The following is a 51,181-nucleotide window of genomic DNA, read 5'->3' as shown; positions in this document are numbered from 1 at the left end:
ATGCAAATGAAGTACACAATACGTTCTTTGGCTTCTCGCCCCGGAGGCAGGTGGCGGGTGTGTATTAGCGCGAGGAGGTAAACTACTTACAATCAGATATACTCACTGGGATATATGGATACAATCCTCCCTTTATAATGAATTCTTTGGAGAGAACACATTTCCTTTAGTGAGTAAAGCATGCATATATAGCTCCTATCACTATTGTCAACTATTGATGAGTGTTTGCCAATCGTATTGAGATGTTGATTCAAATGTAGATAAAGGGTTATCTGGTACGAGGTATTTAGTTCAGCCTCTCTTCTTTTAGTTATTAACGTTCATCATGATGTCTTCTCACATGGAAAACATCAAATTCTATTTATTCAACCAGCATCGAAAACATAGATTTGAATAAGGTAAATATATGTCCCGTCACGAAATGTTTGTCGTAACACCCAACTTTAAATACAAGATTGTGTTTATTGTACCAACGTATACTCGTATTACCAAAGTGTAAATCAATAACTACATGAATCTCTGCTATACGTATGTCAATATGTATAAAGGCTTGCAGGTAGGTAGCTATTGTAGCTAGGGTTATAACAGTTTGCTAATTATTCATCACTAAATAAATAAATAATAATGCACTTATATATAGCACCTAATTTCCAACCGGTGGCTGCTCAGTGGTGCTTCACAAGGTTACAAATAAGAATAAAATAAACAGAGTTATTGGTTGAAGAGATGGGTTTTCAAGTCATGGCGGTCCGCAGATTCAATATATGTTGGTAGTCTGTTCCACAAAGTTGGAGCCACAACGTGCTAATGATCAAAACTTTATGCCCAACGGTGAACAATTTACGTGCATTTGCGTGTGTTTGTGTCAGGTGTCACCACTCACCTTTTTGCGAACGCTTGCTATTATCACTGTGTGATAGTGATTTATTAAAACATACGTATGATATGTGTGAAGACCTTTTCTGGTGTCCCCCGCCGTGATACTGCTGGAATATTGCTAAAAGCGGCGTAAAACCATACTCACTCTCTCACTCTCATGAATATGGGGACAGCGGGGCAGCCTAATAATACAACCGTCCGCTCCTCACGTTGAAGACCCACTTTCGATTCCCCACAGAAGCACAATGTGTGAAACCCATTTCTGGTGTACCCCGCCATTGCTGGAATATTGGTAAAAGCGATATACTCACTCATTCACTCACTTATGAATATGAAAACGGTTGCAAAGACCTTGAAAGATCATGTTAGCGCACGCTGCCTTTGGCATTAAAACATAGTCTTCTTGAAACACGGCTTGAGAGTATCACTGTTCGATAGGTCTTCAGGAAATGAAAACCCACGTGTGAAGATTGTAGTGTTTGTCTATAGACGCCCCTTGGAAACAAATCCGAATGAAAGCAAAATGTTTATCTCTGCGTTCTGAATAATTGATGTTCCTAAAAACCCTTTATAATGGCGGACAAGTTGTTATGGCCAAAGGCAGCAGCAGCAGCCGCAGCAAAGCAATCAATATATTTATTTTGAAATATGTCACTACAACATAAAAGAAAATAACTAAAAGTAACGCCGAAGGTCAGACTCATATACCCTGTCCAAGTGTAAACTGATGACATTTCAAAATGGATTAGACCGCCTCCGTAGTATAGTGGTTAGAGCGTCCGCCCGGAGAGCGGAAGGTGGCGGGTTTGATCCCCGACCGCGTCATACCAAAAGACGTTAAAATATGGTACTTGTTGGTCCCTGCCTGGCGCTCGGCATTAATGGGTACAACAAGAACTGGTCGGCTCGGAGTCAGTATAATGTGTCTGAGTGGGGTATTCATGCTTCACTGCGGCATGGTATCTCAGTGGGCTAGCACTATAAAACCAGCTTAAGTCTGGGCTAGTACAAGCAGCCGCACATACACATACACACGCATGCACGTCCTCATATGAGCGAAATATTCTCAAGCACGCCGTTAAACCCAATTTCATCTCATCTCACCTCTAAATGGAATCTGTCTTCCAAGTTGCCAAGTAGGTTATGACTGCGTGCGTGCGTGTGTGTATAGTATGTGTGCAGTAGTAGTAGTAGTAGTAGTAACAGTAACAGTAGTAGTAGTAGTAGTAGCAGTAGTAGTAGTAGTGGTAGTAGTAGTAGTAGTGGTGGTAGTAGTAGTGGTAGTAGTAGTAGTGGTGGTAGTAGTAGTAGTGGTAGTAGTAACAGTAGTAGTAGTAGTAGTGGTAGTAGTAGTAGTAGTGGTGGTAGTAGTAACAGTAGTAGTAGTAGTGGTGGTGGTAGTAGTAGTAGTGGTAGTAGTAACAGTAGTAGTAGTAGTAGTAGTAGTAGTAGCAGTAATAGTAGTAGTAGTAGTGGTAGTAGTAGTGGTAGTAGTAGCAGTGGTAGTGGTGGAGTAGTAAGAGGAGGAGTAGTAGTAGTAGTGGTGGTGGTGGTGGTAGTAGTAGTAGTGGTAGTAGTAACAGTAGTAGTAGTAGTGTATTAGTAGTAGTAGTAGTAGTGGTAGTAGTAGTGGTAGTAGTAGCAGTGGTAGTGGTAGTAGAAGAAGGAGGAGTAGTAGTAGTAGTGGTAGTGGTGGTAGTAGTAGTAGTGGTAATAGTAGTGGTAGTAGTAACAGTAGTAATGGTAGTAGTTGTAGTGGTAGTAGTAGTGGAAGTAGTAGCAGTAACAGTAACAGTAGTAGTAGTAGAGTGGTAGTAGCAGTAGTAGTGGTGGTAGTAGTAGTGGTAGTAGTAGTGTTAGTGGAAGTAGTAGTAGTAGTGGTAGTAGCAGTAGTAGTAGTAGTAGTAGTAGTGGTGGTGGTGGTGTGGTAGTAGTGGTAGTATTGGTGGTAGTAGTAGTGGTAGTAGTAGTGTTAGTGGAAGTAGTAGTAGTAGTGGTAGTAGTAGTAGTTTTAGTATTGGTGGTAGTAGTAGTAGTGGTAGTAGTAGTGGTAGTAGTAGTAGTAGTAGTGGTAATAGTAACTGTAACAGTAACAGTAGGAGTAGTAGTAGTAGTAGTAGTAGTAGTAGTGGTAGTAGTAGTAGTGGTGGTAGTAGTAGTAGTATTGGTGGTGGTAGTAGTAGTGGTAGTAGTAGTGGTAGTAGTAGTAGTGGTAGTGGTAGTAGTAGTGGTGGTGGTGGTAGTAGTAGTGGTAGTAGTAGTAGTAGTAGTAGTAGTAGTAGTAGTGGTAGTAGTAGTAGTAGTAGTAGTAGTAGTAGTGGTAGTAGTAGTAGTAGTAGTAGTAGTAGTAGTAGTAGTGGTAGTGGTGGTGGTGGTGGTAGTAGTAGTAGTAGTAGTAGTAGTAGTAGTAGTAGTAGTAGTGGTGGTAGTGGTGGTGGTGGTAGTAGTAGTAGTAGTAGACTACATTAGGCTCCTAGACTGACCTCTAAACAAATAGCCCTTCATCAGTTGTTGTGACAGCAAATGTTTACCATATGACGCAGTTACGTAAACGTCCTTCGAGCCATCATTCTAAATAATCGTCCCTGTGCATGATACTAAATGTCCTCTAGAAGCGGACACGCCTTGATGTGGTAGAATATTGTTCAAGGTGCCATATCCTACTCTTTCACTCAATCTCACATTATCCTTGAAGGAGCAACGTGCCTTCCTTCAAAGGTCTGTAGATCAAGGAAAGGGTACGTCCTTAGTGCCAGCAGCAGGACGGTATGGTGAGGTCAGGTCAGGTGAAGTTGGGTTTAACGTCGTGCTTGAGAATATTTCGCTCATATGAGGACGTGCATGCGTGTGTATGTGTATGTGCGGCTGCTTGTATTAGCCCAGACTTAAGCTGGTTTTATAGTGCCGACCAGTTCTTGTTGTACCCATTAATGCCGAGCGCCAGATAGGGACCAACAAGTACCATATTTTAACGTCTTTTGGTATGACGCGGCCGGGATCGAACCCGCGACCTTCCTCTCTCCGGGCGGACGCTCTAACCACTACACTACGGGGGCGGCAGGGCGGTATGGTACTCACAAACCAAGAAACACAATAGGATGTGCCAGGATTCGAACCCAGGTTCCTGGCCTGACGAGGTACGCAGCTGTACGCAGTAAATGTTCACTTATCATCATCCTACCTGTGAGAGTATTCCGTGCTAATAGAAAACATAAATATAGTTCACGTATTAACTCCTTGAATGGTGAGCACATGATCATTGTAATTGATATCGCATTGACATAATGACGAAGCAGGCCTCCTCTGAGAGTAATACAAGTGAAATAAAAAGTTGAAAAAACGAAGACATTTCGAGTTGCATCTGCATGCACCAGTGTCACCCGTTGTGTGCAAATTGCTGTAACAAAACATATTACTGAAACATGACATTGGTGCTGTCAACTGCGCTTTTAACTTAACGACAGATGCCATTCTAAAGCCACGAGCAGGGTCATCTGAACAACTCGACTGTATCTTGTATGTAAAACATTCATATCGAATTGGGTGGGTTCGCCAAAAGTCAGTTTCAGGAATTCCATTTATTACATTTGAAAGAGCTAAAATATGCAATATGAAATATACTGAGTCAAAAAAGAAACTTCACAAAATGTAATTTGAAAAATAATGAATAATTTTTCTCTGATGATACATCTATGTATCCGAAATGGGATCCCTATCTTTCGACTCTAGAAAAACGTATGCGAAACCCACTCAAACCCATCCATTTGTCGTGCAAATGACGTTAGTGCCAAATCAGGTTTTGCACGTGCAGTTGATCACGTGATCTTCGCATCGAAGTTTCTTCATATGCACGCGTTTGCATTGGCCTCAAGAATTGAAAAAAACACTTTTAAAGCACAGTTCTAACGGTACTTGACTGACTGACTGACTGACTGAGTTTAGTTTTACGCCGCTTTTAGCAATATTCCAGCAATATCACGGCGGGGGACACCAGAAATGGGCTTAACACATTGTGCCCATGTGGGGAATCGAACCCGGGTCTTCGGCGTGACGAGCGGACGCTTTAACCACTAGGCTACCCCACTGCCCCCTAACGGTACTGGAAATGCCACGATTGTCAAATGTGCAACGTGAACGTGCCGTTGGCATGTTGCAAGCGGGAAGATCAGTTATTGACGTCGCAAGAGCAATGGGATGCAGCCGTCGTACTGTGTATGACTTGCGAGGTCGTCTACAACAAACTGGCACCACTTCTGATCGCCCAAGGTAGGGTCGTCCACGTGTGACGTCACGAGCAGAAGACCGTCAAATCGTCCTACGTCACCTACGTGACAGATTCCTGCCGCTACACGAACCAGGGCTGAGATGTTTAGAGGTCGACTGTCCTCACAGACCATTCCAAATCGGTTGCGGGCTGCCAATCTCCATTCTCGACGTCCATATCGTGGGCCAATATTGACGCTGTTTCATCAACGTCAACGTCTGCTGTGGGCCCAACGTCACCTCCGATGGACCCAGAGAGACTGGAATCGAGTCGTCTTTAGCGATGAATCCAGGTTTACCCTCAGATTCGCGGACGGCAGGCATAGCGTCTGGAGACGACGTCGTGAACGGTATGCCCAATGTTGTGTACAGGAAGTCGACAGATTCGGGGGCGGAAGTTGCATGGTATGGGGTGCTTTCTGTGGGAACAACCGTTCCCGACTTCTGGTCATCCGTGGAAACCTCACAGCTGCTGCTTACCGCGACCAGGTGCTAACCCCTGAACTCTTCCTTTCATGGCGGCTCATGGCCCAGGTCTACAGTTCCAGCATGATAATGCTCGGCCGCATACCGCGATTTTGACACGAAATTTCCTTCAAAACGCTGGAATCAATGTCATGGACTGGCCATCGAGCTCCCTGACCTTAATCCAATAGAGCACGTTTGGGATGCACTTGGGAGAAGGCTTCGTGGTCTTAGGAACCAACCTCAGACTTTGCAGGAACTTGGCGCTGCCTTGCAAGAGCAATGGCGCAGAATTCCCAACCACGTGTTCACAAGCATCAGGCAGTCGATAAGGAGACGGTGTTTGGCAGTGGTGAATGCGCGGGGCAGCCATACACGATATTGAACTGAGAAATTTCGCATTTTTATTCTTGTGACTTGACATTCTGTATACCCATGTTTTGGAACGGCGGTGTAGCCTAATGGAACTGATTATGGCACTGTCAGTGTATCGAGTACATCACACAGATCTCAGTAATGAAATAATAACAATTTAACCATCTTACCATCTCTTGTTCTTTAATAGTGCCCTGAAGAAGGAATGTGAAGTTTCTTTTTTTGACTCAGTAATATGATGAAAGAACAAGTTGATCTCGATTCCCATATTGGGCTTCTTCTGTTGTTTTTGTTCTTCATTTGAGAGATCACTTATATGTGTCCCCATACGTTCCTATATTGTGACCTGGGTATATTTCGTTTTTACAATTCCGGGGAATGTTATGAGAATTCGTTATCCCGAGGGACGATAAGTGTGTTTTTGCAAGTGAAAAATCACTGCAAAGAGCTGCGTTCCTCGGGCAGGCCAGGAGCCTGGGTTCGAATCCTGGCACGTCCTATTATGTTTCTTGGTTTGTCACTAAGGTCGTAAACGACTGACGCCTGCTTCAGTACGGGATTAGTAAGTGAGTGAGTGTGTTTAGTTTTAAGCCGCTTTTTTGCAATATTCCAGCAATATCACGGCAGGTTGACACCAGGAATAGGGATTTATACATTGTAGCCATGTGTGGAATCGAACCCGGATGTGTCGTGACGAGCCAAAGCTTTAACCACGAGGCTACCCTACCGCTCGATAAGATACCGATAATATACTTTCTTGGCAATGAGATTAGTATGATCGTTTATGGCAAAAGATATTGCCAACACAAACATACAAGCAAGTATGAGTTTTAGGTACATTTGTAAATACTTCTGCAAAACCGTTCTAACGAAGCAAAGCAGCTATACAGTATATACGATACTAGAATAACTAGTATTTTGCAAGCTTGAATCCGAATTCCATGGAACAGGATTTTCAGGTAGATATCATGCGACAAACAATTGTTAGTCTGTATTAGAAGACTTCTATAACAGAGACATTAGCTTGGACGCTGAGGACACTGCTCATCAGCAATATCCTCAGAACAAAGGCGTACATGGAGGAACGAGGTCGATCTTTGCATACTGAAAGACATGTCATATTACACACAGCGATCGATATGTCTTTGTGGAAAAACTTCAAGCTCCGTGGCAACTCTGATGCAGTTTATCTTTTGACCTATATTAACTGCCTTTCCTGGTGGTTGGGATAGTTTGTGGCTTGTTACGCCGCTCAATGTGAACCATCTATCGAACACCTGTGTCTTTGATTCTATATGCTTATATGTGGATAGCAAACTGTCCTAAGTTCTAAATGGAATCAAGCTACATATATTATCAGTATATTTTGCTTGTTCTACATCTGCGATATTGCATTGGGTGTGATGATGTCACGTTCATGTACCCAGCGGAGGCCTTGAACGGTGGTCTTGTAACGGACTTCGCTCTATGGACAAGAGGTGATACCGGTTCTCTCGTCGGCTGTACCAGCGACTGCCAACGTCACCACAAATGTGTATCCGTGTTCTACAACAGTGGTACTGACACTTGTACTGCCCATGCAGTCCAGATTTATCCCAACGATCCACGAACAACCGATGCTGGATCTGTCTACTATACTTTACCCATAGGTAGGCTGCACGTTCCACATTGACTCAGTGTTGGTTTATAAGGAATTCTAACTTTTTTGAGTGGCATTTAGAAGTTGGTATGATGAACAGGAATGCTTTTTTATGGATAGACAACTTCTTCGTTTCTATCGATGCGACGTTTCGGGGTAGATGCTAACACTGTTATAAAGCAAGTCGCATCAATTGCAATAAAAATGTTGTCTATCCATAAAAATGTTCCCGCTTATAAGTATTATGCTTTCTTATTTTTGTTATTTTTATTTGTTGTTTATTTGTTTTCTTTGAGACACACGAATGTGGATATGAATTGTCACACAATCTAATTCGGAATGTCAAGAGATTTATAAGATTCGACTTTTCCAAAGCAGATTCCATACGACGTGAAATAGAATATTTGTAATAATAAGGTTTTTGACTAATGTAAATTCTGCGTTGATTCCAAGTGTTCACTTGAAGCCTCTACCTGTAGTACCCACCGCTGCGACGTAATTTTAACTTAAATAATACCGATATTGATTTGTGTGATATTGCCGTGCAACTGACAAAGTTGCAAATAAGTTTAAAATATCAGATTCATTTTCGAAATTACTGTGTAGGCTTTAGTTTGCAAACATATTTTCCCCACATCATATAATTTGTGAAATAATGCTATAGCAAAAGCGAAAATTTATGTGACCATGAATCCATAGTTTTCCTTTGTGTTTGACCCGTGAAGATCCGGGGTAGAATAGGTCTTCAGCAACCCATTCTTGTCATAACAGGCGACTATGCTTGTCGTAAAAGGCGACTAACGGGATCGGGTGGTCAGGCTCGCCGACTTTTGGTTGACACATGTCATCGGTTCCCAATTGCGTGGATCGATGCTCATGCTGTTGATCACTGGATTGTCTGGTCCAGACTCGATTATTTACAGACCGCCGCCATATAGCTGGAATATTGCTGAGTGCGGCGTAAAACTAAACTCACTCACTCACTCCTTTGTGTTTAGAGCACATGTAGTCGTCTTTACAGTGGACTATTGAATAAAGCTCACATTTAATATGATCTTATCAATAAAACTTGTTAAAGTACTTGTACACTGTAACATGACTTAATATGAGGCATTGCCAATCCCAAAGGAGGTGTACCATATACTTTCTTGTGGTTAAAGCGTTTGCTCGTCACGCCGAAAGGCTCGCGTTCGATTCCCTACAAGGGTACAATGTGTGAAGCCCATTTCTGGTGTGCCCCGCCGTGATATTGCTGGAATATTGCTACAGGATGGCGTAAAACCAGAGCACAAACAACCTACGCTAACAGGCGCGTAATGGGTGTTTGTTGTCGCACTCAGCCAATGTCCTAGGTATAAGACGGCGTAAATAGTAGACTGTAGTGATTGGCATCATGAACTTCTATCTACGCTCTTGGGATATGATGACATGTGTCAACCTAGTCAGTGAACCTGATCCCGGTAGCCGCCTGACTACAAACCAGTTTTAACCCGGGTCTTCACGAGTTAGGCGTTAAATACATCGGGTGGTGGGTGATACGTTTGACAGCCCGTCATCACATCCCGGAAGTTGGGATCGTTGCACATAATACACGCAACATATAGCTTGACTTTTGCTGCGATCCTTTCAAAACAAAATAGGTCAGAGCAAAGAATGCCCAGTTTTGAAACAGATTTTATACATTAATTTCCACATGGGTACAACGTGTAAAGCCCACTTTTGGTGTCCCCAGTGGGATATTGCTGGAATATTGCTAGAAGCGGCGTAAAACCATAGTCACTCACTCACTACAATAATTCACTATTAATTGTACGGAGATTTTGTTGACAACACGTGGAGGGCATTCCCATATTATTTCCGTATTTTCACTTGCAGCGTTTTGATGCACCTTTGCAAGTTTAACTATGAATCTGTAAGCATGGATTTAAACACTACACAGATGAGGTGGTCACGCTAGTTTCCTTTATTTGTAGTTAAGATGATAAATCAGTGGACAATCACACAATCTCCTCAAGGAACTACAAAATACTACAAAGTTTTTTTCAGTGATCCATTCTTCAACGTTTACGTCTTTATTTACCAAAATACTTTTTCAGGGGAATACCAATCAATCGCACAGTCTCTTTACGGAACTACCAAATCAAACATTTATTTTCAATGATCCATTGTTCAACGTTTGCGTCTATATTTCCTAAATAGTTTTTCAGGGGAATACTAATCACATAACTTAAGAGGCTACTATATTGTTTCCGAGAATTTTATGACAAACTGTACGACAGTTAAATAAATAAAGTGAGCTCTGTGAGTAAGTGTACAGTATGTTCGTAACTAGTGTGACTGTATAGTGTATATATTTATCTGTAGTTGTTCGCCCCAACAAAACCAAATTGTGTGAGTCAGTAGGGATTTACGCAGCCTTTGACAATGTCCAAGCACAATGGTTCAAGCTATCTTGTATTTTCCTCAGACTGCTTTCGTCAACAGGCTCAATGTCTATTTGAAGACCTCTCTGGCATAAGAATATAACACACAGTGGATAATAAAACGTTCAACATCAAATACGTACAAAATTGGCCAACATACTTTAAGGCAAAACGGTTTTTTAGATAAAAATATGCAGAAACAAATTCTATTATTCCTATATTTGCTTCGGGTGACAGAGCTGATAATAAAGATTATCATATGTTCATTTAGGTCATTCTGCAGTGTATTATTTGGGGAGTCTAGTACCATAACATTGAAATTATGGATGTTGCTAATATTTATTTGTCCATTGTCCTTCTTATTCTGTGTTGACAATCTAGTATATTTTAAATCAGTCACTGATGATGGCAAACATGATTTTCTCTATTGTTTCAGTAAAATGTACTTGGTAAAAAGATACTTGAAGTATGATGGATGATCTTGTTACACACACTGAAGTGACCCAAATGGTAAAAGGTTGAAAAGTACTCAGGGCGTTTTATTGTCGAGCATTCTGTGAAATACACCTGTTTTGTGAACTAAAGAAAGCTTTATGGTATAGTTTCTTCTAAGTTACTCCCCTAACAGATCCAAATGTATTTCTTAAGGCATCTAATAAAAAAAATTCTAATATCATTTCTTGGCCCTCATCAAAATTGTTCCAGGTGTTCTCACAGTAATAAGATATTGGTAATATGTAAGAGTTGCACAAATCTGTTCGCTGTTTCTATTCAAAAGATATTTGAAACATCATCAGCTATTTGACATTGGACCTACTTTGGGTATAATGTCATTATAATGCAATTGCCACTGACCATCTCGTTACAATGTGCGTCTTGTCAATATCACGGCAGGGTGCGCCTGCAATGGACTTCACTTTGTGTATTCATGAGTGGAATCGAACTCTTTGACATGATGAGTGAGCACTTTAACCACAACACCACCCTATTACAGTAATGGGCAAGTTGTTAGGCTGACAAACCTGACATGTCTAGACACGACATCTACCAAGAACTGCACTCATACAAATTTGTTTTAAAGAAATCCAAACTAATGACATGGACTATCATATTTTACACTTTGGAAAACTTCCTTGTTGCCGACTTCCTTGTTGCTTCTAACGTTGTTAAGAAAAGAACAACCTGTGTAGAGATAATAACAGCAACAAGACATATTTTCAATGGTTTATTGTATCTAGCTTCACAAAACGACAACTCTCAGAAGCAATAGAAGTCAGACATCACAAACCTTTGAAACTTTAGTCTACAGACGGTTGTTACATCCCCTGTACCTATGAAGTTGGAATCAAGAGAGTCATGTCCCTTTTTATTTCAGCGTATTATTTATGAATCCTTCGTACATCTGGTTTAATTGCCTGTGTGCCCTTTGTTTGTTCTCACTACGTATCTGGATTCATCCACTTATTTGCTTGTTGCTCATTATCCATTACCTGATGATAAGCTTAACTTGATGCTCATTATCCATTACCTGATGATAAGCTTAACTTGATGCTCATTATCCATTACCTGATGATAAGCTTAACTTGATGCTCATTATCCATTACCTGATGATAAGCTTAACTTGATGCTCATTATCTATTACCTGATGATAAGCTTAACTTGATGCTCATTATCCATTACCGGATGATAAGCTTAACTTGATGCTCATTATCCATTACCGGATGATAAGCTTAACTTGATGCTCATTATCCATTACCTGATGATAAGCTTAACTTGATGCTCATTATCCATTACCTGATGATAAGCTAACTTGATGCTCATTATCCATTACCTGATGATAAGCTAACTTGATGCTCATTATCCATTACCTGATGATAAGCTTAACTTGATGCTCATTATCCATTACCTGATGATAAGCTTAACTTGATGCTCATTATCCATTACCTGATGATAAGCTTAACTTGATGCTCATTATCCATTACCTGATGATAAGCTTAACTTGATGCTCATTATCCATTACCTGATGATAAGCTAACTTTGCCTATCACAACATAGCAGATGCCTGGCCAGCTTAATGGCTTGTTTGTTATTTAACGCCATGCCCAGTACAGATCGAAATGTGGGTTCACGAAGTCACTTCAGGAATTCCTTCATTGCACTTGCAAGAGTGAGTGAGTTTAGTTTTACGCCGCTTTTAACAATATTCCAGCAATATCACGGCGGGGGACACAAGATATAGGCTTCACACACTGACATTAGCAAGAACAATATACTTGACCTTTTGGCCGTTGTCATATAGCTTGACTATCGCTCATTAGAGATTTAAACTACAAACTAACTAGGCACGTGATGAAACTAAACACATGACATAAATGTATTTCAGCAGAAACAATATTATATATGTACCTGCCCATATGACGATTAACCTTTGAGGCAGCAGTAGGCTTCCTCTTGATCTCATCGTGTACGCCCATCATAAGGGATATTTATAAATATTTTAATGTGAAAACAGTTAAGGATCTTTTTACAAATGTTAATTTTCATATATTTTTTGTTTTTTTTAAAGAAATTGATTTATTTGATGAATTCTGATTCATGTGTTTTGTAAATAGATATATTTTAAAGATTGGTAGTTTAGATTAGTAACTTAGATTGTTAGTGGCTGAACCCTCAAAGGGGGTTAAAGTATTGTAAAATTATTGTCCCCACATTTTAAATGTAGTATTTTTGTTTCTTAAACTGTCGGCTAAACTATCCTACAATCGCCAGCGGCTTAAGGGAAGGTGTAAATCCAGCTAGGGTCCATACAGGTAGCGAAAGTAATGTAAGTCCCCATGGTTCCTAGTATGGTGATCTACCTTCAGTTGCTGGCGATCTATAGCCTGTGTTTTATACTGTTTTGTCTTCTTTAATTGGAATGTTTTAGCTTTACATGCTAGTTTTATATTCATATCTGTGATTCTCTAGTGTTTTTACTGTCCATCGTCGACAGGTTTTAATCTTCAAAATGTTTTCACTTGTTATTGTATAAATTGTTTTCGTCACGATATGGTTGAGATATTGCCGATGTGACGTTAAATATTAACTCACTTACTCACTCACTCATCTTGTACGCCCATCTGTCCGATGTGTTACTATATGTGTACATTGATTTCAGGTGTAACAATGATCTGAAAACTTTCACAATTGATCATAAGGCAAAGTCCTGATCGATTAACCCACCAGAACTAGAAAATACAGAGGTCAGAATCAGCTCTGTTTATGGCACAGATGTCTCATGGATGTGTTCTTTTAATAACACAGCTGTCAGTTCAGCCGTAGGTTTGTAAATATCCGAGTCGAGATCAGACAAACTAGTGACTGATAACGGGAGCAACAATGTTATCGACACATTCATTTGGTAAGAGGCGACTGACGGGATCGGGTAGTCAGGCTCGCTGACACATGTCATCGTATCCCATTTGCGTAGATGCTCATGCTGTTGAGCACTGGGTTGTCTGCTCCAGACTTTATTTACAGACTGCCGCCATATAGCTGGAATATTGCTGAGTGCAGCGTAAAACTAAACTCACTCACTCTAGTCCATGTAACATTAATATCTGGTACATCTTGAAATATCCCGGTGTAACAGGCCATAGTATACCCCTATCCCAGACTATAACCGGGTCTAAACTGGGCTAGCCCAGACTATACCCCAGGTATAATCTTGGCTAGCTTAGTTTATACCCCGGGGTATATTCTGGACTAGGCCATAACACACACACACACACACACACACACACACACACACACACACACACACACACACACACACACACACACACACACACACACACACACACACACACACCAGCCAAGATTATACCCTACAGAAAAGAAGTGATTAAGGATACTATTATAATTTTATTGTTCTTCTCACACAATTAAACACTGGTTACAACATTGAAATGGTCGGATACATATTCCAGGTACAAAGCATGATCAGTCTGGGTTTTCAAGCTGAATTTGGCAGGGTATGTCAGCCATTGCATTGACTGACCAACTGTACTGTAAATGTAAATGTCACATCTTAACAGACTTGCGGTTGACACAACTTCTGCATCTCTTGCCCACACTCCATCTCGTGAAATTCCTGAATTAGTGATGTACTCATTGACATTTTGGTTCAGGAAATGTTTGAGTTCATCATTAATGTCATTGTTCATATGCTGAACCACTCGATGTCGGATAGTGCTGTGACTGTCCTCGGATCCCGTCAGGCTGTAATTCGAAGTAGCCTTTGGTTCGGTATGTCCGACGGCGTGCTGTCAAGTCCGTTGATCTTCCCGCAATAAATGTCCTTTGAAGAGTTCAGGCCTAATGCAGCAGCCATATTCCTTAGAGCAATTTGGCGGATAGGGTTGACTTGATTTGTTAGGTAGTAAGGTCTGTATGGTATGGTATTGTTAGAAGGTGAAAATGAATCCCTAAAGCATTAAGAGAATTACAGCAGATTCCGTATTTCGATTAGCAGTATGACTTCAGAACTGATAACATTTCATGACTAAGAACGGTTAGACACATGGAGACAGAAAGTCGGGAATAAGAGAAAGATAAACATTCAGATATGAACTTGGCTAAAACTTTTCGTGAGGCGAAAACACGACAAGGTCGTAAGAGGAAGGTTACGAAATACATGAGTTAAAGGGCGGAGACGGAAGTAGTAAATCACTGAATAGGGGAGTCACTGAACGGTGCTGTCCGAGACCCTCATATTATAATACACATGCGTGAAAGGACAGATACAGTTATTAACGAATCAAAACAATATGTTGAAATATGTGATCAAGATCAGGTCAGGCTCGTCTCATTTAAAAAGGCATGTTTGGTTCGTTGCTTCGGTTCGTCAACAGAATCACTAGGGCTTTCGGGTCTTCTGTGTAAAGGAAATTTTGCCTACTTCCTTTCATGAAAGGATGCAAAAACATGTCAGTTTTGTTTTGTGAAGTTGACGGATTCAAATATATGAAACAGAGAAATTGCACGTTTTGCATTCCTGTTCCTTGTTACACGGTTTGCAATTGCCTGTAGTATCTCTTTCATTGTTTGTTGGCCGCACTCTTTTTCTTGCAATCTTCTAACGATAAAACGTCGGCTCATTTTCACTGATACAATTACGCTTTATGGTTGTATGTGCTTTTGACTTTCAGACATCCAAGTTATATTTCTGTTTAATGTCAGTTCAAAGCATATCTTTGTAATATCTTCCAAACAAATCAATATACTTCAAACAAATACTGATCCATACGTCTACAGATATTTCTCACAAAAATTGTAACTCACGAAATGTTCATTTTATAGTAAAGAAGTTCATCTTCGAATAATTAGTTATATAGTTCGTTTCATCCCTCCGTAAATTCAAAAGTTTCAGGCGGAGACTGATCTGGTATGCATTCATACAATGTTTGCTGATTTGTTTTGGTTTCCATGACCACCCGAACCTGTGAGTAGGGTTCTCATCAATATCTATGCGGTCTGTCATTTAGACATCCATGAAGCATTAGATGTTAGTATATGATACATTTGGTTTTACTTCAAATTAAATGAAATAATATGAAAGATAAAACCTCAGAGCAATATGAAGTTTTAGTTTCAAACGGCACCCGTGTTTAGAATTGGTTGTTTTGTACTTTTTATACCCAAGACGCTTTTTCAGTCATCTTTGAAAGAGATAACCAAAATACTGTGGGAGACGTGGAGAACGGTACATAAAGATCTGGAGCTATTATTCTGTCCTCTCTTTCCTCTAATCTCACATTACATCACAAGTCACAGGAAGACCAGGGCCCCGTTCCTCAAAGCGATCGTAGCGCTACGACGGTCGTAGGTCTGTGCTAAAGTATGGGAGTTACAATCATCTAAAGCGCTGCAATCGCTTTGAGGAACGGGGCCCTGCATGGTTTGTGACGATCATTACACCCTTGTTTACTCTGCCTAGTTACAAGTTACACACACACACACACACACACACCTCCCAGTGATTTTTTTGGTACTGACATGAATTGATTTTCAGAACTTAGTCAATTTTAGAATGCAATTGTTAACTACATCATTTCTTTGTTGTGTGTTGCTTTCCCACCTGGTACTTTTACAGACTGATTCCTGGTCAACTATTTCGTGTCAGCTTGATAATCAACACGTAACAGAAATTGGGGGCTCACCCGGGATCAATGGTCGAATTGGCCAAAACTATCAAATCTCTTATGTTAAAAGACGATGTCAAGAACATTGTGATCACATTCCTGTTTGAGGAAGTTTTTTTAGCGCAGAATACCCTGGGAACCATATTGTTCCATAAGCCATGATTACGGTTTTTTATCAATATTTCTAGGAAAAGCAATTAACTCGGAGATGTCTGTTATTGAAAATTTTAATTATTCACTACATACTTAATTGTTGTTGCATTGTTCTACTTTGTAAAATATAGTCGTCAATAACATGCATGTCTACACATGAAACGGTGTACAACAAAGGACACACATGGTGTTTTTGGGGTTATTATAACGTTTTTATATTGTGAATCACCAGTTACAAACTTGTGCACAACTAAGATTGTTAGTGATAAGCCTGTTATAGGCACGTATGGAAATGCCTAGGCTATCAGCAGCGTAGTGGGAATGAGTGTTTCGAATGTTGCAAATGGGGGCTTCAAACAGCCATTAAACCGAGAGTGCCCAGTCCGCAGGATGACCATCATCTGCGCATTGTCCATCTGCGCAACCGGATGCTCACAGTGCCGCCATCAGCATCAACAGCTTTTGGTCACTGCGGCAGGAACACGATGTGGGCATTTTGGGGCAACGTTGTTATTGGCAACGTTTTATTTGGGTATGTTATATGTGGTGTTCTGGCAATATGTTGAGCAAGTTCTACAGGGAAAGGAACATAACCATAAATATTGCTATGAAATCTTCACTGACATTTCTATACTGCGTTTCAGAAAAAGAGAACTGCGCTGACATTTTGGCCCAGGATCCGTCATCTACCAACGGAATCTACATTGTAAACCCTAATGACGGCCAGGGACCCATCACCGTGTACTGTGACATGACTACTGATGGAGGCGGGTGGACGGTGAGTGAACAAATATCCTTCAACGAAGAAAGATGTCACCAAAGACACCAATGCAATACACATGCATACCTAGAGGAGAGTGCAATGTTGACCATTTCCTGAAGAACATTCTTGCCCTTCACAACTTGTCTGCTGTTTAGCGCCACATCCAGTAATATTAGAACTAAATAAACGGGTCTGAATAAGTCGATAAAGTGATTGACATCTGAATGTTGTTCTCTTCAATGCAAAGTTCATCACTGATTTTAAGACATCCATTTATACAATTACCGCCCTTGTTTTGTCGTTTTCGCCCAGTGGAATTTGTTTGGGTTTGTAATTACTGGCTAATGTCATGATATAGTTAAATATCGTTGTGTGCGGCGTTAAACAACAAACAAACAAAACGGGATCAAACACTCTTCACATTTCCACGTGCCTCCTCTAGTTAGGACAGTGTAAGAGTGAGTGAGTGAGTTTAGTTTTACGCCGCACTCTGCAAAATTCCAGCTATATGGCGGCGGTCTGTAAATAATCGGATTTGGACCAGAAAATCCAGGGATCAACAGCATGAACATCAATCTACGCAATTGGGATACAACGACATGCCTCAACTAAGTCAGCAAGATTGACCAGCCGATCCCGTTTGTCGCCTCTTACGTCAAGAATGGGTTACTAAGATCAATATTCTAACCCGGACCTTCATGGTTTACAGGGTAAGAGGCAATGTGTTTTCATTAACTAATTCGGGTATATTGCTGATAAACCTAGGATTAACCATGATTCGAACCAACAATCACGCGGTTTCGGCGCGACCAAGGGAATGTATAGGCATGACATAGTCACAATTGTACAATCGACTCTGGTTTTAGCAGGGATTTCTTACAGATGTGGAAAGGGTTTTGTCATTTCTATTTACAAAGCGAATTGCATCGCCTTGAGACAAATAGTCCACCAGTAGCCTATTGTAGGGACATGTGAAATTTATCAAGTATATGATATGCTTTCACCTGCTTGTGAATATTTCCATTGTTTTATGTCTCAGGTGTTCCAGAGGAGGGAAGACGGTACTGTTGACTTTTACCAGAACTGGGCGGAATACAAGTCTGGCTTTGGATCTCTTGGAAGCGAGTTTTGGCTTGGTATGATTACACTGGTGTATGGACACGTGAGATGAGTCTAGATACAGTGCACCATAGTCTAGAGATGAGTCTAGATACATTTCGCTGAGACAGAGCAATACATACTCAAGTTATATGTTTAGTCAAGAGAGGATTTGTTGGGATGCATGGGCTGGTCAGGCCAAGTGCCAAATGCTTGGAGGATCCACAAGACTGCTTTGATAAGATATCAGACCAGAATCTATCACCCTTTCAGCAACTATGATACATTTAACTCTATTGAGTCATGTCTCATCATTTACAATAGAGGAATTGTCGTGACATTACACAATTCCATTCGAATGTTCACACATTCACATTTCAATAGACGGGTTTCGTCTTTCTAACATCAATATTGGAATTAAAAAAACACCATCGGCGACACAATGTATCTATTATAAATACTCATAGCGTAAGGCATATTTAATGAATACGCGTTTGACAACATTTCGATATATACTGTCATGGGCTGTTTACATGATTACATTATCAACTGGGGAGCGGTTGGGCAGCCTAGTGGTTAAAGCGTTCGCTCGTCACGCCGAAGACCCGGGTTCAGTTCTCCACATTGGTACAATGAAGCCCATTTCTGGTGTTCTCCACCATGGCATTACTGGCATAGTGTTAAAAGTGGCGTAAAACTAAACTCACCACTCATTATCAACGAACCGCAACTATATTTCTTTCATAAGCATAAAAAGGGCAAAAAGCCTTTCTAAATCCACAAGAAATGTAATATTAAAGCAGAGCCTAATGTACAATTTTGACAGTATCATGAATCGCTATCAAAATATCGATGATACCAGATGTCACAAACGGTGAGCGGATCCTTTCCACTCGTCAAAACCATATGTAAAGGCTAGTCAACAAATCGTAACGTATGGGTAGAAGACAAAATAGCGAACTGCATCAGACATCATCTTTGTCACTGATGCGAAACTTGTCACGCTCGACCTGCCTTTTTACTCACCTACGTTTTAAGTGCGTATCGGGTACCTATATTTATGGCAACTTTCAATACTATTGTGAATTTAGGAATTGCAACAGGACTGTTCAAGACAATTGACATTGACAGCATTTTGAGCATTCGTGAATGCATATTGTGGAGTCTGTTACTTGTTACTGTTGTTTGATTCATTACATATTTCCCGATCTACATTGTAAATCCGTAAATTGCGGTTCACTATTTGTTTTAACTATTGTTTGTGGTCGATTTCGGCGTTCACAATTTAGTTCTGTTTTCATGTAGAAATCGGTTCGTGACAGAAAGTGGGAGGGTTCGTCAGTAATCTGAACTACACTTGATGGACTGCATGTATCTATGATATACACTCCTAATCTGCCAACGTTTATTCTACTCCAATTACTTTAAATGGGGTTTTCGTGAAAAATTGCATCCGTAAAGCTGTGTTAATAGTGAATTGGACTTAGAAAGGTTTGAACTGAAAAGAGTGGTCCAGACACTTCCAAGAAAAATGAGATTTTGCAGAGGCCACAATCCATTATTTATCTTGAGCTGGGCTCCGTCTATACTAGCTACAGTAGCGCAGAACCAGTCTCGCTCGCCTCGTGCACGTTTGGTGGCTTTTCACCTCGAATCAAGGCGTAATAAAATACAATCCCGATGCTCTTTTATACACAATATGTCACTATTTACACCTCGTAAGGAAAACAAGTCGTAGGAAGAATAGGTTTTCACAGTTAATAACATTTCAGCATAAAATAAGAATTGCACTGAGCGTCGAGGCAGTGATGCCTATCTTGAAGGGCAAAAACGAACAATAAAGTATGGCGCATTTACTAACTTTGTTGACACTAAAAACATGTATAGCAATTTTGAAGTACCCCTGCTGCTTAAACGAAAAGAAAAAAGTTAATGATATACAACTATAAATAAATAAACAAATAAATAAATAACAGTTGTGCAACGCATTAGACAAAACATTTCGTACGTAGGAGTATATGTCCTCCATGTGCTGTGACTCGTTCTCACATTCACAAGTTCTTTCCTACGAGAGTTTGAAGGCGAACGGTGCCTCCTCTGGTCATGTTGGTACTTTCATGGACCATCCGCTCCTGTAGACCTTTTCTTCAAATTAAAGTACTTTCATTTTGAGAAGTATGGTTTGTTTTCTTCCGATAATCCTTAACTCTCTTGAACACAGCTCTTTGTTTCGCCAGGAGCCGCTCCTGATAATACAAGTACTCGCAAGATAAAGATGCCTAGCTATTTGAGTTTTGATGATAACGATGCTTAAGATTAGTTGAAAGGTTTCACAGGAACAAATTTGCTCATCTGGTCTGTCCTGTACATGTATGCATCAGGGTTCTTCACAGTTTTTGTAGGAATTGTCATGCTTGTCAGGTGGGAGGAAAACTTTATCAGAAAAGTACCCAAATTGCCCTACCCTTGGGACAGCAAGGGAACATAGACAATGTGAACATAGACCTAGTGATAGAAGCCTCTCTGGTTGGGTTTTCAATATAATTCCATCAACGTGAGGCATCTCTAGATCAAGTTATGAATGAGTGAACGTGACTGCCACTAATAAAGCATACATTAACTGTAGAGGTGTTTTCACTTGTGATTCATATGACCATCTTGTATCAAGTTATGCTTTTGTCCTTCAGTTGAAGCTCTGAATTTAAACATGTAATCTGTGTTCGCCTTTCGGGAAGGTAATCTACATCTTTCATGGCAGTTCATGGTATATGATGCTGAAGATGCTGCATTACGTTTCAAATCCTGTTCAAAGAAAAGGATTCCTCCTCTGGGCCTGCTTGTTTGGGGAAAGTTCAGAAAGACAAAACCAATATTTATCTCCTACAGTATATTTATAAAATCTGACGTCTTTCGCTCCAAGCCAAGTTTCATAGATTAATGTTTTACATTATTACTTTGTCGCTCCGTTTCCTTTCTAAGCTTACATCGATGCACATCATTTGCAATAATTTCTCATTCTGATTCTTCATTTAGGATTTGCGTAGGCCGACGGCCCATGGTACAATTGATGACCGACAGTATGACAAAACGGCGATTCATTGTTTGTTGCACAAGGAAAGCATTTCTTAGATTTTCTCGGTTCGACTTCAATGATATGAGATGGACATAAAACATATACTGGAATATACTGTTGTTAAAGGTTACCATATGCATTTCAAATTAATAAGTAATGGAAATGATCTTTGTCCTCCAAATAGACCACGTTACACATCCTACAATTCAATGTTATTGTGTCCATCTGTTCCCATATGTAAATATATTGAGCTACACATGGCTCGAGCCATTACCGATCAAAAGTTTACAAATGATAAATATAATGCCAAGGTGAAAGTTTGTTTTTAAAAAGCGCAGTCACTGAATTCTAACCATTACTGAGAGCCAGACTGTGAGTCCTATCCATACACCGATTTCAGAACTAATAGGAGTAATATCATAATAACATTACTATCATAATAAATGTAACGAGTCACAATGTTCTAACCGATTCTCGCCAAATAGAACTTTGAAATGATCAATGAATAGATAAATCGAGATATTCAGTTCGTGGGTGAATTTGGTATTACCTCGTGTTTAGCAATATCTCAGCAATATCATGGCGGGGGTCACCAGAAATAGGCTTCACATATTGTACCCATGTGGCGAATTGTACACGGGTCTGTAAGGAGAAAGGTACCTCACCACCCCTGTTCAGTTCGTAAATAAGTAAAGTGCATGTGTACAGAAGTATTCATGAACATGCTAATATGAAAGTTGATTCAGAGGCTTTCCGCAAAGTAAATATTATGCTTGGGTGTTTACTTAAAAATACTAAAGATAAATATCTATAGGCATGCTTGAATAAAGCCCGTGTAGCAAGTCGTTCAATCAGTTATTGATTGTCCTTTACTGAAACAAGAAGCTCTTACTACACATTGTAATGGCTTGGTGGAGAGGGAATACTGTTCCAATTTGCATGATGGATACAGATATAGTATGACCAGAAATTATTGAGAACTTTAGGAATATGTTTAATTGGATTTCTAGTATAAACAACCTTGACCAGCTATCAAGTGCTTGGTTTCATTCAAGAGAGACAACTCCGTTAATGATTTTTCATTAGCTTGTGAAGAGTTATCCCCCTTTGTTTACTTGCTAGCAGACGACATTTTCAGTGATCCCTAGTATGGATGATTTAGAGAAGAGGAAGTTGATTTTAGAGTATTATAACAAGGACATCAGATCAGCTCAAGTGATTTCAAGTAGAACCGGCATCCCTTTGTCCACTGTTCATCGTGTTTTGAAAAATATTGCAAATGGATATGGTAGGAGGCGCAGGTAGGCCCAGAAAATTGACTGTCGATGACAGGAGGCGGCTTGGTATTCTTGTTTCTAAAAACAAACGAAGGAGTTTAGAAAACTTAAGGCTGGATATGATTGATAGAGGAACTGTGGCTGTCTGTAAGGAGACAATTTGAACTGAGCTGCATGCAATGGGTTGGCAGAAAAGTCGAGGAATTCCATCACCGATCATGAAAACTGAACAAAAGGAGCGAAGGTTGAACTGTTGCTTACAGCATAGAAATTTTAACTGGGACAATGTGATTTTCTCAGATGAAAGTTCTGTGTGGCTGTTTCCTAATACACTGAAATTCTGGACCAAACAAACTGAAAAACCTTTGTATCAGCGCCCAAAGTACAGTCCGAAATTTAACGTGCGGGGTGGCATATCGTGTGGGGTGTTAGGGGCAACGCCCTTCTGTGTATTTGAAGGGAATATGAACAGTGAGCGGTACACAGATATTCTCGAGGAACATTTACTTCCATCTGCTGACGTGTTCTATGGAAATTTTGGAGTTTCCAGCAGGACAACGACCCAAAACATCGTTCAAAGCATTCACAGGCCTGGTTTCGGACCCAAAATATGACATTATTAGATTGGCCAAGCTATAGCCCTGACCTAAATCCAATAGAAAATGTTTAGGGACTTATGAACGAAAGTGTCAATAAGAAAAATCTGACAAATATTGCTGAAATGAAAGAAGAGGTGGTCCGATATTGGGACAGCATGGACCACGACTTTCTAACTTCTTTGATCAGTAGTATGCCCCGCCACATTGAAGCCTGCATTGCTGCCCATGGTGACTTGACAAAATACTAACTGTTCACCTGTCTTTGAATCTGGAGTTATGTTCTGCTAATATTCACATTTAATACGTTAGTAATGAGTGAAAAAAATGAAAAAGATTACAATCTTTAAATTCTCAATAATTTCTGGTTGTACTGTATTAAGTTGCTTGATATATAGTGTGCATCTTTCACATTTGCATATTACAACATTCAAGTCCTCAATAAACCTTTCAAGATGTTTTATGGTAGACATGTGGTGGACATTTTCAAATTTCATGCATCAGTGACAAAAATGATGTCCAATGCAATTCCCTATTTTGGCTTATACCATACGTTCCCGAATTATTTCAGGTGAACAAATGACTAGACTTAGCATATGTTTATGACGGGAGCCACCGGTGGGGCAGGATACGCTTACCTTATCGCGAACACCTGGTATCATCACTATTTCATAGCTATTCATAAACACATGCTCTGTCATTGTATCGGATGGTGAAAATCACTGGATTGTCTGTTTCAGATCCGATCTGTCTACAAACAACATCATACAGCTGTAACACTGCTGAAACAAATATCTGCTCATGATATGGTCACAATTGTACAAATGACTGCTTTTGGCAGAGATATCTTATGAATGTGGACAGGGTTCTGCAGCTTCTATTCACATCTGGTCAATTTTTCGATTCAAACTGAGCATGCGCGAACTACTACTGCAAGGTAGCAATCGGTACAGATAAGATATATATACTTGAAGCAGTGTTATGTGAAGCAAAGTAGATACTTGTCAGTGTATCAACAGGGATTAATACAATGATTATATGTTGGTGAAATAAACGAAGTGTTATGTATAATTCTAATCATTCATGGCCAATACCTATTTGACTGAAACAGTACTCAACTTACTGGAACGGTAATGATTAAACCTGAAAACAAGTCTTCTCCGACCGGGCCACCAGACGTTGTAGCATATTGATCGGCTGTAAAGTAGTTAGCTGCTGCAAAGACACTTAACTATCCTTGGTCCTGCTACCGTTGATTTCCGTACATATGAAAACACATATGTCTAAATGTACAAAAACGAAAATGCAAAATTTAAGTTAAAATTTAACATGCTGATATAAATGTAATGTTTTACATGGCTTAATGTTTTCATATGACAGATGCCCCTGAAAACAGTTTGACTTTCAAGCTTCAAAGAATGTTTATAATTTTCGTGTTGTTTCCGTATCTAATAAAAATGACTTGTACAGTATTTACAACATTTTAAAGGTTCTTTTTATGAGCATAGATACTTTCAGGATCTGTGCAATACATTGACGATATGAATTCGGAGCAATGACGATCAGGGAATGTGTATAATTACACGTGCTCTCCCATGTTGGTGTATTCATTTAAAATCTGACTGTATATATTTGCTTATATGCCAAATTGTACGATAAAAATAAGTGCTGCTTCAAACATATACCCATACATTTACCCAACGCTGTCTAAATGATCTTTAGTCCGACATTTGCAAAAGGGGACATTGGTTTTAGATATGCAAACGCAACAATCCAGGCGAAATTCATATGTGTACCCGTCAAAAAGCAAACTTGGAAAGGCAATTGGTTTGGTTGTTGATAAGCAAAAATGGCGCCGTCTCAACTTAAAACTGCTCAAAGATGGCAGGTTATTGGTATTCGGATTGCTTGCATGTCATAAAGGACTGTTGCAATTGATGTTGGTTGCCATCCATCGACTTTCAGCTGATAGGACAGAATTCATTAGCAAACTTATGACTTTAAGGAACGTAAGCGTTCGGGTAGACCAGGATTTGCCGCTCCTTGTGATGAGACAGCCCTTCTCAGAACCTGCAGTTACAGCATATATATTGACATTGTTCGCAGTTATGTGATTTCTGGAGGATCGAATGACTTGTTAACGTCGTACAGCCACAAATATCATCACTACAACATGAGTTAGAAAATTTGCATGTTTGTTTTCTCTAAATCAACTACAGGTTCTCGTTCGTTTCGCTTCTAGAGTTGCGATTTAATTATTCCTTGAGTTTCGATAAGTTATTTTGCTCTGATTAATGGTAACATAATGATATTATGAATACTATGGGGTGTTGTGATACATTTTACCGTGTGTATATTATTAACAGACAAGGACTACGTGTTGTTGTTTCTTTTCTTGACAACATTAACATTAACGCACGATCCACACGCGTTTCTGAGGTTTATATTCTGAGTGTTTTTTCAGATCCGGGCGCATACACATTCCGTGTTTTACACTACAGCATGTGTTGGAACCTCAGGGTGCACATGTTGCTTTTCATGTACTCTGTAGAATAAATTGACCATGCTGAGACGCTTGGGTGAGCAGTCACTCCTTGCAATCTTTGCTCACTACGCGTGAAGATCACGGATAGATTTCATACTCAGCAGCCATGTTTGTCTAACGGGATCGGGTGGTCAGGTTCGGTATCCAAACTGCGCAGATCGATGCCCATGACGCCAATCGTTTATGATGACCGGGGTGTTGCGCATGACAGTCAACATGGTGCCTGCATTCAAGCACCCTAGTCTCATCCAATGTTTACATTACTAGGTCACATTGATCAAAGGCCCAGAGCAGACAGACTGTGTGGAAAGTTTGAAACGACACCCTACTGACCAAAGGCAGGCAGTGACGGTCCATTAAGATATGATAGTTTATCCCACTATTAGAAACAATCCACGGTGCCGTGTTTAACGCAAAACGCGTAGTAGACAATTGTTTCACTGCAGCTGGGGATGACGTTTGAATGTCATCACCACAGACCCCATGTCCGGGCAGCTCGCTGATATATCCAAGGCAATGGCGAATATCAGTAAAAGGGTCAAAGCAGCACCCTATTGACTGCCACTCTGGATTTGTTTTGGGGATTCACTCCCTTTGCCGTTCCGCCCAGGCTGACGGGTCCTCCTCCTCAAAACGTCTGGGTTTGAGGCACCAGATAACCAACTTACGCCCCTTCTGGCAGTGGGACCACCATTCGGTCAGAACCTAAACATGACAGTTATAGGCTATTACAGGCGCATATGGAGGTTTACACATATTTGTAATTTATCCCCAAAAGCCATGGCTTCAACTTTGTCATGTCCAAATTCAGTGCTGAATTTAAATTCAAAAGTTAAATACTTCAATACACATTGCAACAAAAGGGGAAAATGTTGTGTTCCCCTTTATACGAGATTAGAACGATTTCAGTGAAACAACTTTGGCTTGATCATCCTCAAGCAAAAACAAACAAATCTTTCTTAGAGTTGTCCCATTTAACAATTGATTCTTTATGTAGTAATTGAAAATAAAGCCATTATCAAATCACTGTTTGCTTATTACATAAGGATCGGAGACCGTCTTAGCAAAAACATTCTAAGCATAAACAAATCATACGTTATATATATTCTCTTGTCTTCTGTACACATCAATCAGAAGTGTATAATGCCCATGCTTCGGGCCACCACGACGGTCTGTTGTTGGTTACTAAGCAAGGTTCAAGTAACACAATGGCTGACGCTGTTGCTACAGCAGCACTCAACAAATATGTGAAAGCACTTCTAGTACCATATTGTTTCACTTTGTAATCAAAATATAACATTTGTGTGCTAATGCAGTAGTGTTTACTATTCTTTACATCTACATGCGATGTCAGTCTTGACTTGATGAGGTCATTAGATGTGTTGACCATGCTTGATGTACGCACGGATGTAATAGTACTCTCAGTATTTCGGGCTGGCTAAACTTTATCTCTAAACATTATATAAACTTTAAACTAAATATTGCCAGTGACAATATGCTGGCAAATTTTGCTGGCTTATGTAGAGGCAGCAGAGATGTATTACGTTCCAATCGTACCTGGTATAGTGGCATGATTTGTTTTCCTGGTGATCTAAATCCCCATTCTGATCTTGTATTATTGTCTAAAAGTATGATATTTTTAATATCTTACAACTTCTTTAAATCCAATGCATATCGGTATTGTCCTGACGATTAAATATCACATGTATTAAATGTAGTATTTAGAGTCATAAAATCGACGGGGCTCTTTGTACACATTCACTTACTCAACTACATGTTCTACCATGTTTCTTTGAAGGTAATGATATACTTAATCGCTTGACATCGGCGAAACCATCACAACTGAGAATCGACATGAGAGACAAGAATCAGGCATCCGGGTATGCAAAGTACTCCTCCTTCTCTGTGGGGCCTGAAAGTAACAACTACAAACTAACGGTTTCAGGCTACAGTGGGGACAGAGGTAAGTTCGTGGACAGCTCAGGTGACTTCACTACCTCCGGCGATCTGATTGGCTAACACATTACACTGAATGAATGTGTTTCTTTAAAAAATATTTGTACTCGTTTTTAAAATTATTCCTACCAAGATAAAACATCAGATAGTGACATCTTGGATGATAGACGTTTGAGTTTCCCTCTCATTTTCGCACGTGCATTTGTTGTCATTTTATTAACCAATTTGATTGGGCTGACGAGCTAGTTTTTCATACTTCCGGCACAGCAACTCGGTCTTTGGCGATTTAATAAAACCCATCAAATGCATCCCCACGGAAAGCGCATGTATATGCCTCCTACATACATCGGAGATATGGACAAACGCTTTTGATACTTGTGAGACCTTTAAAATACGATATATTCATTGACATGTGCGTAATTGTCCGGTTTTCGATCATGTCACCGTATTTCTGTGATGAACCTTTATGTATTATATAGTAGGGGGTGTTGATACTAAACCGGGGCCTAGTTTATCGATTTTCTGACCCGCAGTGGGGGCCTGTGCATAACGGCATGTACTTTCTCCAGGTGACTCGTTAACCAGTACTCATAACGGCATGGACTTCTCCACCAAAGACAGGGACCAGGACACGTGGGGCAACAACTGTGCTCTCGCGCGGTACGGTGGCTGGTGGTACAGAGATTGTCACAGCAGCAACCTGAACGGCCTACACGGCAACGACGGCTACAGTAACGGCATGAACTGGGAAAGCTGGCACGGTTTCTACTACTCTCTTATGTGGACTGAAATGAAACTGAGACCTGTTTAGAAGTTGTTATTATTTTGTTGAATACCTACTTCATAATAACATAGCTACGTAGCTGCAGTGTTAATTCTCAAACATCGGTTTGGTCCATTCACACACAATGGTTCAATAACTCTCGCTGCTGCACAGACAACACACACACACACACACACACACACACATCTACCTATCTATCTATCACTCTTTTTACAATGACGTGTGTGATTAGAGACGGTTCTTATATCGATTTTTTAAAATGAATTGCCGTTAGTTGAAAATTCATCAACCGACGTGCGCCCAGATAACATACTGACCTTGGGCCAACGTCATCACTTTCGGTCATGAATTTCGTTAGCCGAGAGCCGCGATGCGGTCTTTTTCAGTCTTGACTGAAGTTAGTGAAATCTGTGTTTTCAATTTCAAGAAAATCATCAATCATGTTGGCATTTCTGAATGTACCATGACTGTTTTTCGGTGGGCACAAATCGGAAATAAAGTTGAACATAATAAAAACACATAATGAAACACTTACCGCTATATATTCAAGGAAACCTCTACTCCGATGGCCCAGGTTGTGATCATGTCGCGTCGTCTGCTCGAAGAATCAGAGCACCTTCTAGGAAAAGCTAACAGTTCGGAGTAGCGTCCCTGGAATACAATTTCCGCGATGCTATCCGACGTTGGGCCAAGGTCGGGCCAACGTATGCCAACCATTGCCAACGTTGGGCCAACGTCGGAATGCTATCTGGGTAACAGTGTTTCGCCATAATGTCTCCACCCTTGTGCTAGGAGATAATATATGTTGATTTATATTCGTTTATACAATTAGACACAATTTTGAAAAGCGATTAATAAGTCAGTTATGGTCGTAGTCGCATTATATTATCTGTTCAGTTTGTGGATACAGTACCGTGAGGCAACTAACAGGATTTATAATTCAGTTTTTTATTGGCTTCAGTTTAATTACGTGTCTCAAGAGCATTGTTGCGTAGCACACAGATATAACCTGTCGTAAATGCTCAAACGTTGTCTCCATCACTAATGTCAGGAGACTGCAGAGATTACAAGCCGTGGAATGGTGCGCTCACAGAGCTGATTGCACAACATGACTCACTTACCAACGTAAATCAACGGCTTGACGAAATGGCGTTACAGTATGATGAGTGACTTTAGTTTTACGCCGATTTTAGCAATATTTCACCAATATCACGGCGGGGGACACAAGACATGGGTTTCACACATTGTACCCATGTGGGTTACCATACCGCTTGAACTATTAGGCTACCCCACCACCCCTACCTTAAGACGAACGTCGCTGGGGAAGAGCTGTTAACGTTTGACCGAAGTGGTTTCCTTTATCTTTCCCTTTCATTTCAAATGTATCCTGATTCTATGAATAGAAGCATTTATTGGACCGTACTTCAGTGCTTGACCACCTATTAAGCCGTTTTTAAAAAATTATTTTTTACCTATGTTTTACATAATAGCCAGTTTTCTAAATCAATAGAAAGAGAGCTCACTTTCCTGCAGGGATGAAATAAATATTCAGTAGCTATTTAAAATCTGAATTGCATCCTGTGTTGCATAATGTATTGTTGGGTTAATTTTGTAAAATAATATGCAGAAATTGATACTAAAACCATGGAGCTGTGTGGTTACAAATCTAAAGTTATCTGTGCTCTGAACAGACCACCACGTTATCATGTTTAACACAACTGACTTGTATCAACGTTGAGCAGCAGTGATGAACTTACCGTGAGATTTTAAGTGAATGAAAAAATGTGGATGTGTTTCTCATGGAAGTTGTTTATCCCACATGCGGGTTACGTATACTATTTATATAGATTAATACATCCTTATATTGTTTGTCATGTGTGTTTATCACAAATATTTAGTCCGAATGCACTGATATTCGTAATAGTTGGAGTGTTCATATTTCACAAGTGCAATTATTTTAGAAAGTTGACATATACCCCGTTTATGTTCGGTGCCTTTTGTGTATTTTGCAATATTTCTTTAACTTGGTTTTCGAATCTTGCTGAAAACAATTGATTGAGCTTTTCTAGAATCAAAGATGTAAATAGTGTATCTCTTCCCAATGTTATTAGACTACGTATTGATGATATCTGTAATTTTCAGGCCACATAAACTTAGTAACTATGTTCCTTGACTACCATGAAGTTTCCTTTGTTGACATAATTTCATTTTCCTTTTGTTTGATCCAATTCATAAAATTATTGTTTTTCAATGTTAACTTGTATCCCGGAGTCATCAGGAACATATGTTGTGTCATCAGCAAAATGTGATTGTCAATAACCATTATCTTGCCTCACACATAAATGTCGTTTGCTGATTGGCTGAGCGCTCTTCTGTTATTTTCAATGTACCCCGCTCACAAGCCAGTTACATTTTCTATGTACCCCGCTGGGAATGCCGAACTCATTTGGTACTTCGTAGTAGTAATTCTTTATCTCGAATAACATTGAATCACGTATGATGTACGGAAATTACCGATGTTTTGCGAATGCAAATCAGTGGAAGGGAGATAACTCTCAATTTGTTTTTCTTGTCTTGTCGTCTGGTACTCCATGTTCCTTTCGAGCTCAGGGAACATAGACAAACATCGAGGGTACATCAGCCCATGTCCCCGTCGAGACCAGTGAACAACTTATAGTATTCCCTATTATATTCCCTTGATATGTGGATCCTTTGCTGTCAATATTGCCAGTATTTATAATGCATATGTCCTCTGGACATTTCAAATAAAGATGAATCGATACCATTTACCAGTACTCGAGACTGTATATCATTGTATAACATGCTGACATGTCGCCCTGACAGAAAACATCTAATGACAGTGTGAAAGTTTGCCTATAACTCTCCAGATAGTAAACAGTCTTGGGATTGGGAATATTCAAGAATGTCATGTGTTTATCTTGTGATTTCTCCAATAAAATTTGAAAGACATCAAGCTTTTTGGTCTTCTTTTATTGATATAATAAGCACTTTTTCTATGCAAAATTGGTTCCAGACGAATGTATTATATCCATCTGATTTTGCATTGTCATTCTATAGATTTCAACTCCTTCAAACTCTTGCGAAATTGCAGAGTTAAGCGTTCGAATGCCCTGTTTACCTAACAACACATCTTAGGTTATATTCAAAGTCTCTGTACATCCTAAGATATTAACATTATTAACAACTTTGTGAAATATTTGAAATATGTTTATTCTGCGAAACATTGTCAGCAAAATCGTTTCTTCGATCCATATTATGTACACATTTGGTAACTGAATTATATTATGTACTATTTTGTACTGTATGGCCTTATATGCAAATATATCGCTCTCTCACATCTTAGGTTATTGTACTAGTGTCGTGCATACTATACAGCGATATCGTTGAACCTTTAAAATAATTATATTCTACCTATTAATCAATTACCCATTGAATCTTCTTATGGCGTGGCACATAATGAAGATCATTTTGACACTGTCCTCTCATGTTCAGGTCTCGCATGTGTCCAACTGCCTTTGAAGAGCACAAACAAACCTTGTGTCTGTGTATATTTCCTCTAACTCTCCATTTTCATGGGGCAAATTTACAAGATACTATGTTTACAATCACTTAAACGGAATTTTTGGGATTTTCTTTAGGTTTAAGATTATCAACATTTGTGTAATCGTATTTCTCTGTTCCAGTATGGGTACTGTATGAACAAAGCAAGTTGAAAAACGCTTAAGATACTGTATAGTACTGTATTTGCAAAACCTGACCATGAACATAATGCTTCATGAACGCATAATACGTTAAATAAAAATATGGTTAATGCAAAGTATGTTTGTTTGTTTGTGAGCAATATTCAAGCGCTATGACTTCGGTCATAACAATTGAACTTGGTCAGTGATTGACATCATGAGTATCGATCTGTGCGATTGGGATACAATGACATGCATCAACTAAGTCTGCGATCCTGACCACCCGACCTCGTTAGTCGCGTCTTACAAGCAGTGATTGCTGGAGAGCCATGCTGAAGAGGAGCATACCCTTGTAACCATTGATTCCACCTATTTGGATGAGCAGTCGCCCTTCATATTCACCAGTGTGTTCAAATTACGAATTAAGCACGAATGAATTTAGAAGCTGTAGGACAAAACTGGGCCACATATAAAAAAGAAACAAATAATTCGACGGCCCATAGAACATTGGAACTCATCTCTTAACATACGGTTATAGGTATTCATCGATTTCAGTTATAACCTTCAAGGACAGCAGCCGACGTCGAACATGGCATAGGCGTTTGGATGGTATATTTTATTGCAGCATAAGAGGAAGACTCATACGCAGACTGTCTCGGGGGATGAGGGGCGGTATACATACCCAACCGGAAGTTGGAAGTCTACAATGTGATCATACCCGATCACATGAAGCTTCACTTCAATGTTTTAAACTTAACCTGACATATATCATGCCCCAAGATGATTCCGGATCATAATTCATATAGCAAATACTGCCCAACACATGAATATATGTCCAGAACCCTTTGCCTTTCTTTTGGTGTCATTTGGAGCAATACACAAAGTCGAGATCCAGGAAACCAAAGCTGAATAAGTGGTGTTATTCTCGAATTTGAGTAGAGATAAAATGGATAGTCGCTGTCAACAAAGGTATCGTGTTCTGTTGTAGATGGAATGACACCAGATATATTGGGCCACCGGTTTCTTGCTGGATCAGTTCCTTGTAAGTTCCAAATGTCACAGCCAGGGAATAAGGAGTCTGGATTTACTGACCAATCAGAATCCAGCTGGCATAAAGGCTAAGACTAAACTCCCAAGAATAATACCGTGAAATCTCATTTTGACCTGAAGGGAAAGCTCACTGCCATACTTCAGTCGCTTACAAGCACATAGACTATTATGTGCTTCAGGACAGTGCAATACAGCATGCATATTAGGTTTGTGTCGTGTAGGGCAAAATTGAACAATTTCGCCAGGCATCTATGTTTTTTTCTGCTTTATTTATCAAACCAAACAATCAGAATATGGAGAAACAATAAGTCTGTTCAGAAAAAAAATATTTTACAAGAACAATCTCATCCAATATAACTCTGTGCTCTCCAGGATTCTTTTATACATTACGGAGATTTATTATACTGACTCATGTCCTACAAATTAAGTACATGTAACGCTTTTGACTTAATTTTGCTATACCTCTATGGACCTCCTTTTGATCAAACAGAGATACATTTTGTAACGTTACTGAGGCATTAATGATGCAAACTAAAACACATTTGACTTTATTCATGATCCAGGTCACTGAGCCCATTACCTTAGCTTTCCTTTCAAAGTCCTCTCTTGGTGTACTATGCACGGTTCGCTTGCAGAATACAACCAACAGACAGGAAAAGGATGCTGCAAAGAATTTATTGGGAAGGAGGCCAACGTTTCAGGATAAATTTTGAATGTGAACAAGGTGCTTCCCGCTAGCCTCAGAAAGATTATACATCAGCATTAGGACGAGGTGTGATGAATGGATGAGCGCCTTCTCGACCCATGGTCATCCTTAGATACATCTGCAACAAAAGCATAATGCTCATTAAATTAGAAACATGGTTCATGAGGGATGACTTTTACCTGACAGTAGAGTTGATGATAGATATAGAAGACATGGCTAGAGTTTAAGGCTGAAAGATTAATGTGGGTCTCAGAGTGTTGGCATCGTGGGTTATCAGGGATGCGAACTCCAAACATCCAAAACACAGTGTAGGTATAAACATTAGGGCAAGAAGAGAAAAACATTAGATTTTATAGATTTCCTTGACTCACATCTGTCGATACAACTGCATAATGGATGTTTGTACTAACCCAGATATATTGTTTATACGGTCAACACAAAGACATTTCGTGACGTTTATATAAATCTGCAGTGGAAGCAGTTTATGAGAAAGTAAGATGTTATTCCTTTTAGAGAACCAAACTAAATACGACATAGTAAAGATATTACAGACTATTTCACACGAGACGCTCTCTTGTTTGACAAGCTAATATGTCAGTTCTCAAAGGAATGTTGTTTTCAAACATACAGGATTTCTGAACAGCAAAGCTAGAATCCTTTTTGGTGAGCGCAGTTTAAATATTATCTCTATAACAAGACTGAATATATGAGGCCTGCAGAGTCTGCAGTAATGCAACAAATCAACCGATCATATGTTAACCGTACTGTGTTGGACTTTTACCATACACACACTGAACACTGGGATCTCACGCAGAGTTAAAAATGTCAACTCAGAAAATGTCTTCAGCAAATATGCTCAGAGGCAAAAATATAGAGACATGTAATTCTTTTATTGCAAACCATATAAATGGGGTTTTTTTGGATTCGAACCAGAGAAAGACTTTCATCGATGTGTTGTGGCAACACATTTGGGAAGAGCCGAACAGCGACTCATTTTCATCTAGAATTACTTTGTACGAACATTAGAACCACTTAAGACAAGAACGATCACTCTATTTCTGTTCGATTCCAACAACAATAAACGTTACTGAAGCCGTCGCTTAAAAGCTTTTACGTTTTATAATTGAGGAGGAGGGAGATTTGCTGGAAATGTAAATATTACCAGTTCTTTACCGTAAATGTCCAAGTGTGTACCTTCCCTGAATGTAAGGCACTAAAATGATATTTTTCTGACAAAACTGACAAAGGAAAATTTCTTTAATATATACTAGGCACAGAGAGAAACTATGCATACAAGAATTTAAAATCTAAACTCAGAGATTAGTGACATGTATCCTACAAGTATTGCACGTGCCACGTTCCGTGACGTCAGTGGGTTCGTCCTTGAGACGTGCAATACGTTGTTGCACGTGCATTCCGGGAAAGAGAAACAGAGTAAATGAATGCCACACAATACTGTCACTTTGGAAAGCTCAACCCCTGCCCTTGCGATCGTTCAAAAAATTAAACGGCTATTGAAACGCATAGCATGCCAAGGCTCACGTCTGCACAACGTCATGGCTGCACATTTCCACTACCAGCGGAACACCATTTCTGCACTGGTGAGACGCTACCAGAACACAAATGACGTCATCGATCGGCACCGTCCCGTACGTCCACATGTAACAACGCCAAGACAGGACAGATGGATAAGGGTGACCCATCTTCGCCACAGGTTTCAGACTGCAGTGATGACTGCCCGAACCGTCCCAGGACTTCGCCGTATCCTCCCCAGCACAGTTCGACAACGTTTATGTCATCACGGGATCAGACCACGACGTCCCGCCATACGGCCTATCCTGACACAACGTCATCGACAAGCTCGCCGAATGTGGTGCCGAAATCATGTCCGCAGACCCTTGTTTTGGTGGAGAAATGTTGTTTTTAATGATGAGTCCAGGTTTAACATTTCCCATAGTGATGGACTTCAACGTGCCTATAGACGCGTGGGAGAACGTTATGCACAGGCCTGTGTCTTGGAGAGGAATCGCTTTGGTGGTGGTTCCGTGATGATTTGGGGTGGAATAACAGCACGCCAAAGAACTCCCTTGGTGATTGTTCAGGCAACTTAACTGGTTTGGGCTACAGGGATCAGACTCTTCGACCTGTGGCAATTCCTTTTCTGCAACGTCATGGCCCTGGGATAACATTCCAACAGGACAATGCCCGCCCTCATCCGGCAAGGGTTGCTATGGATTTCTTGCAACACCACAACGTTGACTTACTGCCTTGGCCTGCAAATTCACTATGCGTCGTCGATGCACTGCTGTTCTCAATGCCGATGGTGGACATACCCGTTATTGAGCTTGTGACATGGTCGTTTGACCCCTGTCCCGCTTGTGGACTCGTGACGTCATTGTTATTTAATTTTCAATTGAAATTCTCCCGACTTGTTATGGTCTCATGATCCCTCCATTAACGTTTATATGTACCTTTGACAGTGTTATCGTACTTATCAACTGGGATAATATTTTGACAATGCACAGTTTCTTTATGTGGCTAGTATATATCTCAAACTGACGAATCCGCAGAGAATCCTATTATGACTTTGGACGCGGTTGTCTAAATCATGCTCGTATAACCAAATAGAATTTTAAAATTAAGGAAGAAGGAATGAATATATTGTTGTGAAATTCATAGCTGTTTATAATTACATTAGTTATTTTTTTATCACTTCTTAATAAATTCAAAAGATGTATAAACATGAAATAGCCTTTTGAACAAAATAGATTGTCAGACCGTAAGCAAAATACACGTCATGTCGGAAAGCGCACGTAAAATGTATAAGGCAAGGCCGCAAGAAAACACTCGATTGGAACATGGGAGCCGTTATGTAAACAAACGCTCCTGTGTGTAGTTGAACTGTCCGTGACCCTATCCTCATTAAAACCCTCAAATCGGGTAACACTTTAATATCTAAATGACGACACATAATTTCCACGAATATCTACAGTTGATATCAAATTACTAGTGACACTAAATCATGATGTCCCCACCGTGCCTAATCCTGCTTCTACATGAATGGGGGGCAGTGGGGTAGCCCAGTGGTTAAAGCGTTGGCTCGTCAAGCCGAACACCCGGGTTCGAATCCCCACATGGGTACAATGTGTGAAGCCCATTTCTAGTGTCCCCCACCGTGACGTTGCTGGAATATTTCCAAAAGCGGCGTAAGACCAAACTCAGTCAGTCAGTCTACATAGATGTCACACTGTGGGTGTTGGACGTGTGGGGTAATACAAAACTTCAGTGCAGAGAAATGACAGGAAAGCAACATTAGTTTTTCTTCTGATACCCATAATAACAAAATCTGAAGCACCGATTTCTCACCGGATATCAGCAGAGGCATTGGAATTATAATGATAAAAAGTAAATTAAACTGCAAGTTTAAAATAACAACATATGAAATTATTGCAATGCTGGGATGCGTGGAGTAAATCATTTGCACCTGAGCCTCAAATTATTATGGTCAAAAGTACATAACATACCTGGTTACCGTTTGGTCTTCACTGCGGAGCAAAGGAACGTATACAGCTAACGTGTGTTGAAACAGTCAGAGCCTAACGTCGTGTCGGCGATATTTCGGCCATAGTGACACACAAATGACAGACTGACTGACTGACTGAGTTTTGGCTTTACGCCGCTTTTGGCAATATTCCAGCAACATCACGGCGGGGGACACCAGAAATGGGCTTCACACATTGTACCCATGTGGGGATTCGAACCCGGGTCTTCGGCGTGACGAGCCAACGCTTTAACCACTAGGCTACCCCACCGCCCCGACACACAAATAAAACAACAGGAACACTTTGTAATGGATAGACAGATTCTTTATTGCAGTAGATGCGACGGTTCGGTGTAGATCCTAACACCGTTATCAAGCAAGTGATCATGTATTTAATACGGGTTTTACGGGTGTGATTTGGACCTTAAGTTTGCTCTGTCTCGGCCTAGAAATGTTTCATTTGCATTTGTATTTGTATTCTTGGGCAAATGAAATTTTAAAGTGTTTACTTTCTTTTGTCCAACAATGTATTAATAGTGACATGGGCTCAGAGGATATTGGTACCGCGATTTTTGAGGGATTAACTTAAAGATAGTATTTTGTAAATGACTTACCAAATGATTAAGTGTCGGTCAAGTCGCTGTTGGGTTGGATGAAGGCTGTTAGTGAGAACACTCTACAGGTGTCAAAGGGAAACGTCAGGTCCAGTACCATTCCTGGAATGTAGTGAGGGAAATGTAAAACGTGGACGTGACAGAAGAACCCTACTCTATTATCTGCAAACAGATTTATACTTTTGGTGCAAAAGGCAAAACACAAGCTTCGATTACCATGTAATTGTTTTGCATTTTGCACCTTAGTATAAGTCTGTTTGCAGATAATGGAATAGGGTTCTTCTCACTTACATGTAGCACCAACCCGTGAAGGTCCGGGTTAGAATAGGACTTCCGTAACCCATTCCTGTCGTAAGAGGCGACTAAAGGGATCGGTTGGTCTGACTTGGTTCACACATGTCATCGTATCCCAGTTGTGTAAATCGATGCTCATGCTGTTGATCACTGGATTGTCTAATCCAGACTCGATTATTTACTGCCGCCATATAGCTGGAATATTGCCGAGTGTGGCGTCGTCCACGTTGATGGGTTGCGGTATATGTGTGAATTAGATAGATAACGGGATACAAGGGTGTTAAGGAGTAACTTGATCGTGTTTTAGACAATACGTCAGTCAGCTGTTTATACGTAGATAATCGTTCGATTCTAATTCTAGAATTTATGTATTATATTTCATATTCTTATTTCCATATAAAAATAAGTTCTGAAGAGAGTTTTGTATTTACCTTCATAAAAGTCTGCTGAGGAGTCGACTGGGTCCACTGTATAAGCAACGGGATCAGCCTCAGCGTTGACGGACTTGTCACACGTATCGTAACAAAGCCCCCCTTTGCTCGGTGCGTAATACACAGCAATGTAGTCTCCGGCGGTCACCTGAATACGATCTGCTTCGTCGACGTAGACAACTTGAGTGTCGTCGAGGACAGTCGTCACAATATTTTGACCAACAAAGCTGATCCTGCAAATTTGTTATAATAAAACATTAAATATACTCATCTATAAAGTTAAGGACCACCCCATTGTTTAAGTATTATTTGGATAATAATATAAACTATTAAATAATTTAATATTGAAAATTGGGGTGGTCCTTCACTTTTATAATGAGTATAAAAACTCAGACATCTGATTGTCCAACATGAAAGCATCGATCATAGAGCTCAAAGGGGTTTGAACCGGGTGTACTCATCAGATCGTCAGACAAGGTTTCGAGGATGGTTTAAAATTCATCCATATTGCCTCGTTGGAGGCTGCATTCGGTAATATTCTATATGGCGGCGGTCTGTAAGACATCACTTTTATACCAGACACTCCAGTCATTGATGTTATGAGTATCGATCTAGACAATCCGGCATCTCCCAGATCAGAGATCACGATGATTTGACTGCTACGACACGTGTATTGAGGTACACCAGTAGAGGTACTTACTGCTGGGTGGATGTGAGATTAATGTGTCTCCAGACCTGCAGTGCCAGGTTACCAGCGAACTTAGAGTAGAACTGCCAGATCGACACCTTGCCATCAACTCGTATTCTAAAATTGCTGTTCAGGCCGATGTACACCTTATTCAAACTCCCGACTGCGCTACGGCTCATTATGGGCAAGGAGTTCACTCGGCTCATTGCGTTGGTCCGCTTCTGTAAATAATATGTGACACATTATTAGAAAGTTAATTATGAATTAATTTTCCAGTTTTCCTAAATGGGCATTCTTGAGGGCCATTGACATGGCATTGACAAGGGGTAATTATGCTACTTCTTTAACTAATACGTATGACCTTGTCAATAATGGAATCTGAACCAGACAATCGAGCGCTTGACTTCATTGCTGTCCATAATATTATATGCATACCCTCGAGCCTGATCACCTGATCCATTAATTCGAATTCAATTCACCTCTTGCGAGCATGGATTGCTCAAGGGCAAGTGGTGATGTGATATTAGGCATACATACTTCCCCGAAGGAACTAACGGATGTTTATCTGCAATAATGTGCATTTCTTTGTAGCCTAACGAGTGACATCCCCTTTATCTTTCACGACGATGGTCTGTAAATAGACAATCACTGGACCAGCGAATCCCGTGATTGACATCAACGATCCACGCCATTGCGGCACCGCACGTACCCAACCAAGGTTGACAGTTGCCTTGTTGGCGGATATTTTTCCAATTGGGGTTATTTTTCAAAATTAAGAGACGATGAAATACTCACTGGTCCAGTTATGGCTTTAAGTGAAAATATTTGGCAACTGTCCTGAATTGCTTGGGTATAAATCTTTCCAGACACAAACAAGGACGCATCTTCCACCTCGATCCAGGACATCCCGGCTGCGTCAGGTGTTTCTGTGGCATCGCATTCACTGTAGGTGATACCTGCCGAAGAGGCCTCGTAATAGATGCCAATCACGTCTCCGGGTTGCACCTGTATCCGCTCGTACTCGGGTACCGTCAGAGTATCAGGTTGTCCAGTTACGAAGCTCACGAGGAGGTTTTGCCCAACAAACTCATATCTGAAAGTGAGTGAGTGAGTTTAGTTTTACGCCGCACTCAGCAATAGTCCATCTATATGGCGGCGGTCTGTAAATAATCGAGTCTGGACCAGACAATCCAGTGATCTACGCAATTGGGATACGACATGTGTCAACCAAGTCACCCGATCCCGTTAGTCGCCTCTTACGACAAGCTAAAGACCAATTCTAACCGGGATCTTCACGGGTTCTGAAAGTGAGGATAATGCAAGATTGAATTAATTGTGTGAATATTATTAAATTGACAAGAGATAATTGTTAAAAAATGACCATGGTACTCTTCCGATTTCATTACGAGTATGTATTTGTGAATCACAATGAAAGGGAAACCTTCAGATGACATTGATCTGCATTTTTTACAACTTGTCCTGAACCTTTGAAGATAGAGACGTTGCTGTATATGTGGTCACATGGTTTCTCTTGGTTCTCGTCTTAGACTGCAAAGGTGTTTAGAATCCACATAGTTGTAATTTCACTTATCTCGATGTGAAGAAAAAAAATCATTCTTTCTAAGTATTGAGAATGGTAGTTAATCTTTGAGATTTCGTTATGGTTTTAGCTAGAAGAAAGAATACCACGCTCTTGCAACGGATGTTGATGGAGATGGAAAGGAGATAAGGGCTTGCTTTCACTCGGGCCAAAGGTAAAACTTTCAAATATGCGGTAATGCAAAACATACCGATCATTTCCTAGATCGCTTCGTGGTCTCCAGACCTGGAGTTGTGCATCGCCTAGAGAGACGGAGAAGAACTGCCACTGGATTATCTCCCCTTCCATCAGGATCCTCATGAGTGCGTTATTGCCAAAATAGCTGCGAAGTGGCACACCATCGAACTCACGTTCTACTATAGGCAGTGAGTTACTCTGAGACACCTCATCTGAACATCGAAAAACAAAATACAAACAGTTTTTCAAATCAATGTCTCTTATGTATATACTAAATGTTTTGCAGATTATTTGCGTTGGGTCGCATAAACGCAAAAATATTGTGTTTGATAAGTCTGGTTGAAAACATGAGGAAAGGTGATATTTGGGTCGTGCGCAAAAGTGTGAGTCACTTGAGGTCCACGTCGGACGGGACCGGGTTTCCTGACTGCCTGTCCGCCCAGTCGAGAGATTGATGTTGAAGGTATGTACTTGCAGTATTATAGTGCCACTGGGCACGACTTGCAGTATTATAGTGCCATCGGGCCACATGCCACTTGGGCAGTATTACTAGTGCCACTTGCACGACCTATTATAGTGCCATCGGGCACGACTTGCAGTATTATAGTGCCACTGGGCGAGACTTGCAGTTCCTGTAGTGTCACTGGGCGTGACTTCCACTATTATAGTGCCACTGGGCACGACTTGCAGTATTATATAGTGCCACAGTGCCATCGGGCACGACTTGTATTATAGTGCCACTGCCATCGTGCCACGACGACTTGCAGTATTATAGTGCCACTTGGCACGACTTGCAGTATTACAGTGCCACTTGCCACGACCTCCTTTATTACAGTGCCATCGGGCACGACTTGCAGTATTATAGTACCACTGGGCGAGACTTGCAGTTCTGTAGTGTCACTGGGCGTGACTTCCACTATTATAGTGCCACTGGGCACGACTTGCAGTATTATAGTGCCACTGGGCACGACCTGCTTTATTACAGTGCCATCGGGCACGACTTGCAGTACTATAGTGCCACTGGGCACCATTTGCAGTATTATAGTGCCACTTGTCACGACTTGCAGTATTATAGTGTCACTGGGCGCGACTTGCAGTATATAGTGCCACTGGGAACGACTTGCAGTATTATAGTGCCACGGGGCAAGACTTGCAGTATTATAGTGCCACTGGGCACGGCCTGCTTTATTACAGTGCCATCGGGCACGACCTGCAGTATTATAGTGCCACTGGGCACGACTTGCAGTATTATAGTGCCACTGGGCTCGACCTGCTTTATTATAGTGGCACTGGGCGCGACTTGCAGTATTATAGTGCCACTGGGCACGACATGATGTATTATAGTGCCACTGGGCACGACTTGATGTATTATAGTGCCACTGGGCACGACTTGCAGTATTATAGTGTCACTGGGCAAGACTTGCAGTATTATAGTGCCACTTGGCACGACTTGCAGTGTTGTAGCCCCACTGGGCACGACTTGCAGTATTATAGTGCCACTGGGCTCGACCTGCTTTATTATAGTGCCACTGGGCGCGACTTGCAGTATTACAGTGCCACTGGGCACGACATGATGTATTATAGTGCCACTGGGCACGACTTGCAGTGTTATAGCGCCACTGGGCACGACTTGCAGTACTATAGTGCCACTGGGCTCGACCTGCAGTATTATAGTGCCATCGGGCACGACTTGCAGTATTATAGTGAAACTGGGCGCAACTTGCAGTATTATAGTGCCACTGGGCACTACTTGCAGAATTATAGTGTCACTGGACACGACTTGCAGTATTATAGTGCCACTGGGAACGACTTGCAGTATTATAGTGCCACTTGGCACGACTTGCAGTATTATAGTGCCACTGGGCAAGACTTGCAGTTCTATAGTGCCACTGTGCTCGGTTTGCAGTATGATAGTGCCACTGGACATGACTTGCTTTATTACAGTGCCATTGGGCACGACTTGCAGTGATATAGTGCCACTGGGCACGACTTGCTTTATTACAGTACCATCGGGCACGATTTGCAGTATTATAGTGTCACTGGGCACGACTTGCAGTATTATAGTGTCACTGGGCACGACCTGCTTTATTACAGTGCCATCGGGCACGACTTGCAGTACTACAGTTCCACTGGGCTCGACCTGCAGTATTATAGTGTCATCGGCACGACTTGCAGTATTATAGTGAAACTGGGCGCGACTTGCAGTATTATAGTGCCACTGGGCACTACTTGCAGAATTATAGTGTCACTGGACACGACTTGCAGTATTATAGTGCCACTGGGAACGACTTGCAGCATTATAGTGCCACTTGGCAAGACTTGCAGTATCATAGTGCCACTGTGCTCGGTTTGCAGTATTATAGTGCCACTGGGCATGACCTGCTTTATTACAGTGCCATTGGGCACGACTTGCAGTGCTATAGTGCCACTGGGCACGACTTGCTTTATTACAGTACCATCGGGCACGATTTGCAGTATTATAGTGTCACTGGGCACGACTTGCAGTATTATAGTGCCGCTGGGCACGACTTGCAGTATTATAGTGTCACTGGGCACGACCTGCTTTATTACAGTGCCACTGGGAACGACTTGCAGCATTATAGTGCCACTTGGCATGACTTGCAGTATTATAGTGCCACTGGGCAAGACTTGCAGTATTATAGTGCCACTGTGCTCGGTTTGCAGTATTACAGAGCCACTGGCCATGACCTGCTTTATTACAGTGCCATTGGGCACGATTTGCAGTGCTACAGTGCCACTGGGCACGACCTGCTTTATTACAGTACCATCGGGCACGATTTGCAGTATTATAGTGTCACTGGGCACGACTTGCAGTAATATAGTGCCGCTGGGCACGACTTGCAGTATTATAGTGCCACTGGGCACGACCTGCTTTATTACAATGCCATCGGGCACGACTTGCAGTACTATAGTTCCACTGGGCACGACTTGCTTTATTACAGTACCATCGGGCACGATTTGCAGTATTATAGTGTCACTGGGCACGACTTGCAGTATTATAGTGCCGCTGGGCACGACTTGCAGTATTATAGTGTCACTGGGCACGACCTGCTTTATTACAGTGCCACTGGGAACGACGTGCAGCATTATAGTGCCACTTGGCATGACTTGCAGTATTATAGTGCCACTGGGCAAGACTTGCAGTATTATAGTGCCACTGTGCTCGGTTTGCAGTATTACAGTGCCACTGGCCATGACCTGCTTTATTACAGTGCCATTAAGCACGATTTGCAGTGCTACAGTGCCACTGGGCACGACCTGCTTTATTACAGTACCATCGGGCACGATTTGCAGTATTATAGTGTCACTGGGCACGACTTGCAGTAATATAGTGCCGCTGGGCACGACTTGCAGTATTATAGTGCCACTGGGCACGACCTGCTTTATTACAGTGCCATCGGGCACGACTTGCAGTACTATAGTTCCACTGGGCACGACTTGCAGTATTATAGTGCCACTGTGCTCGGTTTGCAGTATTACAGTGCCACTGGGCATGACCTGCTTTATTACAGTGCCATTGGGCACGACTTGCAGTACTATAGTGCCACTGGGCACGACTTGCAGTATTATAGTGCCACTGGGCACGACTTGCAGTATTATAGTGCCACTGGGCACGACTAACAGTACTATAGTGCCACTGGGCACGACTTGCAGTATTATAGTGCCACTGGGCACGGCCTGCTTTATTACAGTGCCATCGGACACGACCTGCAGTATTATAGTGTCACTGGGCACGACTTGCAGTATTATAGTGTCACTGGGCACGACTTGCAGTATTATAGTGCCACTTGGCACGACTTGCAGTGTTATAGCCCCACTGGGCACGACTTGCAGTATTATAGTGCCACTGGGCTCGACCTGCTTTATTAAAGTGCCACTGGGCGCGACTTGCAGTATTATAGTGCCACTGGGCACGACATGATGTATTATAGTGCCACTGGGCACGACTTGCAGTATTATAGTGCCACTGGGCACGACTTGCAGTATTATAGTGCCACTGGGCGCGACTTGCAGTATTATAGTGCCACTTTTCACGACTTGCAGTATTATAGTGTCACTGGGCACGACCTGCTTTATTACAGTGCCATCGGGCACGACTTGCAGTACTATAGTGCCACTGGGCACGACTTGCAGTATTATAGTGCCACGGGGCAAGACTTGCAGTATTACAGTGCCACTGGGCATGACCTACTTTATTACAGTGCCATTGGGCATGACTTGCAGTACTATAGTGCCACTGGGCACGACTTGCAGTATTGTAGTGCCACTTGTCACGACTTGCAGTATTATAGTGCCACTGGGCACGACTTGCAGCATAACAGTGCCACTGGGCACCACTGCTTTATTACAGTGCCACTGGACACGACTTGCAGTATTATAGTGCCACTGGGCACGACTTGCAGCATAACAGTGCCACTTGTCACGACTTGCAGTATTAAAGTGCCACTGGGCACGACTTGCAGCATAACAGTGACACTGGGCACCACTGCTTTATTACAGTGCCATCGGGCACGACTTGCAGTATTATAGTGCCATTGGGCACGACTTGCAGTATTATAGTGTCACTGGGCACGACTTGCAGTATTATAGAGCCATCGGGCACGACTTGCAGTACTATAGTGTCACTGGGCACGACTTGCAGTATTATAGTGTCACTGGGCACGACTTGCAGTATTATAGTGCCACTGGGCACGACTTGCAGTATTATAGTGCCACTGGGTACGACCTGCCTTATTACAGTGCAATCGGGCAAGACTTGCAGTATTATAGTCTCATGAATCCGTTGGTAGATGACCAGATGGTGGCCACATGAATACGTGCAAACACCTAGGTAGAGTTGCGGGTACATCAACCTGCAGTTGGGTACATCAACTTGGACAATGTACTGTGACTATGTGTCCCAATGCACCTAGCTGTGAATGGGTACCTCGTAAGGATGGGAAAGCCACATTAACTCGGTGCGCCTAGTAGGCAGCAAGAGTTGTATGATTCCCCAGGGAGTTGAGACTGAAAATACTGAGACTGAGACTGTGCCGTTGTGATGGACATCCAATGATCGAGAGAAAACAAAGCGCCTTTGAGCGCTATGCAAATGTTTGTATGAATGTAAGTCAATTACAGCTATACAGACGCTGGTTACCCGATCCGTCTACAGGATAGACGTTAAACTTATAAAGCCGATTTGTGTTCTATGTATTTTCACGCTGTAATTTATCTGTCCGTCACCCACATAAGATTGCTCTGGGTTTGTGAATATTTTACGTTCAGTTGAGTTTACGAACTACAGTCAGCTCTCGTTAATCCGACACTTGTGGTTGCAGAGAAATATGTCGGATTACCGGGAATGTCAGATTAATGTATTTGTATGAAAATATCAATGTTTACTAAATGTCATGATCGCCATACTGTTGCATGCATATCAGAAATTGTAGATCTGGTTATCGTCTTCGTATGTAAAAACATTCACAGTAATAAAAAAATATAACAATACATCCTTGATATCATTTATTAACATTCATAGATGGCATAACATACATATAAAATCCCATAATCAACCAGTTTCGTATCGATTTCAAAATCACATTGGCACAAAACTCACATTTGGTTTTACCGGTCGTCGCTATTTCCCTCTCGGCAGCCATTATGACCCGGATGTTGAATGAGTCACTGTTTACATACAACTAGTTCCACACTAACATATGGATGTTTGGTGAACAATAATTAAAACTTGAAAAAGTCTTTGATGGTTTTTTGTTGTTCATTTTTTTTCGGAGGTCTTCAGCAATTTAGTTTTCAAAGTGTCAATGAAGTCGAGGTCATTCACATCAAACACGTCTAAGTGGTGTGTCACAAATGTCTGCAAAATGTTCAAAGATGTTTTGGCCTCCGATTGCTTGGGGACGACTGGCTCTGTTGTCTGGTCTTCTTCTGTGTTGATTTCTTCTTCGGCAGTAGGTCGGACAATCTCGATTATTTCATCTTCAGTCATGGCTTCCTCACATTGCAGATTTGCGTCATGCTGGGGTTTTCTAGCTCTTGAAGCATTTGAATCAGTCGTAGAGACGCTCAACCACTTAGCAGACTGCTTCGGGATGTCAGATACGGTTGATCGTCCAATCTTCACATCAAACTTCTGCGCAGCAAAAGTGATGACTTGTTGTTGTGTTGTCTGGGGTTTGTCCTTCTTCAAAAGGCAGATTTCTTTCTTGATCAATGGCGTAACTTCTACTCGGGCTCGAGGTGGTGTACTCGTTACAGACATCTTGTCGTGATGAATGCTCAGGTCGGTTGTAAACATTTTATACAGCTTGCTCTATTGTTATTTCTTGATTAAATCGTCTCATTTAATTATCTTGTGTTTCTAATTAACAAGTTTGATGTTCACCGACGTGGGTGTCAGGCAGCCAGTAAGGCACGCACTAATCACCTTTCACGTGTGATGTTTGTTTACGGTTGGATTATCCGACCGGCTGTGTTGATTGTCGGATAAACGAATGTTTTTACAATGTATTTACAATGAACACTTGCTCGATTGGTATGTCGGAGTCGGAATGCGAGAATGACGGATTAACGAGAGTCATTATCACAGTTTTAAATGGTTCCCTAATTTTTTGTCGGATTAACGTGATTGTCGGATTAACGAGAGCTGACTGTATATAATAGTTTATAATAACTACTACTGTTACAAAGGCGACAGTGTATGCTGAATCAGTCATCGTTTTCGGTCGTCTAGTACGACGATTAATGTCCTTAAAATGCCTATATATTTCGTGATTTAGGTGTCATGTAACTATACGTAGGGTGGCATGGAATTGTTGGGATACGGAGAAAACGGACTCCAGCGAAAACGGACCCCCCAAAAATCGAGAAAACGGCCACCGTGCTGGAGAGAACGGCCACCGAACCTAGAGAAAACGGCGAACATAGTTGCACCAAGATCAAAGGAGATTATATATATTCTATATATTACAGATAAATAAAGTAATATAGAGCCTTAGTGTAGAATGTTAAATGAAGTACTGTATTGCAGCAAAGTTTTGCGAACATAATGATACAGCTAATAGTATAACATGATTTTCATGGTCAGTGTGCAATTCAATGCAGTATGTAATTATTGTTACTGTATGTCAGTGATTCATTCAGATTCAACTCCAACATAAACATGTGTTGACATGAACTATTGCAAAATGAAACAAAAACATGATTTAGGTGAACTACTTGAGCTTAAAATCTCATGTGACCTCCAGTAACTAAGATCCTTGACTAGAATGTCATTATACAGTCCTACAAAACGTATAAGACTTTGGCCTGATAACATACGCGTATGTCCCATTATGAAACAAACAAAAATAACAAAATAATGTGAAATGGTCTCTCAGAGCCAGAGGCCATACCAATAGGTCCAAATCAAAGATTTGTCAGATCTTAGAAGGGCATTTAGAAGTGGAATGCATGAGAAAATCAAGATTTATGGATGTCAACTTCTTTATTGTGAATAACACGACGTTTCGGAATGTATGCTTGATCCTTCACAAGAAATTGCCATTCATAACTCGTGCTTCTCTCAAAAGATTGGTGCATTTGAGGCCACTTAATTCCTCCAAAGCGTCACATATTAAACCATTCAAACCCGCAAAACTTAAAGCATTTGGTAAAATATTTGGTACTTTTGGAGCAACTTATAAAGACACTTCCACGTGATAATCGTATCGCGAGATACTGTACCGGTATATACCGGTTTACCGGTAATATTGCACCGCCCTACCAGCGACCAGTCATATTAACTTGCATGATAATTAGATCCGCCCTTGTATGTTAATTAGATCCGCCCTTGTATGTTAATTAGATCCGCCCTTGTATGTTAATTAGATCCGCCCTTGTATGTTAATTAGATCCGCCCTTGTATGTGTTGTATATGATGCCAGTCCAGAACATCAAGAACACACTGACACACGCCGGCTAGTACTTCTCTTCACGCCGTCTAAGAATGTTGCATACCAACTGTAAAGTGTAAACGGTGTCTCGATCCTACAGAAGTCAGTGTATTATCTGTAATGCCGTTTTTGACAACCCCCAACGGCTGTGTCCACTGTTACTGAGTCACTACCGTTACATGAGGCTTTATTCTTCAAGGACGTCTTGATTTCAAACCCAAAGTCACGATGACGATCATGTCGGTTACGTGAGTAGTCGGATTCCGAGGCAGAACTGAGGTTGTCCGGATGTTGTGCAGAAATTAACGTGTTCCTCATTGAAATGTTGTATCCATAGCGATTGTCCGGGGTAGGCATCTTTTTAGGCGCGATCTAAGGCGCCAGGCTTGTGATCCAGCGAGCTTAAGGTGCCGGGATCGAGTCCACCTGTGACCGGGTGTAAAAACCTTGGAGTCAACTTTGTGTGCAGACTCTTTCAGTGTTGTCACAACCCCTGGTGTACAGTACACAACCCTGTGCACTTAAGAATAACCACGAATCAGTTGGTATATGACCAGATGGTGGCCACATGAATACGTGTAGAGCAACGGGTATAGCAACGGGCAGTGGGCAGTAATGGATGAAGTACCGTGACTATGTGTCCCAGTCCACCGAGCTGTGATAGGTAACCTCGTAAGGATGGGAAAGCCACAGTAACTTGGTGCGCCTAAATGGCTGCAAGAGTTGTATGCTCCCAGGGAGCTGAGATTGAAAAATACGATGTGCCGTTGAGATTGACATCATATCATCGAGAGAAAAACAAAGCGCCTTTGAGCAGCTGACCTGAGCTGGATATTGGCGCTATGCAAATAGCATTTATTAATTAAAAAAATATTAAAATAATTAATATTAAAAAATAGGATATTGTATCGGACATACGTTTTGTCACCGATGCGTCACAAATGTCCTCCACGTGTCAACGTGAACACACTGAAAGCGTTGACGAGGCCGTGGATGATGCTGTATGTTGTGGTGTGATAAACCAACTTCTGAGCAGAAGTCTTTGTGTGCTCTTTGCAATCTTTGTAGAAAGCACATGTTTAAATGTACCTCAAAAGTTATAAAACGTAGACGGCCTACTCTTCAGTTAGTGATATCATAAACATTAATTACGTCAGGTCATTTTGTATGTTTCCTATCACTCAAAGTACAAACTAATTATGTCTTCAACTGCCAAATCAAAACCGAGAGTTTTAATGGAATGCACAAGGGCAAATATCGAACATAACTCTACCCATATGAGAAATATCCAATGACAAAAAACTTGTAGATATTACCAAAGAAGTAGGCATATGGTACAAGTAATCAACGAAATCATGGGCCTTTCCTCCGAATCCCAAGAGGACGCCTCTTTTTACAAGCAAAAGCGACTGAGTGAGTTTAGTTTTACGCTGCACTAAGCAATACTCCAGCTATATGGCGGCGGTCTGTAAATAATCGGAACTGGACCAGACAATCCAGGTATCAAAAGAATGAACATCGATCAGTTGGGATATGTGTCAACCCAGTCAGCTAGCCTGATCACCCGATCCCGTTAGTCGCCTCTTACGACAAGCATGGGTTACTAAAGATCAATTCTTACCTGGATCTTCACGGGTACAAGCAAAAGCATTTTAGATACATTGTAACAGGGTACCCGAAGGAAGGTGGTTAACCTTAATAAGTCAGAAAGTAAACATTCACAACATTCAATAAAATAATGGTTATTCGGTGCTCATGATGTCAATCACTGGATTGACAGAATGAACTGATTATTTTCAAACCAATTTCATATGGGTGGGATATTGCCGAGGAAGGCGTTACATAAACCCAGTTTTAGAATGTTGGTTTTGAACTCACCGACTATGTAGTGGTCCGTGTCCACGTCTTGAGTGCAGCTGCTACTGCTGTTGGAGATTATCTGCTTGTGGATCT

General features: G+C 41.1%; 1 protein-coding gene across 1 annotated transcript; it reads left to right on the top strand.

The window, feature by feature from the left end:
- Positions 1-7,138: 7,138 nt before the first annotated feature.
- LOC124287999 (microfibril-associated glycoprotein 4-like) lies at positions 7,139-29,014 on the top strand. The gene is made up of 5 exons (XM_046724510.1): positions 7,139-7,631; positions 17,024-17,157; positions 18,182-18,278; positions 27,530-27,694; positions 28,257-29,014. Exons 1-5 carry the CDS (start codon positions 7,316-7,318, stop codon positions 28,496-28,498), a joined length of 954 nt encoding a protein of 317 aa, XP_046580466.1. The 5' UTR covers positions 7,139-7,315; the 3' UTR covers positions 28,499-29,014.
- The last annotated feature ends 22,167 nt before the right edge of the window (positions 29,015-51,181 follow it).

Source organism: Haliotis rubra, unplaced genomic scaffold (assembly GCF_003918875.1).
Source record: "Haliotis rubra isolate DU_JTF1 unplaced genomic scaffold, ASM391887v1 Scf41, whole genome shotgun sequence".
Lineage (NCBI taxonomy): Eukaryota > Metazoa > Mollusca > Gastropoda > Lepetellida > Haliotidae > Haliotis > Haliotis rubra.
Note: the sequence above shows the minus strand (reverse complement) of the source record. Positions and strands in the feature narration are given on the sequence as shown.

What these genes read in the sequence shown, in the direction of transcription:
- LOC124287999 (XM_046724510.1), top strand. Translation starts at nt 7,316, where the DNA reads ATGGAATCAAGCTACATATATTATCAGTATATTTTGCTTGTTCTACAT. An exon ending in CTGATGGAGGCGGGTGGACG is followed by an intron (nt 17,158 to 18,181) that starts GTGAGTGAACAA and finishes TTTATGTCTCAG; the next exon opens with GTGTTCCAGAGGAGGGAAGA. An exon ending in AGGCTACAGTGGGGACAGAG is followed by an intron (nt 27,695 to 28,256) that starts GTAAGTTCGTGG and finishes TACTTTCTCCAG; the next exon opens with GTGACTCGTTAACCAGTACT.